Raw genomic sequence first — 72,089 nt, 5'->3', positions numbered from 1 at the left:
CATATTATATACCCTTTTTCTTGCCATTAAATGGACTTTCTAAAGATACATCATATATTATAATTTACTATAAAAGAATTATAAAATATGATGAAAAAATGGAAAAAAAACACTTTTTCTAACTTTGACCCCCAAAATCTGTTACACATCTACAACCACCAAAAAACAACCATGCTAAATATTTTCTAAATTTTGTCATGAGTTTAGAAATACCCAATGTTTACATGTTCTTTGCTTTTTTTGCAAGTTATAGGGCAATAAATAGAAGTAGCACTTTGCTATTCCCAAACCATTTTTTTTTCTTCAAAATTAGCGACATTGGAACACTGATATCAGGAAACCCTGAATATCCCTTGACATGTATATTGTTTTTAGTAGACAACCCAAAGTATTGATCTAGGCCCATTTTGGTATATTTCATGCCACCATTTCACTGCCAAATGCAATCAAATAAAAAAAAATCGTTCACTTTTTAACAAACTTTTTTTTACACACTTTAGGTTTCTCACTGAAATTATTTACAAACAGCTTGTGCAATTATAGCACAAATGGTTGTAAATGCTTCTCTGGGATCCCCTTTGTTCAGAAATAGCAGAAATATATGGCTTTGGCATTGTTTTTTGGTAATTCGAAGGCCACAAAATGCCGCTGTGCACCACACGTGTATTATGCTCAGCAGTGAAGGGGTTAATTAGGGAGCTTGTAGGGTTAATTTTAGCTTTAGTGTACTGTAGTAGACATCCCAAAGTATTGATCTAGGCCCATTTTGGTATATTTCATGCCACCATATTACCGCCAAATGCGATCAAATAAAAAAAATCGTTCACTTTTTAACAAACTTTTTTTTACAAACTTTAGGTTTCTCACTGAAATTATTTACAAACAGCTTGTGCAATTATGGCACAAGTGGTTGTAAATGCTTCTCTGGGATCCCTTCTGTTCAGAAATAGCAGACATATATGAATTTGATTGATTTTTGGTTATTAGAAGGCCGCTGAGCACCCCACTTATATTATGCCCAGCAGTGAAGGGGTTAATTAGGTAGCTTATAGGGTTAATTTTAGCTTTAGTGTAGAGATCAGCCTCCCACCTGACACATCCCACTCCCTGAACCCTCCCTGACCCCTCTTAAACAGTTCTCTTCCCTCCCCCACCTCACAATTGTCACCGCCATCTTAAGTACTGGCAGAAAGTCTGCCAATATAAAAATAAAGGTGTTTTTTTATTATTTGTTTAAATATATTTTATATGAAGTGTAGGATCCCCCATTACCCCCCAACCTCCCTGATCCCCCCCAAACAGCTCTCTAAGCCTCCCCCTTCACCTATTGGTAGCCATCTTAGGTACTGGCAGCTGTCTGCCAGTACCCAGTTTACTAACAAATTTGCACTTTGCACAAAAAAAAACTATTTTCTGTAGTGTAGCTTCTCGCCCCCCCCCCATACCATCTCCCCCACCACCTCCTGGATACAGGGTACGTCGCTGGTCCTTAATGGCATAATGACCAGCATCTTAAAATTACGAGATTTGTGGCTGATTCAGAGCACAGACGGGTTTGTGCAGATAAAGGCACATTGAGGAAGATTTCTGCCAGATCCATGCATTGGATCAAGAGAGCAGCTGCTAAAATACCATTACATAGCAGCAAACAGCTATTTGAAACTGCTGGTGCCTGTGGAGTCCCACGGACATCAAGGTGTAGAGTCCTCCAGAGTCTTGCAACTGTGCATAAATCTTCCATTCGGCCACCACTAACCTATGCTCACAAGCAGAAACGGCTGCATTGAGCAGAAAAATACATGAAGACTAATTTTCAAACAGTCCTGTTCACTGATGAGTGCCGTGCAACCCTGGGTGGTCCAGATGGATGGAGTAGTGGATGATTGGTGGATGGCCACCCTGTTCCAACAAGGCTGTGACATCAGCAAGGCAGTGGTGGAGTCATGTTTTGGGCCGGAATCATGGGAAGAGAGCTGGTCGGCCCCTTTAGGGTCCCCTAAGGTGTAAAGATGACCTCTGCAAAGTATGTGGAGTTCCTGAATGATCACTTCCTTCTCTGGTACAGAAGGAAGAACTATGCTTTCCGTAAAAAAATCATCTTCATGCATGACAATGCACCATCTCATGCTGCAAAGAATATCTCTGCATTAAAAGGAGAGAAAGTCATGGTGTGGCCTCCATCCTCCCCTGACCTCCTATTGAGAACCTTTGGAGCATCCTCAAGCAAAAGATCTATGAGGGTGGGAGGCAGTTTACATCCAAACAGCAGCTCTGGGAGGCTGTTCTGACATCTTGCAAACAAATTCAAGCAGAAACTGTCCAAAAACTCACAAGTTCAATGGATGCAAGACTTGTGAAGCTGCTATCAAATATGGGGTCCTATGTTAAAATGTAACGTGACCTGTTAAAATGTTTAAAAAGTTAAAATGTTGTTCAAAGTTTGATTGAAATAGCTTTTGATTTCAGTAAATATGCTGCAAACACAACAAATGACAATTTTCAGTTCTTTACAACCTATAAAGTGTTTTGAAACCTACTGTGCGTAATAATTTGGAACAGAGCTTTGTAAGTTTTTTATTTTGAAAAAAAATACTGTTATCATTAAGAGGTTTGTTCAATAAAATTTGAATTGTACTCTTAATAGTTGATAACATGAGCATTATGCTGACTGTTGTTTACATCAATTATTTAGGTAAATGAGAAAGATATCATTGGCATAATAATTTGGAACAGGGTGTATACTCAGGAATAACCGCTTGTATGCTCAGCCTGCTTTAAATTACTAACTCAGCTTTCATTTGTATATACCTGATTTCTACATGAACATTGCCTTACTGTTTTAGTAATCAATACTAACTCCTACAGTTCTACCACAATATGAACTGTTGTTACTATCTTACTTACAGAACATACTAAATATCGCTAATCCAAGTTGTAACTGCAAACTCTGACATGCTGTGTATATATACCCTAAAGCCAGTAGTGACCCTCAGTTCAGTAAGCACAACAAGGTTCTTAGTTCAATCTATTCAGAACCTGCGGTCTGGTGTGAGACTGAGTGGTCCTATTATAAACAGGATACAAATACCATACTTAAGCCTTACAGCTTGGCCAGTCTATCACCTTTACCCTCAGCTTCTTTAGCAAGGCAGTGGTCACCTTGGAGGTGTGTTTGGAGTCCATATCATGTTGGAATACTGCCCTGTGGCCCAGTCTCTGAAGGCAGGGGATCATGCTTTGCTTCATTATGTCACAGTACATGTTGGCATTCATGTTTCCCTTAATGAACTGTAGCTCCCCAGTGCCGGCAGCACTCATGCAGGCCCAGACCATGACACCCCTACCACCATGCTTGACTGTAGGCAAGACACACTTGTCTTTGTACTCCTCATCTGGTTGCCGCCACACACACTTGACACCATCTGAAACAAATAAGTTTATCTTGGTCTCATCGGACCACAGGACATGGTTCCAGTAATCCATGTCCTTAGTCTGCTTGTCTTCAGCAAACTGTTTTGGGCTTTCTTGTGCATCATCTTTAGAAGAGGCTTTCTTCTGAGATGACAGCCATGCAGGCCAATTTGATTCAGTGTGTGGCGTATGGTCTGAGCACTGGCAGCACTCATACAACTATTTTGCAAAGACAACCTCTGGATATGATGCTGAGCACGTGCACTCAACTTCTTTGGTCGACCATGGTGAGGCTTGTTCTGACTGGAACCTGTCCTGTGAAACCGCTCTATGGTTTTGCCCACCGTGCTGCAGTTCAGTTTCAGGGTCTTGGCAATCTTCTTATAGCCTAGGCCATCTTTATGTAGAACAACAATTCTTTTTTTCAGATCCTCAGAGAGTTCTTTGCCATGAGGTGCCATAACCAGTATGATAGCGTGTGAGAGCGAATAACACCAAATTTAATACACCTGCTCCCCATTCACACCTCAGACCTTGTAACACTAACGAGTCACATGACACCGGAGAGGGAAAATGGCTAATTGGGCCCAATTTGGACATTTCCACTTAGGGGTGTACTCACTTTTGTTGCCAACGGTTTAGACATTTGGCTGTGTGTTGAGTTATTTTGAGGGAACAGCAAATTTACACTGTTATACAGGCTGTACACTCACTACTTTACATTGACAAGTGTCATATCTTCAGTTTTGTCACATGAAAAGATATAATAAGGGTTGTACTCACTTTTGTGGGATGATACTGTATGTATATATATATATATATATATATATATATACACACATACACATATATATATATATATATATATATATATATATATATATATATATATATATATATACATGCATACAAATAAAATAGTTTGGACTAGGGTCCTAGGTCCTAGGGATATTTTTTTGCATTTATGTGTCAAAAATGGCCTGGTTTATCAGTACAATTCTTCTGAGATATTTGAGTTATAATTTTTTTAAGAAGAGGTCAATGATAAGCCTGATGAAACAGCTATTTATAAGCTGAGAAACACGTCAGTATTTTAATAGAATACATTTTTATTTGATATGCTGATGCTCTACTAGACATTGGTTTAGCACTCCCACATGTGCTAAGGTGGAATCTGGTTGTTCTACTATATGCCCTATCTGGGAGCTGGTCCCCATAGTGAGAAGAGACTCCTGTAGCTTGAGGGGAGCTTGCCAGACAGCTATGAGGACTTCGCACACCTGCATTGCACGTATATTTAGTGCATCCTACATATGCAAGTGAGCCTTTTTATTCCTGTTTGTCTTCAGCTATTTTTCAAATATACTTCACCAGGAGGCACCTACTATGTTTGTTTGTTTTTCTCATTAATAAAAAGAAATATGTTTCAAAAACTTAAACTTGTGCAAGTGTCTTTTATTTGCAATATAAATCTTATATTATCTAGAATTTCTGTAATAAAAGCTGTATCAGTGGCACACACGTATTCTGTACATACCCTGTGTTATAGCATTCAACCACAACTACTCAGGGATTTATCAGTGTTATTAAGACTCATTTTTCATGATATTAGCCACTATTAGCTCTCTATCAATGTGTGGTGTTTCATTATAGGTGCACAGGTTATCCACAGCATATGTTTGTATGCTGCTAAACAGTAATACTATTTCCTGTAATTCTTTGAAAATGAAAGTATATATATATATATATTAAAATGTGAAAAGCATATGTGTACATTTAATTTGAACTATTATGCTCTTTGAAATAAATGTCCCAAAATAACGTTCTAATGTTCTAATAAATTATTGACTACATAATCTATCTTTAATTTGTTATATAAAATATACTTTCTTCTTTATGTTTATTATAGAAACTAAACAGTTTATGTAATGAAAATGGAAAAGTGCAAAACGGTCTTCTTTCATTAAATCATGTTTAAGATATGTTCTTGTGATCGTCTAGTAACGCATGACTTTAAAATACGGTTAGCATACAAGTAATGAGCGTTTTTGGGCCCTTAATGAGTGTTCAATTCCACATTGCCATTATTTTCAAGCAATAGTTTTAAAACCATAGATGGTGCTAAAGAATAGTAATTACTCTAAAAGGAAAACCTATGCATATGGAAATAACAAATTTAAGTTAAAGTGCACTAAAAACAGCATATTTTGAGTTGTATTATACATAATATTAAAGTTTAAACATACGCCCGGTTGTCCCTGTGTACTTCATCTCACCACTCGCAGGGACAGCCTCTTTTTTATAGAATTCCATGAGGGCGAGTGTCAAACCAGTCTAGGTTGGCAATTGTTTTAGAATCGGCATCAATGTCTCTTTAACCCCTTAACGACCAAGGACGTACGCCACACGTCCTCTAAAAAAATACACTTAATGACCGAGGACGTGTGGCGTACGTCCTTGGTCTGGAAAGCAGCTGGAAGCGATCCTGCTCGCTTCCAGCTGCTTTCCGGTTATTGCAGTGATGCCTCAACATCGAGGCATCCTGCAATAACCCCCCTTGGCCATCCGATGCAGAGAGAGCCACTCTGTGGCCCTCTCTGTACCGGACATCGATGGCCGGTTTCGTTGGTGGGTGGGAGCCAGTCTGGGAGGCGGGTGGGCGGCCATCGATGGGCTGTATCATGTGGAGGGGGGCGGGATCGTGGGCGGGAACGCCGGGCACGCGCGCGGGCGCGCGTGCACGAGGGTGCGCGCGCGGGCGCGCGCAGGGGTAGGAAGCGGGTGGGAACCGCTACACTACAGAAAAGTGATGGGATTAAAGTGGCAGTGATTGCCAAATTTATTTACATATATGTGAATCTAAGAGATCTGGGAGGGGTGGTGGGTTGGTCTTTTGGGGGGGGGGGCAAGCTACACTACAGAAAATCATTAAAAAAATAAAAATAAAAACATATTTTACTATAAACTGGGTACTGGCAGACAGCTGCCAGTACCAAAGATGGCTACTAATAAGTTAGAGGGGGATGGGTAAAGAGCTGTTTGGGGGGTATCAGGGAGGTTGGTGGCTAAGGGGGGATCCTCCAGAGCAGCATATGTAAGTATGCCTTTTTTTTTTATTTATTTTTTATCAAGGATAGCTTTTTTTTTAGTACTGGCAGACTTTCTGCCAGTACTTAACATGGCGGGGACAATTGTGGGGTGGGGGAGGGAAGAGAGCTGTTTGGGAGGGATCAGGGGGTGTAATGTGTCAGGTGGGAGGCTGATCTCTACACTAAAGCTAAAATTAACCCTGCAAGCTCCCTACATGCTACCTAATTAACCCCTTCACTGCTAGCCATAATACACATGTGATGCGCAGCGGCATTTAGCGGCCTTCTAATTACCAAAAAGCAACGCCAAAGCCATGTATGTCTGCTATTTCTCAACAAAGGGGATCCCAGAGAAGCATTTACAACCATTTGTGCCATAATTGCACAAGCTGTTTGTAAATGATTTCAGTGAGAAACCTAAAATTGTGAAAAATTTTACTTTTTTTTTTATTTAATCGCATTTGGCGTTGAAATGGTGGCATGAAATATACCAAAATGGGCCTAGATCAATACTTAGGGTTGTCTACTACACTACAATAAAGCTAAAATCAACCCTACAAGCTCCCTACATGCTCCCTAATTAACCCCTTCATTGCTGGGCATAATACACGTGTGGTGCGCAGTGGCATTTAGCGGCCTTCTAATTACCAAAAAGCAACACCAAATCCATATATGTCTGCTATTTATGAAAAAAGGGATTCCAGAGAAGCATTTACAACCATTTGTGTCATAATTGCACGAGCTGTTTGTAAATAAATTCAGTGAGAAACCTAAAGTTTGTAACAAAATGTGTGAAAAAGTGAACAATTTTTTTTATTTGATCGCATTTGGCGGTGAAATGGTGGCATGAAATATACCAAAATGGGCCTAGATCAATACTTTGGGATGTCTTCTAAAAAAAAATATATACATGTCAAGGGATATTCAGGGATTCCTGGAAGATATCAGTGTTCCAATGTAACTAGCGCTAAGTTTGAAAAAAAGTGGTTTGGAAATAGCAAAGTGCTTCTTGTATTTATTGCCCTATAACTTACAAAAAAAGCAAAGAACATGTAAACATTGGGTATTTCTAAACTCAGGACAAAATTTGGAAACTATTTAGCATGGGTGTTTTTTGGTGGTTGTAGATGTGTAACAGGTTTTGGGGGTCAAAGTTAGAAAAAGTGTGTTTTTTTCCATTTTTTCCTCATATTTTATATTTTTTTTATAGTAAATTATAAGATATGATGAAAATAATGGTATCTTTAGAAAGTCCATTTAATGGCGAGAAAAACGGTATATAATATGTGTGGGTACAGTAAATGAGTAAGAGGAAAATTACAGCTAAACACAAACACCACAGAAATGTAAAAATAGCCTTGGTCCCAAACGGACAGAAAATGGAAAAGTGCTCTGGTCACTAAGGGGTTAATGATAATGAATGCAAACCAGTTGGCCTGAGAGGGCAAGAGTCTGCTTTAAAAATATATATATATATATATATATATATATATATATATATAAACTTCAATCATGATTTTTTTTTTTAAATGATGTGCACACCACCATCACATATACAATTATAGTAGTACATATATTACAAAGTAAATGTAGGCAACATGTGAACACTAGAATTGCATAATACCTTACATTTATCAATAGATTATTTTAACTCACCACAATTCATTAGCATATTAGCACTGCCACTTTATATCAAATCTTTAATTGTAAAATAGATAATTATTTAACAAACATCAGGATAAAGTTACATGAGACCATTGTATTGACATATGTGAATTTACTTTGAAGGATCAGCCATCTATCCCCTATAGCCTGAATTTAAACAAAAACACTCCATGACATCAAGTGTTTGTGCTAGAGTATGGCATAACACAGTACATAGGTCATAAAAGGAGTTTATTGTTCAGTAATAAATACACAGGGCTAGATTACGAGTGGAGCGATAAGGGGTATATCGCAAGGGTTTGTACTGATCAGGCTTACCACTCATATTATAAGTTGAAAGTAATTGTGATCGCATGAGCACAATCGCGATTTACGCTAGAATGATTACCGCAAATTCAGAGCTTTGGTTAACTGTTTCGTGAAGCATAAAATTGCACACAAAAAAATTAAAATACATTACAATGTACAGTTACACTCATAATAACATAATCTAATAAACATGATTCAATAATAATATTGCACACAAATGTAATAAAGGCTCAAAGATAGGAGGTCTCAGGTATTAGAAAAAAAAGGCAGGCAAAGGGCCTTTTGTGGGCCCTTAAAAGGCCTTTTGTAGGGCATTGCCCTAAAGTTAACAGCTCTTTTGCTAAAAAAGAAAATCAAACACCCCCTAACAGTATACAACCCCCACCCCCAAACCCATAAAATAAAAATAAAGAAAAAGCTAATCTACCCATTCCCCTGAAAAGGGCATTTATATGGACATTGCCCTTAAAAGGGCATTCAGCTCTTTTTCCTGCCCTTAAAAAGGCATTCAGCTCTTATATGAAATGCCCAACTCCTAATCTAAAAATAAAAACCCACCCCAAAAGGAAAAAAAAAAACATTATACAAAATAACAAACAAATTATCCAAAATAATAACAATTATTCCTATTCTAATACCCATTTAAAAAAAAAAACACTCCAAAATAAAAAACCTAATCTAGAATAAACTACCTAAGGGCCTATTGTAGGGCATTGCCCTAAGTTAAACAGCTCTTTTACCTGAAAAAAATACAAAGATCCACTAACATAGCAAACCTCCACCCCCCCCCCCCGAACCCACAAAATAAAATAAAAACTAGCTATAAATTCCTAATCTACCAATTGCCCTGAAATGGGCATCTGTATGGGCATTGCCTTTAAAAGGGCATTTAGCTCTTTTGCATTGCCCTGAAAAGGGCATTTAGCTCTTTTAAGAATAGCAAAACCCTAAACTTAAAAAAAAAACACCCAAAAAAAAAACTTAAAAAAACACTAACCCCTCTTTAGGTATTCACAGTTGCTGAAGTCCCGCTTGGAGGATCTTCATCCCGGCTGCTCCATCTTCATCCAGGCGGCTCCATCTTCATCCAGGCGGCGTCTTCTATCTTCATCTTAGCGGCGTCTTCTATCTTCATACTGGCGGCGCGGAGCGGGTCCATCCTGAAGACATCCGGCACGGAGCATCCTCTTCATACTGTCACAGCCGTATACTGAATCTTCAATGCAAGGTATGCGATTCAAAATGGCGTCCCTTGCATTCCTAATGGCTGATTTGATTTTGAAAATTCAAATCAGCCAATAGGATGAGAGCTACTGAAATCCTATTGGTTGTTCAAATTAGCCAATAGGATGAGAGCTACTGAATGTCTATTGACTATTCAAATCCGTATGAAGAGGATGCTCCACACCGGATGTCTTCAGGATGGAATCGCTCCATGCCGTCGGGATGCAAATTGAAGACGCCACCGGGATGAAGATGGAAGATGCGGCCTGGATGAAGATGGAACCGCCTGGATGAAAATGGAGCTGCCAGGATGAAGATCCTTAAAGCGGGACTTTAGCAACTGGAAGTGGATCTTCGGGGGTTAGTGTTAGGATTTTTTAAACTTTTTTGGGAGGGTTTTTTTTTAGTTTAGGGTTTGGGCTTTTTGTAAAAGAGCTAAATGCCCTTTTAAGGGCAATGCCCATACAAATGCCCTTTTCAGGGCAATGGGTAGATTAGGTTTTTGTTAGAGTTAGGTTTTTTTATTTCTGGGGGTTTGTTGGGTGGTGGGTTTTACTGTTGGGGGGTCTTTGTATTTTTTTACAGGTAAAAGAGCTGTTTAACTTAAGGCAATGCCCTACAAAAGGCCCTTTTATTGTAGGCTTTTTAATTTTGGGTGGGCTTTTTTTTTATTAGGTGTAATTCTTTTTTATTTTTGATAATTTTGTTTGTTATTTAATTTAGTGTTTGTTATTTTTTGTAACTTAGTATTTTTTATTTTTTGTAATTAGATACGGCTAGATTTAGAGTTTTGTCGGTAAGGACCCGCGTAGCTAACGCCGGCTTTTTTCTGGCCGCACCATAAAAATAACTCTGGTATTGAGAGTCCACATAAAGGCAGCGTTAGGCTCCAAAAATGGAGCGTAGAGCATTTTTAACGCAACTTCAACTCTCGATACCAGAGTTGCTTACGGACGCGGCCAGCCTCAAAAACGTGCTCGTGCACGATTCCCCCATAGAAAACAATGGGGCTGTTTGAGCTGAAAAAAAAACACCTGCAAAAAAGCCGCGTTCAGCTCCTAACGCAGCCCCATTGTTTGCTATGCGTAAACACTTCCTAAGTCTGCACCTAACACCCTAACATGTACCCCGAGTCTAAACACCCCTAACCTTACACTTATTAACCCCTATTCTGCTGCCCCCGCTATCGCTGACCCCTGCATATTTTTTTTAACCCCTAATCTGCCGCTCTGTAAACCGCCGCTACTTACATTATCCTTATGTACCACTAATCTGCTGCCCCTAACACCGCCGACCCCTATATTATATTTATTAACCCCTAATCTGCCGCCCACAACGTCGCCTCCACCTGCCTACACTTATTAACCCCTAATCTGCCGACCGGACCGCACCGCTATCATAATAAAGTTATTAACCCCTAATCCGCCTCACTAACCCTATAATAAATAGTATTAACCCCTAATCTGCCCTCCCTAACATCGCCGACACCTAACTTCAATTATTAACCCCTAATCTGCCGACCGGAGCTCACCGCTATTTTAATAAATGTATTAACCCCTAAAGCTAAGTCTAACCCTAACACTAACACCCCCCTAACTTAAATATAATTTAAATCTAACGAAATTAATTAACTCTTATTAAATAAATTATTCCTATTTAAAGCTAAATACTTACCTGTAAAATAAATCCTAATATAGCTACAATATAAATTATAATTACATTGCAGCTATTTTAGGATTAATATTTATTTTACAGGCAACTTTGTAATTATTTTAACCAGGTACAATAGCTATTAAATAGTTAAGAACTATTTAATAGTTACCTAGTTAAAATAATTGCAAAATTACCTGTAAAATAAATCCTAACCTAAGTTACAATTAAACCTAACACTATACTATCATTAAATTAATTAAATACAATATCTACAAATAACTACAATGAAATAAACTAACTAAAGTACAAAAAATAAAAAAGAACTGTTACAAAAAATAAAAAAATATTTACAAACATAAGAAAAATATTACAACAATTTTAAACTAATTACACCTACTCTAAGCCCCCTAATAAAATAACAAAGACCCCCAAAATAACAAAATGCCCTACCCCATTCTAAATTACTAAAGTTCAAAGCTCTTTTACCTTACCAGCCCTGAACAGGGCCCTTTGCGGGGCATGCCCCAAGAAGTTCAGCTCTTTTGCCTGTAAAAAAAACATATAATACCCCCCCAACATTACAACCCACCACCCACATACCCCTAATCTAACCCAAACCCCCCTTAAATAAACCTAACACTAAGCCCCTGAAGATCTTCCTACCTTATCTTCACCATACCAGGTTCACCGATCCGTCCTGAAGAGCTCCTCCGATGTCCTGATCCAAGCCCAAGCGGGGGGCTGAAGAGGTCCATGATCCGGCTGAAGTCTTCATCCAAGCGGGAGCTGAAGAGGTCCATGATCCGGATGAAGTCTTCATCCAAGTGGGAGCTGAAGAGGTCCATGATCCGGATGAAGTCTTCTATCAACGGCATCTTCAATCTTCTTTCTTCGTTAGCCATCATCTTCCATCCGACGCGGAACATCCTCTTCTCCCGACGCCTACTAGCCGAATCAGATTGAGCTCACATTCTATTGGCTGTGATCGGATCAGCCAATCGGATTGAACTTGATTCTGATTGGCTGATTCCATCAGCCAATCAGAATATTCCTACCTTAATTCTGATTGGCTGATAGAATCCTATCAGCCAATCGGAATTCGAGGGAGGCCATCTTGGATGACGTCCCTTAAAGGAACCGTCATTCTTCAGTTGGACGTCGCCGGATGAAGATGGGTCCGCGTCGGAGGTCTTCAGGATGGAGCCGGTCCTCATCGGATGAAGATAGAAGATGCCGCTTGGAAGATGATGGTTGCCGGTCCGGATCTACTCTTCTTCCCAGATAGGATGAAGACTTTGGAGCCTCTTCTGGACCTCTTCAGCCACCGGGTGATGGATGTCTAGCCCCCGCTTGGGTTGGATGAAGATTTTGGAGCCAGGACGGATCGGTGATACCTGGTGAGGTGAAGACAAGGTAGGATGATCTTCAGGGGCTTAGTGTTAGGTTTATTTAAGGGGGGTTTGGGTTAGATTAGGGGTATGTGGGTGGTGGGTTGTAATGTTGGGGGGGGTATTGTATGGTTTTTTTTACAGGAAAAAGAGCTGAACTTCTTGGGGCATGCCCCGCAAAGGGCCCTGTTCAGGGCTGGTAAGGTAAAAGAGCTTTGAACTTTAGTAATTTAGAATAGGGTAGGGCATTTTTTATTTTGGGGGTCTTTGTTATTTTTTTAGGGGGCTTAGAGTAGGTGTAATTAGTTTAAAATTGTTGTAATATTTTTCTTATGTTTGTAAATATTTTTTTATTTTTTGTAACTTAGTTCTTTTTTATTTTTTGTACTTTAGTTAGTTTATTTCATTGTAGTTATTTGTAGATATTGTATTTAATTATCCGAACATAAAAAGAAAACCAGCGAGCCTCAGGTAGAATAATGAATAAACTTTAATTCCTCTTAGTCACAGGAACTACATGTCAGGTAGTAAAAAACTGCACAGAGGCAGTGCTGTGTAGCATCTGACGCGTTTCGGCTAGAATGCCTTAATCGTAGATGCTTACTGATGGCTAATCTACTCTTAAATAGCCATCCTAATCTAGTTAATTGAAAAACACTGTTACAAAAATTTCTACAACACAATCAGACCTTGAGTGGATACAGGGAACATATATTGGGGTTAATGGATATATTATGAATGTGGTTACATGGTGATTAGTATAGAATACAATTTACAAATATGCAAGTATGCAAATATAAATAGAAACATAAACATAAACATAAATATTTTATGTGATAAATTACCAAAGTTACCAGAATTTTACCCTTGTTTATTTGAGCATTGACGAATTAGCCAAGAATAAAACATTAAAACATTAAGTATATGTTAAATGTATTTAATAGAAATAAATTCTCGTGACTAATGCATGTCTATTAGGAGGGACTCTGTTCTACTCTATGAGACACCCCACTAGGGCTCATGGATGAGTGGAAACATGTTACTTGTCTTTTAGAAAATTTACAAATTGCACTTATCTTTATACTTTTTGCCAAAAATTGATTATGTCACCACTAATGTTGAACCCTTGAGGCTTCCTAGTTCTCAGTAAAAATATCCAAAAGGCCTCTCTATAAAACATTTTCACTGTTTTATCACCTCCCCTGGGACCTACTTTAATACGTTCAATTACACACCAGTTAAAGGTGGCAACTTTCTTGTTATGTTCTTGTATGAAATGTCGCACAAGATCTGAACAGTCTATTTCTTGCTCAATATTATTAAGATGCTCCCTTATCCGTGAGCGCACCTCCCTGGAGGTGCACCCTACGTACTGTAATTTACATTGGGTGCATTCTGCAAGATAGATCACAAATCTTGTGCGACAATTCGTGCACTCACTCAGATCAAATACCTTTTGGGTTACATAAGATTGGAAATGTTTAGTGGGTCTCATATGATTACAAGCTATGCATTGTGAAAAATGACATTTATAGTGGCCTTTGGAAGTAAGCCAGCTGCTGGTTCTATTAAGCTTATTTGGTAACATAGATGGAGATAATATGTTGCCTAATGTTATTCCCCTCTTAGGGATAAAACTGCAACCTTTTGACACATAGTCCTTTAGACTATCTTCTCCTGTCACTATTGATAGATGTCTTTTCACAATATTGCATATTTCTTCAAACTGTGGACTGTAAGTTGTAACAAAACAGGGTCTATCTTCCTGAAATCTGTAATTGCTTTTGGTTTTAGAACCCTGTAATAATGAATCTCTGTCTAGTCTCTTAACTTCAAGCAAAGCCCTGTTCATAGTCTTTTTTGAATACCCTCTCTCCAGTAATTGATCCCTCAGTTTATCCGCCTCAACTAAAAAATCTGACTCAAGAGTACAATTACGCTTGAGTCTGATGAACTGGCCTTTAGCTACACCAAAACCAGTATGTTTTGGATGTGAGGACTTTGCATGGAGGATAGTATTGGAAGATATGGGTTTTCTATACAGACCAGTGGTTACTTTGCCTGTAGAGACTGACCCTTTGAGGATTACATCCAAATATGGTATCTCCACAGTTCCTGATTCTGCAGTAAATCTGAGGTTGACTTGGTTCCTATTGAGATAATTGATGAAATCTGCCTTTGCTTCGGTACCTCCTGTCCATACAAACAAGAGATCATCAATATATCTCTTGTATGTCTTGATACTGGACCTGAATGGATTCTGTTCCCCAAAGACGTGGGACCGCTCCCACCAGCCCATGAACAGGTTGGCATAGGAAGGGGCAAATTTAGCCCCCATAGCGGTCCCACGTCTCTGTAGGTAGAAGCCATCCCCGAATTTAAAGTAGTTGTGCTCTAGAAGGAATTGAATAACCCTCAACACAAATACTTTCAGATTATCATCATAAGTAGTATATACGTCTAGAGAAAATTTGATTGCCTCTAAACCATCTTTGTGTGGTATAGTGGAGTAGAGGCTGACTACATCAACGGTCAGCCATTCACACTCCTCATCCCAGGAGATTTTATCCATGCTATTGAGAAGGTGGGTGGTGTCTTTCAAATAAGAAGGTAACTGATAGACAATGGGCTGGAGTAGAGACTCTATCCAACCTGAAAGGTTTTCAAATAAAGAACCTATTCCTGAAACAATCGGTCTTCCTCTCACCTCCTCCAAGGATTTATGAACCTTGGGGAGGTGATGGAAGATAGGAATGACTGGTGATTGAACATTTAGAAAATCAAATGTAGCTTGATCTAGAATCCCCATCTCCAGCCCATCATCCAGCAAATCCACCAGTTCTCGCTTAAAATCAGCTGTGGGGTCTCTGTGTAAGTTAATATACACTTCTGGATCAGTAATCTGGCGTTCTGCCTCTTGGGTATATGACAATCTGTCCATGACAACAATGCTGCCGCCCTTGTCAGCCTGTCTGATGACAATCGTATCTCTTTCTTTCAGGCTATCGAGGGCTCGCAGCTCTTCCATGGACAAATTATTGTAATCTCTTTTATGATATTTAGTCAGCTTGATCAAGTCTTCTTCCACCCTATGGTGAAAGGCCTCTATAAAGGGACCTCTCTCCCTAGTGGGGTAGAAGACTGACTTGGGTTTGAACCCCGTGTGACTTGATTTGATGGAGAAGTGTTGAGAAGTAGAGGATTCCGCAAAGAGACTCTGTAGGGCAAAATAATCACAACCCTCATTGAAATCAATGATATCATAAATGTTGTGTTGGTCATTATCAGGATACTCAGGTAAGGAACCATTGGGTGCCAAACTTTTTTAGGGTGAGATCCCTAACTAATCTATTAACATCTATGATGGTTTCGAAAAGGTTAAACTTTTTAGTTGGCACAAATCCTAGGCCCATTCCTAATACTGATTCTTCCTCCTTAGTGAGTACTGTTTGAGATAGGTTGATAACCTTTATACTTTGTACTTGTTCTTTGCTGGCCTGCCCCTTCCTCCTCTTCGTCCTCTTCCTTCTCCTCTTCCTCTTACTCCCCCCCCCTCTATATCTGTCATGACCTTTTGAAAAAAAGGATGCTGATTATTAGATTTCAAGCAAGATCTGGTTGTGATGCTCAGACTATCACCATCCCCCTCGCTGTCACTTAAAAATTCTGTCCTCCTGTGATCTAATCCCTGTGTTTGGTTGGTGGCTTTCTTGCTAGCATGTCTAGTGACTACCGAGTTATCTCTAATAATAGTAGTATCAGTTTTAGATTTATTAGTTGTCATTGACTGTTTAGGTATGACAACCTCTTCTTCTCCCTCAGATTGACCACTAGATTCACTAGCTTGTATCAACCCCATTGATTCTTCATCAGTATACTCTGAATCTGAAAAAGTTACTTTCCTGTCTTGTTTTGGTGAGGTGCCTAATTCTTTAGATTTATTCCTCCTATTCCTCCCTGACTTACGTGTTTGTTTGGTGTTCCAGATATACATTCTGTTGTTAAGGTAATCTGAATTATCCCTGTTGAACTTTTTTAGCTTATGATTATCCAATTCTACCCTGAATTTGCTAATAGTCTCTTTTAGGACTGTGTCAAATTCGTTATATTTAGGGTGTTCAATAAAGCTATTCAATTGTGTTTGTAAGGATATTAGCTCCTCTCTTATCTTAGTGAGCTGTAAATCTTTAAACCTGATAATCAGACCCATCAAAACTTTGGAACATTCACTTAAAGCATTATTCCATTCATTAATGAAATCAACGTCGTCTACCTGGAAGGTGGGGAATTTGTTAAGTCTAAGACCCCTGGGAATTAAATCTAAGAGAAGATATTTATCTAAGGCCCTCTTGTCCCACCATATCCTATATTCCCTGATGAGTGTACGTTCCAAACTTTGAAAAGCATCACTAATATCTAGCACTTGTTTCTGCTTAACAAAGGTGTCCTCTAAAGTAAGACGCCCTGTATCCAAATCAGACAAGGGTCTGAGTGAGAAAAAAGAAGACATGTTACTTCTGTGATCGACAGTCTCTTAATAATAGTCACTGAAATGAGTCTCTGATGTTAACCGAGAATATTAAGGGGTTAAAACACAATTTAGACTATACACATAACAAATACCCCTATTCCTTTATCCTCAAGGTTAAAAATTAGAAAGAAGAGACTAATTCACACATATACTCTTCGGTAATAGGCTTGATAATATATGAACAGTTCCGAGAATAGTTCACTTGCTCAATGTTAAGTGGTTAAATGTAACACTCCCTCCTCCGGTTAACAGGAACAGTCTTACCAAATCACTTGTCCTCTAGGGATTAATCGGTGGCATCAGACTGTCAACTTCCAGTGGAGGTGTGTATTATTCCCGGCAGAGGTGTCTGTATCCTTTCGTCTCTGCTGTCTGTAAACCAGACCACTTCTTCGGCATAAGCGTGAACTCAGGAAATGCGCATTGATCTGTACATCCGTTTGCTCTCCAGTGCTCTCCAGTACTGTTTCCGTAGTTGCGGCCAGGCGCAACCAATCGAGTCTGATGAAGTCGCTTCTGACGACGAAATCGCTCGATTGCCAGCACCAGGAAGTGTATCCGTGCAGTCAGCGACCACTGTCGATGGAACTCTGAGGCTCAAGCTGGAGCTGCATTAGACATCCGAACATAAAAAGAAAACCAGCGAGCCTCAGGTAGAATAATGAATAAACTTTAATTCCTCTTAGTCACAGGAACTACATGTCAGGTAGTAAAAAACTGCACAGAGGCAGTGCTGTGTAGCATCTGACGCGTTTCGGCTAGAATGCCTTAATCGTAGATGCTTACTGATGGCTAATCTACTCTTAAATAGCCATCCTAATCTAGTTAATTGAAAAACACTGTTACAAAAATTTCTACAACACAATCAGACCTTGAGTGGATACAGGGAACATATATTGGGGTTAATGGATATATTATGAATGTGGTTACATGGTGATTAGTATAGAATACAATTTACAAATATGCAAGTATGCAAATATAAATAGAAACATAAACATAAACATAAATATTTTATGTGATAAATTACCAAAGTTACCAGAATTTTACCCTTGTTTATTTGAGCATTGACGAATTAGCCAAGAATAAAACATTAAAACATTAAGTATATGTTAAATGTATTTAATAGAAATAAATTCTCGTGACTAATGCATGTCTATTAGGAGGGACTCTGTTCTACTCTATGAGACACCCCACTAGGGCTCATGGATGAGTGGAAACATGTTACTTGTCTTTTAGAAAATTTACAAATTGCACTTATCTTTATACTTTTTGCCAAAAATTGATTATGTCACCACTAATGTTGAACCCTTGAGGCTTCCTAGTTCTCAGTAAAAATATCCAAAAGGCCTCTCTATAAAACATTTTCACTGTTTTATCACCTCCCCTGGGACCTACTTTAATACGTTCAATTACACACCAGTTAAAGGTGGCAACTTTCTTGTTATGTTCTTGTATGAAATGTCGCACAAGATCTGAACAGTCTATTTCTTGCTCAATATTATTAAGATGCTCCCTTATCCGTGAGCGCACCTCCCTGGAGGTGCACCCTACGTACTGTAATTTACATTGGGTGCATTCTGCAAGATAGATCACAAATCTTGTGCGACAATTCGTGCACTCACTCAGATCAAATACCTTTTGGGTTACATAAGATTGGAAATGTTTAGTGGGTCTCATATGATTACAAGCTATGCATTGTGAAAAATGACATTTATAGTGGCCTTTGGAAGTAAGCCAGCTGCTGGTTCTATTAAGCTTATTTGGTAACATAGATGGAGATAATATGTTGCCTAATGTTATTCCCCTCTTAGGGATAAAACTGCAACCTTTTGACACATAGTCCTTTAGACTATCTTCTCCTGTCACTATTGATAGATGTCTTTTCACAATATTGCATATTTCTTCAAACTGTGGACTGTAAGTTGTAACAAAACAGGGTCTATCTTCCTGAAATCTGTAATTGCTTTTGGTTTTAGAACCCTGTAATAATGAATCTCTGTCTAGTCTCTTAACTTCAAGCAAAGCCCTGTTCATAGTCTTTTTTGAATACCCTCTCTCCAGTAATTGATCCCTCAGTTTATCCGCCTCAACTAAAAAATCTGACTCAAGAGTACAATTACGCTTGAGTCTGATGAACTGGCCTTTAGCTACACCAAAACCAGTATGTTTTGGATGTGAGGACTTTGCATGGAGGATAGTATTGGAAGATATGGGTTTTCTATACAGACCAGTGGTTACTTTGCCTGTAGAGACTGACCCTTTGAGGATTACATCCAAATATGGTATCTCCACAGTTCCTGATTCTGCAGTAAATCTGAGGTTGACTTGGTTCCTATTGAGATAATTGATGAAATCTGCCTTTGCTTCGGTACCTCCTGTCCATACAAACAAGAGATCATCAATATATCTCTTGTATGTCTTGATACTGGACCTGAATGGATTCTGTTCCCCAAAGACGTGGGACCGCTCCCACCAGCCCATGAACAGGTTGGCATAGGAAGGGGCAAATTTAGCCCCCATAGCGGTCCCACGTCTCTGTAGGTAGAAGCCATCCCCGAATTTAAAGTAGTTGTGCTCTAGAAGGAATTGAATAACCCTCAACACAAATACTTTCAGATTATCATCATAAGTAGTATATACGTCTAGAGAAAATTTGATTGCCTCTAAACCATCTTTGTGTGGTATAGTGGAGTAGAGGCTGACTACATCAACGGTCAGCCATTCACACTCCTCATCCCAGGAGATTTTATCCATGCTATTGAGAAGGTGGGTGGTGTCTTTCAAATAAGAAGGTAACTGATAGACAATGGGCTGGAGTAGAGACTCTATCCAACCTGAAAGGTTTTCAAATAAAGAACCTATTCCTGAAACAATCGGTCTTCCTCTCACCTCCTCCAAGGATTTATGAACCTTGGGGAGGTGATGGAAGATAGGAATGACTGGTGATTGAACATTTAGAAAATCAAATGTAGCTTGATCTAGAATCCCCATCTCCAGCCCATCATCCAGCAAATCCACCAGTTCTCGCTTAAAATCAGCTGTGGGGTCTCTGTGTAAGTTAATATACACTTCTGGATCAGTAATCTGGCGTTCTGCCTCTTGGGTATATGACAATCTGTCCATGACAACAATGCTGCCGCCCTTGTCAGCCTGTCTGATGACAATCGTATCTCTTTCTTTCAGGCTATCGAGGGCTCGCAGCTCTTCCATGGACAAATTATTGTAATCTCTTTTATGATATTTAGTCAGCTTGATCAAGTCTTCTTCCACCCTATGGTGAAAGGCCTCTATAAAGGGACCTCTCTCCCTAGTGGGGTAGAAGACTGACTTGGGTTTGAACCCCGTGTGACTTGATTTGATGGAGAAGTGTTGAGAAGTAGAGGATTCCGCAAAGAGACTCTGTAGGGCAAAATAATCACAACCCTCATTGAAATCAATGATATCATAAATGTTGTGTTGGTCATTATCAGGATACTCAGGTAAGGAACCATTGGGTGCCAAACTTTTTTAGGGTGAGATCCCTAACTAATCTATTAACATCTATGATGGTTTCGAAAAGGTTAAACTTTTTAGTTGGCACAAATCCTAGGCCCATTCCTAATACTGATTCTTCCTCCTTAGTGAGTACTGTTTGAGATAGGTTGATAACCTTTATACTTTGTACTTGTTCTTTGCTGGCCTGCCCCTTCCTCCTCTTCGTCCTCTTCCTTCTCCTCTTCCTCTTACTCCCCCCCCCTCTATATCTGTCATGACCTTTTGAAAAAAAGGATGCTGATTATTAGATTTCAAGCAAGATCTGGTTGTGATGCTCAGACTATCACCATCCCCCTCGCTGTCACTTAAAAATTCTGTCCTCCTGTGATCTAATCCCTGTGTTTGGTTGGTGGCTTTCTTGCTAGCATGTCTAGTGACTACCGAGTTATCTCTAATAATAGTAGTATCAGTTTTAGATTTATTAGTTGTCATTGACTGTTTAGGTATGACAACCTCTTCTTCTCCCTCAGATTGACCACTAGATTCACTAGCTTGTATCAACCCCATTGATTCTTCATCAGTATACTCTGAATCTGAAAAAGTTACTTTCCTGTCTTGTTTTGGTGAGGTGCCTAATTCTTTAGATTTATTCCTCCTATTCCTCCCTGACTTACGTGTTTGTTTGGTGTTCCAGATATACATTCTGTTGTTAAGGTAATCTGAATTATCCCTGTTGAACTTTTTTAGCTTATGATTATCCAATTCTACCCTGAATTTGCTAATAGTCTCTTTTAGGACTGTGTCAAATTCGTTATATTTAGGGTGTTCAATAAAGCTATTCAATTGTGTTTGTAAGGATATTAGCTCCTCTCTTATCTTAGTGAGCTGTAAATCTTTAAACCTGATAATCAGACCCATCAAAACTTTGGAACATTCACTTAAAGCATTATTCCATTCATTAATGAAATCAACGTCGTCTACCTGGAAGGTGGGGAATTTGTTAAGTCTAAGACCCCTGGGAATTAAATCTAAGAGAAGATATTTATCTAAGGCCCTCTTGTCCCACCATATCCTATATTCCCTGATGAGTGTACGTTCCAAACTTTGAAAAGCATCACTAATATCTAGCACTTGTTTCTGCTTAACAAAGGTGTCCTCTAAAGTAAGACGCCCTGTATCCAAATCAGACAAGGGTCTGAGTGAGAAAAAAGAAGACATGTTACTTCTGTGATCGACAGTCTCTTAATAATAGTCACTGAAATGAGTCTCTGATGTTAACCGAGAATATTAAGGGGTTAAAACACAATTTAGACTATACACATAACAAATACCCCTATTCCTTTATCCTCAAGGTTAAAAATTAGAAAGAAGAGACTAATTCACACATATACTCTTCGGTAATAGGCTTGATAATATATGAACAGCCAAACTCCAAATCTAGGCCCTAGTTTGTAATTTTCTATGGCCTAGATTTGGAGTTTGGCGTTAGCCGTGAAAACCAGCGTTAGAGGCTCCTAACGCTGGTTTTAGGCTAACTCCGGTATTTGGAGTCACTCAAAAAAGGGTCTAACGCTCACTTTTCAGCCGCGACTTTTCCATACCGCAGATCCCCTTACGTCATTTGCGTATCCTATCTTTTCAATTGGATCTTCCTAACTCAGGAATTTAGAGTCGTGTCTGAAGTGAGCGTTAGAAATCTAACGACAAAACTCCAGCCGCAGAAAAAAGTCAGTAGTTAAGAGCTTTCTGGGCTAACGCCGGTTCATAAAGCTCTTAACTACTGTACTCTAAAGTACACTAACACCCATAAACTACCTATGTACCCCTAAACTGAGGTCCCCCCACATCACCGCCACTCGATTTATTTATTTTAACCCCTAATCTGCCGACCGCAAAGCGCCGCCAGCTAAATTATCGCTATGTACCCCTAATCTGCTGCCCCTAACACCACCGACCCCTGTATTATATTTATTAACCCCTAACCTGCCCCCCACAACGTCGCCGCCAGCTACCTACAATAATTAACCCCTAATCTGCCGACCGCAAAGCGCCGCCACCTACATTATAGCTATGTACCCCTAATCTGCTGCCCCTAACACCGCCGACCCCTATATTATATTTATTAACCCCTAATCTACCGCCCTCAACGTCGCCTCCCCCTGCCTACACTTATTAACCCCTAATCTGCCGAGCGGACCGCACCACTATTATAATAAAGTTATTAACCCCTAATCCGCCTCACTAACCCTATAATAAATAGTATTAACCCCTAATCTGCCCTCCCTAACATCGCCGACACCTAACTTCAATTATTAACCCCTAATCTGCCGACCGGAGCTCACCGCTATTCTAATAAATGTATTAACCCCTAAAGCTAAGTCTAACCCTAACCCTAACACCCCCCTAAGTTAAATATAATTTAAATCTAACGAAATTAATTAACTCTTATTAAATAAATTATTCCTATTTAAAGCTAAATACTTACCTGTAAAATAAATCCTAATATAGCTACAATATAAATTATCATTACATTGTAGCTATTTTAGGATTAATATTTATTTTACAGGCAACTTTGTAATTATTTTAACCAGGTACAATAGCTATTAAATAGTTAAGAACTATTTAATAGTTACCTAGTTAAAATAATTGCAAAATTACATGTAAAATAAATCCTAACCTAAGTTACAATTAAACCTAACACTACACTAGCAATAAATAAATTAAATAAAATACCTACAATTACCTACAATTAAACCTAACACTACACTATCAATAAATTAATTAAATACAATATGTACAAATAACTACAATGAAATAAACTAACTAAAGTACAAAAAATAAAAAAGAACTAAGTTACAAAAAATAAAAAAATATTTACAAACATAAGAAAAATATTACAACAATTTTAAACTAATTACACCTACTCTAAGCCCCCTAATAAAATAACAAAGACCCCCAAAATAAAAAATGCCCTACCCTATTCTAAATTACTAAAGTTCAAAGCTCTTTTACCTTACCAGCCCTGAACAGGGCCCTTTGCGGGGCATGCCCCAAGAAGTTCAGCTCTTTTTCCTGTAAAAAAAACCATACAATACCCCCCCCAACATTACAACCCACCACCCACATACCCCTAATCTAACCCAAACCCCCCTTAAATAAACCTAACACTAAGCCCCTGAAGATCTTCCTACCTTGTCTTCACCTCACCAGGTATCACCGATCCGTCATGGCTCCAAAATCTTCATCCAACCCAAGCAGGGGCTAGACATCCATCATCCGGTGGCTGAAGAGGTCCAGAAGAGGCTCCAAAGTCTTCATCCTATCCGGGAAGAAGAGTAGATCCGGACCGGTAACCATCATCTTCCAAGCGGCATCTTCTATCTTCATCCGATGAGGACCGGCTCCATCCTGAAGACCTCCGACGCGGACCCATCTTCATCCGGCGACGTCCAACTGAAGAATGACGGTTCCTTTAAGGGACGTCATCCAAGATGGCGTCCCTCGAATTCCGATTGGCTGATAGGATTCTATCAGCCAATCGGAATTAAGGTAGGAATATTCTGATTGGCTGATGGAATCAGCCAATCAGAATCAAGTTCAATCCGATTGGCTGATCCAATCAGCCAATCAGATTGATCTCGCATTCTATTGGCTGTTCCGATCACAGGAAAAAGAGCTGAACTTCTTGGGGCATATTATATTAGAATAGGGTAGGGCATTTTTTATTTTGGGGGTCTTTGTTATTTTATTAGGGGGCTTAGAGTAGGTGTAATTAGTTTAAAATTGTTGTTATTTTTTTCTTATGTTTATTTTTTGTAACTTAGTTCTTTTTTATTTTTTGTACTTTAGTTAGTTTATTTCATTGTAGTTATTTGTACATATTGTATTTAATTAATGTATTGATAGTGTAGTGTTAGGTTTAATTGTAGGTAATTGTAGGTATTTTATTTAATTAATTTAATGATAGTATAGTGTTAGGTTTAATTGTAACTTAGGTTAGGATTTATTTTACAGGTAATTTTGTCATTATTTTAACTAGGTAACTATTAAATAGTTAATAACTATTTAATAGCTATTGTACCTGGTTAAAATAATTAAAAAGTTGCCTGTAAAATAAATATTAATCCTAAAATAGCTACAATGTAATTATTATTTATATTGTAGCTATATTAGGATTTATTTTACAGGTAAGTATTTAGCTTTAAATAGGAATAATTTATTTAATAAGAGTTAATTAATTTCGTTAGATTAAAATTATATTTAACTTAGGGGGGTGTTAGTGTTAGGGTTAGACTTAGCTTTAGGGGTTAATACATTTATTAGAATAGCGGTGAGCTCCGGTCGGCAGATTAGGGGTTAATAATTGAAGTTAGGTGTCGGCAATGTTAGGGAGGGCAGATTAGGGGTTAATACTATTTATTTTAGGGTTAGTGAGGCAGATTAGGGGTTAATAACTTTATTATAATAGCGGTGTGGTCCGCTCGGCAGATTAGGGGTTAATAAGTGTAGGCAGGTGGAGGCGACGTTGTGGGGGGCAGATTAGGGTTTAATAAATATAATATAGGGGTCGGCGGTGTTAGGGGCAGCAGATTAGGGGTACATAGGGATAATGTAAGTAGCGGCGGTTTACGGAGCGGCAGATTAGGGGTTAAAAATAATATGCAGGGGTCAGCGATAGCGGGGGCGGCAGATTAGGGGTTAATAAGTGTAAGGTTAGGGGTGTTTAGACTCGGGGTACATGTTAGAGTGTTAGGTGCAGACGTAGGAAGTGTTTACGCATAGCAAACAATGGGGCTGCGTTAGGAGCTGAACGCGGCTTTTTTGCAGGTGTTAGGTTTTTTTTCAGCTCAAATAGCCCCATTGTTTCCTATGGGGGAATCGTGCACGAGCACGTTTTTGAGGCTGGCCGCGTCCATAAGCAACTCTGGTATCGAGAGTTGAAGTTGCGTTAAAAATGCTCTACGCTCCTTTTTTGGAGCCTAACGCTGACATTATATGGACTCTCAATACCAGAGTTATTTTTATGGTGCGGCCAGAAAAAAGCCGGCGTAAGCTACGTGGGTCGTTACCGACAAAACTCTAAATCTAGCCGTAAAGTAGTGTTAGGATTTTTTTAATGTGCATTATAGAATATTTAATTGGTAGTTAGTTTAATTTTAGTTTAATAGTTATATTAGTTTAAACTTAGTTTTTTTAATTTGACAGGTAAGTTTTAATTTAATTTAAGATAGGGACATTGTAATTTTAATATAAAGTTAGGGGGGCTTTAGGTTTAGGGGTTACTAGTTTAAATTAGTTTATTGCGATGTGGGGGCTTTTGGTTTAGGGGTTAATAGTTTAATTTAGTATATTTTGTTGTGGGGGCTTGCGGTTTAGGGGTTAATAGGTTTATTACTGTGGCAGCGGTGTAGGGCTTAATATCTTTAGTATAGTGGGGGCGATGTGGGCGGATGGCAGATAAGGGGTTAATAATATTTAAATAGTGTTTGCGATGCAGGAGGACAGCGGTTTAGGGGTTAATAAATGTATTATAGTGGTGACAATGTCGGGGACCGGGCGGAATAGGGTTTAATACATTTTATTAGTGGCGGCGATGTCAGGAGAAGCATATTAGGGGTTAATAAGTTTAATATAGTGTTTATGATGCGGGAGGTCCTCGGTTTAGGGGTTAATAGGTAGTTTATGGGTGTTAGTGTACTTTGTAACACTTTAGTTATGAGTTTTGTGTAACAGTTTTGTTGCGTAAAACTCAAAACTACTGGTCTCAGGTGCGAAACGGATCGTGCCGGTATAGGCTGTAACGCAAGCTTTTTAGCCTCATCGCAAAACTCATAATGTCTGCGCTATGGAAGTCCAATGAAAAAACATCATTTTTACGTGTACGGGACTGACATTGCGTTACAGTCTAAAAGGCTTGCAGTACAGCTATACCGACAAGTCTTGTAAGGGCTGCGGTGCTGTTTTAACGCTGAAATTACCATTTTTTCAGCATTAAAACATGAACGCACAACTCGTAATCTAGGTGTGTAAAAGGTCTCTTTTGCATGATAGAAATGTAATCTTGAACTGAGTTGACTCCTAATATTTTACTTGAGTTCACATCTAATTTTGGAAGTTGCCCAGAAGATTACTCCTTCACCCACTACTGAGAGTACAGTTGGTATTGCCTGAGGGAAATGTTAATGATTAAACAGAGGTGTAATTATGAGACATAATCTCAACTCTAACCAGATTGAGTGATAAGAAAAAACATTTATAAGTCTACAATAGTTGATGTTTGGGAATCTGTATCTAATTCTCTAGCTGCAAACACTGAAAACATTCAACAATGGCAATGACTGGAAAGTATGAGCTGGTATCATATGAAAACTATGAACCTTTTATGAAATTCTTTGGTAAGTTCTGCTATACCTATAAGATTTACTTATAGTTGTGAGATCCAAATTATGACTTTTTAAAACAAAATATACTTATGGGGAAAACATTTTTTAATTTATTTTATGAAAAGGCTTTGCTCCCTAGATCTATAACACAGTGTTTTTTTTTGTGTGACAAATAACATATTACTTAAATTATCGCTATAGTATGAACTCTTCGTGACATCCCATTATGGGCAAGATTACAAATGCGGTTTTTACGTGGTTGTGGTATCACATATACGGCGCCGCATATAAATGTGGCACATATATTTCCCCCCTTCGCCCGCAAAAGCAATTTTTACTCCAATAAGCTAATATAGAACCGCGTCGCAACAAAACTAAAATTAAACTAAGATTACAAAAATGAAAAAAGTCTAACATTACATAAAATAATAAACCAAATTATCAAAAATAAAAAAATGAAACCTAATCCCAATGGAAATTGCCCAATGAAAAGTTGGCTGATTTGAATTTGAAGAATCAAATCAGCCAATAGGAATGCAAGGGACGCCATATTTAAACCCGTACCTTGAATTCACTATTCAGTGTACAGCGGAAATTGTACGAAGAGGATCCTCAACGCACCATGGCTCCGCTGTCACGGGTCCTGCTCCACGCTCATCTCCGCTCTGCGCCGTGCCGGCTTGGTCCTGGATGAAGAAGGAAGTGGTCCCCGCTTGGAAGAAGATGTCGGCCGCTTGGAAGAAGACTTCACCGCCTGGAACAGGACATTCTCAGCCAGACTTCAGGAACGGTGAGTACCTATTTGGGGGTTAGAGTTAGGATTATTTTTTTTATTTTTATTTTTTAGATTAGGGTTTTAATGGACACTCTTAAAAGAGCTGAATGCCCTTTTAAGAGCAGTAAAAGAGCTGAATGCCCTTTTAAAGGGCAATGCCCATACAAATGCCCCTTTAGGGGCAATGGGTAGTTTAGGCTTTTTAGTGTTAGGTTTTTTATTTTGGGCGGTTTGGTGGTGACTTAGAAATTTTTTAAATGCAAAAGAGCTGTTTAACTTAGGGCAATGCCCTACAAAAAGCCCATTAAAGGGCTTAGATTAGGGAGTGTTTTTATTTTGGGGGTCGTTTTATTTTCATAGGGATTAAGTTAATTTTTTTTATTTTGGATAATTTTGTTTATCATTTTCTGTAATGTTAGACTTTTTATTTTTAATTTAATGTTAGGTTTATTTTTTAAGTATTGTTAGGATTTTTTATTTTAATAATAATTTAGTATTTTATTATTTTATGTAATTTGGGGTTAATTTAGTGGGTGTTAGGCTAGGGGGCTGAGTAATTAGTTATTTGCGTTGTGGGGGTTTGGTGGATTAGGGGTTAATAGTTTTATTAGGATTATTGCATTGTGTGGGTTTGGCGGTTTAGGGGTTAATAGTTTTATTAGGATTATTGCGTTGTGTGGGTTTGCCGGATTAGGGGTTAATAGATTTATATGGTTTGTTGCGATGTGGGTTAATGGCGTATTAGGGGTTAATAGTTTTAATAGGTACTTTGCGATGTGGGTTAATGGCAGATTAGGGGTAATTAGTTTTAATAGGGACTTTGCGATGTGGGTTAATGGCGGATTAGGGGTTAATACATTTATTAGGTAGTTTGCAATGTTGGGGTTGGCTGATTTAGGGGATAATACTTTTACTAGGTAGATTGCAATGTGGGTTAATGGTGGATTAGGGGTCAATAGTTTAAGTAGCCATATTGCGTTGTGGGTGGTTGTCGTTTTAGGGGTTAATACTTTTATTATTAGTTCCGATGTGGGTTTGATGGTGCATATAGGGGTTTCTAAGTGTCGGGTTTATTTTTGGGAGGCGGGTTAGACTTTTACGGGAGATTTGATATTTTTTTATTTTCTTAGGCTCCGGCAGTTTCTAAAGTGAAATAAGTCACTGGCGACTCCAGACATCGCTAGTTTATCCGACTTACGGCACTTTATGAACTGCCGGCGCCAAATATTGCAAGGACAAATTACAGGCGGTGCGAATTTCAGCAGTTGTGCTGATGCTTGTGCCGCATATGTAATCTCGCCCCAAGTCTGCAAATATATATTATTTCATTATAAGTTTTCTAAATAGAATATGTTAAATTAATTTCTTACTAACTAGACACATTAGAGCATTATATTTTAACACTATCATGCCTGGTAATTTTATTTTTAAACCCTGACAAAGAGGTAAAACAAATAGCTAAACTCCCCCATCGGAAATAGCAACACTGTGTCCCTCATTTGAGCAGGAGATAGTCAATGAGCTTATTAGGAGCAGCATACCTATGTAGCCACGATCACCTCCCCTTATCCTGCTGTATTGTGCTGCAACTTTAGCTCTTTGTTTAACCCCTTGGAAAAGGACACTAGTGTTAAAATGCTCTAATCAATTAGGACAAATTATTTTGCCATTTGTCCCATTAATAATTGTCTGTTTATCTTTTATTATATTTCTATCAGCACTTTTGATTTGGAATATCCTTTGTGCATTTATAAAATTCCCACAATGCTCCTGATTTTTTTTTAAAGGGACAGTAAAGTCAAACATTTTATTTCTTAATTCAGATAGAGCATGCAATTTTAAACAACTTTCCAATGTACTTATTTTATCTAATTTGTTTGTTTCTCTTAGTACACTTTGTTGGAAAGCATACTTAGTGCATTGCTGCTCATGAGCCTACCTACTGGTAGCTAGCTGCTGATTGGTGGATGCACACATACACCACTTTCCACTGCCTCACCATATGTGCTTAGCTAGCTCCCAGTAGCGCTTTGCTGCTTCTTCAACAAAGGATACCAAGAGGGTAAAGCGCATTTGAAAACATAAGTAGATTTCAGTCTTCAAATAGGTTACAATATCAGCAGTGTATGAATATTATTAGAACATATTATCACCTTGTTTGCTGCATTTGTTTTTCAATGGTCACTTTCCCACCACGTTCCTTATTTGGAGTAGCTAAGGAAGGACTAGCAATAAACATAACTTACCCAAATAGAATATATAGAAGCATGAGAGACATGGAGGATAAATATCATGGAGCTAGCAACTCTGAGGGTATGAACATTACTAAGATAAATAAATTGCATAATGATTTGTTAGAGCAAACCCCTTACATTATACTAAAGTATCAGAACAGCTCCCTGTGGGGTAGTTTCAACAAGCTACTTTTTATAATATTTTTATTTAGGATTAAAATCATAATGACACAGACAGAACACAATGCAAAATACAAAAGGAGAATGGGGCAATACATAATGTCAGATCACATTGTCTGCACAGAATATTTGAAGCAACTATTGAAGAAAGATGTAATCCTCATATTTGTATTAGAACAAGTTGTGGTCACTCTTGGAACCCTTACACCTCAGAGTAAAAATAAGCAGGATATAAGTTATTTACGGACCGTCTTGTAATTTAAACATAAATCAAACTGTAACCTTAAGCTTCAGATAGGGTAACAAAGCTAATATAAGCTACCTTTTTAAAGAAACCCTGGTCTATTATACAAAACAAGTGAACCTTATACATTTTTTAATCCGTACCTATCATTGGTAACAAAGAGGGCTCCTATAATATAAACCCATGAATGAACTTAAACACATATAAATCTATCAATCATAACCTCAGTAAGGGCGTGCCATCCGAAACAAATATTTGCAGAAGAGAACAAATAATATGAATGCCTATGGACTGTAAAATAATATAAGTCATCATACAAGTGTAATAGTAAGACTCCATATTAATTATTTGAAAAGAATAGGGGCGATATTACATATACGGCGTAGGCTTCAGCGCAACTGCTGAAACCCACGTCGCCCATCAATTCACCTTGTACATCGGGTGAATCACATATACGGTAACGGCGCCGTCAGATGATAAGTTGGATAAACCGGCAACGTTCAGAAATGTGCAGAAATAAACACTTTTGGAGTTGCCAGTGACTTACGACAGTTTATGAACTGCCGGCGCCTAAGTAAAAAATAAAAAAAGTTAAAAAACTACATGTCAAAATCCCTATATCCGCCATCCCAACCACACCGCAACTAATAAAAAAATGTATTAGCCTTTAAACTGCCATCCCCCCACATTTCAACTAATAATAAAATGTATTAACCTCTAAACCGCCAACCCCCTACAACGCAAACTACCTATTTAAACCATTAACTCATTGCAAACAAGCTAATAAATGTATTAACCCCTAAACCGCCATTCCCCCACAACACAAAGTATTAATCTAATCACAATGCCCCCTAACCTAACACCGCCTAAATTAACCCCAATTACATAAAATTAAAAAGACTATCTTCCTAAAAAAAAAATAAAAAAATGACCAAAACAAAAAAATCCTAATTTCAAATTAAAATTAGGGCCTTTTGTAGGGCATTGTCCTAAGTTTAACTGTTTTTTTACATAAGAAAATACAAATGAACTCCTAACAGTAAAAAAAAAAAAAAAAAACCACCGAGCCCCCCAAAATATAAAAACCTAACTCTAAAAAAAATCTAATCTTCCCATTGCCCGTAATGGAATAGGCAAAACAGGAGATAAATTCTAATATGTGGCTGTGTAAACAACAGACCAAAGAATGTTGACAGCTAAATATTAAATATATATTGGAACACAAGGAGACTGGCCACTATTTTTGCAACGTCTCAAACATTCAACAATAAAGTGTTCAGCGTAGTAGAGTCATAGAAACATAGTAACACCGATTTTGACAGCAGATAAGAGCCATAGGCCCAGCAAGTCTGCTCGATATTTCCTAAAAGTATAAACTTATCTAGTTCTCAGGATAGCCTTATGCTTATCCCAGGCATTCTTAAAGTCTCCCAAAGTCCATAGGTGCCACCTGATCCATCCATGTGCCAGGCGGCTGCGACATCCAGACTTGGATAGTGCTTACCATTAAGAAGCGGCTCAGGCCCATCAGCAGTGAGGAAGTTGTCTAAGAGTGCCTCAGAGTTGAATATGATGGTTAGTGGAGATGCATCATACTGGCTATTTATAAGTGTTGATGCTCTCTCAGCCAAGGGGCCACACTGTCACCTGTGAATAGGAGAGAAGAAGGGTTAGGTCTCCCTTTTAAGGCTCCATGCTCAAGCACAATTCAGCTATGATTTGGTCAAATGATGTTGCCAAATTAGGAGTCAAGGTACTTCTGCACTGTTATAGGTCTTGAAACAGATATCTGTGGTACACAACAAAATGAGTCATGTATGCTGAATAGATACCTGAGTTACCGGGGGTATAGTCTAAGGCCTTGCCCATGATGAAAGTACAGTCAGCTTCAACGTTCTGGAAAACAGGACTTACAAAACACAACACAAAACTCTCTTCAACCCAATATACAGCTGCTGTTTCTTTAAAGACATTTGATGGACGTCACAGCAATTTTAAGATTTTAAAGACATCACAGCTGCTTGCAGCAGAGCCTCTTATGGCAGCAGCCTAACATGGCCACCACCGAGAAGCCCCCAACAAGCTATTTGTACCTACATATAACCTAAGTTCACTGGATTCTGGAGATGATAGGGCTTGTCACTGTCATTGTGATAACAAAATATTCTTTGGTTGACATCAGCAAATAAAAAAAAAAATACAAATCAGGGACAGATATGTGGCTTAGTTAGGCTTGTGATCTTTCAGTTTTCAGACTAGAAAATACACAATTTACTGGCTAAATTTTAAGGAAAAGGGGGCAAAAAAACTAAAGTTGTTTACTATGTATATTTTAGCATGTTTGATTACAATCTTAAAGTGCTTACTGTCCCTTTAAAACACATTCTGTTTTTAGTATGATTTTTAAATCATGCTGTTTCATACTTGATAGACATTTTTGTTGCTTACTGTCCCCATGTATTCAGCCTTTCTGTAAGGAAGTTCTTCTGAAAATAAATTACCTCTGAACCTGCTTACCACCAACTTCACACAGGTGAGAGGGGACCAGCCCTGAGCCAAAAACTTTTAGGGGGGCTGCACATCAGGGGTGAGGGTACGAGAAGGTGCAATGTACATCTTGTATTTAGTGTTTATGGTATCAGGAGGTGCAATATATAGTGTTATTCTTTATGTAGATAACACTGAATGTTGGGACAGAGGAGGGCATAAGAGGGCTGGGCTAAGTAGGACCACAAATTTGTCTTGCCCAGGGCCCAGTATATATTGTGGCCCTAACTTATTATTGTTGCATTCCCAGTCATAATATCATTATTTGTTGTTCGGTTAGGTCTTCCCGATGAATTGATCCAGAAAATCAAAAATTCAAAGAATTTTTACGAGATTGCGCAGAATGGCAAACACTTCAAGTTAACAGCCACCACAGGGGACGATGTTCAACATAACGAATTTACAATTGGTGAGGAGGCTGAGATACAGATCCTAACAGGGGAGAAGTTTAAGGTGAGATGATCCTTTGCTCTGTTATCTGGTTTTATTAAAATACATCAGCATAAAATGTTGAATTAACATACAATTAACATATTGGCTACTCCAAAAAAGGAAAATGGTTGGGGGAATTTTGATTTTGAAAAACAATTGCAGCAAACAAGATGTTGATTTGTTTTAAGAATGTTTAGACTTTGCTGATATATTATTTTATATTAATACAACATAAGTGTATTATAATTATAAGATATTTAGTGTTCCTTTAAATAGACCATTTCTGGAATACTTTTGATATGTATTAGTTAAAAGGAATGTAGAAATTGCAGGTGCTTTCTTTCTAGAATAGAAATATAGATATTATATTTACTTTTTCCATGTGTGTAATTATGAAAATTCATTTTGAGTTAAATTGTGTTGTCCAGTGAGGAGGTGTTTTTAAAGTTAATTTCATCCCCAGCTAACATGACACCAAAAAATCTATTGTATCCTTAAAGAGATATGAAACCAATTTTTTTTTTCTTTCATGATTCAGATAGAGCATGCAATTTTAAGCAACTTTCTTATTTACTATTATATTTTTTTCTTCATTCTCTTGGTATCTTTATTTGAAAAGAAAGAATGTAAGCTTAGGAGCCAACCCATTTTTGGTTCAGACCCTGGGTAGCGCTTGCTGATTGCTGGCTACATTTAGCCACCGTTCAGCAAGCGCAACCCAGGTGATAAACCAAAAATGGGCCAGCTCCTAAGATTAAATTCCTGTTTTTCAAATAAAGATACCAAGAGAACGAATAAAAAATACAATAGTAAATAAGAAAGTTTCTTAAAATTTAATGCTCTATCTGAATTGTGAAAGAAAAAAAATAGATTTAATATCCCTTTAAAGGGCCATAACAGTGAAAAAATGACATTATCTTATTTGTTAGAGAATAGAATTATAAGACTATCGATCTTGCAAATGGGTTAAACCCACAATAGAAATAATACTGCTCAGGACCCGCAGAGCATTGTTGGCTCATAGCAGAAACCTTAGTCATGTAACTGCAGTTTGGAACAAATTAGTGCATGTTTCACTATTATTGCCCTATACAAAATAAATCCTGTTCTTGTAATTATGTTTATCCATCAACATTCTTAAAATCTTTAATTTAAATGGTAATTTTTCCGAATCAAAATATAAATTTATATTATTAAAAGTAGTTTAACTATTTAAAGATATTCTTTTTGATACAAACAGTGGACATTACTGTTAATGAGTAATTAATATGTGTGTCTTAGTTCCTTTTTATCTTTAATTGGATAGAGAAAAGTCAAACTGATTATACTTTTCTGTTTGTTACTTTTGAAATTTGATTTAATTTTATTTTTATGAAAACGCTAGTCAAAAAAATTATGTTCCCTAAAGCGACTAACTTTTGATACACGTAACATTAATAATAATTTCTTCTGTTTCACATCCTGCAGACTGTTGCCCAACTTGAAGGTGATAATAAATTGATCTTAAATCTCAAGGGAATCAAATCTATTACCGAACTATCTGGAGACACTCTAACTAATGTAAGCTTTAAATGATCTTTTATGTGTAACATTAACTGAGATTATATTTAAATATATTTGTAGTTATTTATATCACAATATTTCACCATATTTTATAAACATACATTTTGGGTATTTACAGCCCTATTAACCCCTTCACTGCTAAGTCTTTTTCACACCACTGTGCTAAGCCGATTTTTAGCTTTTTTTGCTGCTTAAAGGGAAAGTACAGTCAAAATTAAACTTGCATGATTCAGATAGAGCAAGTAATTTTAAGAGACTTTTAAATTAACTTCTATTTTTAAATGTGCTTCGTTCTCCCTTGGTATACATTTGTACATGTTGAAAAAGAATATGCACATATCCTACACTAGACATGCGCAACGTGTAAACATTTGTTTAGTTTCATTTTAAAAGGGCATTCAGCTCTTTTTCAGTCCATTAAAAATAAAAAAAGCCTTAATTTAAAAAAAAAACACCCCCCCCCCAAAAAAAAACTAACACCAACCCCAAAATTGGGGCAATGCCCATACAAATGCCCCTTTCGGGGCAATAAGTAGATTAGGTTGTTTTTTTTTTAGTTTGTTTTTATTTTGTGGGTTTGGGGGGTGGGGGTTTGTAATGTTAGGGGGTGTTTGTTTTAATTTTTTTGCAAAATAGCTGTTAACTTTAGGGCAATGCCCTACAAAAGGCCCTTTTAAGGGCTATTAATAGTTTGTTATAGATTAGGTTTTTTATTTTGGGGTGTTTTTTTTTTTTTTTTTTAAACGGGGTAATAGAATAGAAATTATTTTCATTATTTTGGATAATTTAGTTTGTTATTTTTGTAATTTTAGTGTTTATTATTTTTTGTATTTGTAGTTTTAATTTTTTTGGAATGTTAGTTTTTTTTATTTTTAGTAATGTTAGGTTTTTTTAGTTTAAGCTTAGGTTTTATTTTTATTTCACAGGTAAGTTTGTATTTATTTTTAAATAGGTAGTTAGTAATTGTAACTTAAATTGGTGTATTTTAATTATGTTAAAGTTAGGGGGTGTTAGGTTTAGGGGTTAATATAGTTTAATTTAGCTAGTTGTGATGTGGGGGGCGGCGGTTTAGAGTTTAATAGGTTTAGTTAGTGTTGGCGATGTGGGGGAACTGCGGATTAGTGGTTAATATGTTTAGTTAGTGCTGCCAATGTTTGGGAACTTGCGGTTTAGGGGTTAATAGCTTTATTTAGTGTTTTAATTAGTGTTGGCGATGTCGGGAAACTGCGATTTAGGGGTTAATAGCTTTAGTTAGTGTCGGCAATATGGGGGGGGAGTGGTTTAGGGATTAATAGGTTTAGTTAGTGTTGGCGATGCTTGGGAACCGTGGTTTAGGGGTTAATAGGTGTAGTTAGTGTTGGCGATGTGGGGGGGCTGTTTAGGGGTTAATAGGTTTAGTTAGTGCCGGCGATGTCGGGAAACGGAGGTTTAGGGGTTAATAGCTTTATTTAGTGTTTTAGTTAGTGTTGGCAATGTCGGGGAACTGCAGTTTAGAGGTTAATAAGTTTAGTTAGTGTCGGCGACAGTGACGTGCACTCATAGGAGGCAGGTGAGGCACTGCCGCACCTGCCATTTGGGACAAATGAAAAAAAATAATATAATTTTATAAAAAAAGTTAAATAAAGTTAAAAGTTTTTTTTTTTTTTTACATTTCTAGCTCTATAATATTGCGCAATAGAGAGAGGCACTGGGTTCTGGTGTTTCTCTATTGCGCAATATTTTACATGTATTTTTATTACTAGCCGCTCTGTAGCACTACCCGGTGGTGATTTTCAGCAGCAGCGCGGCTGAAAAAACTGTGAAAGAGGCACCTCTAATGAGGCCTCGTATTTTCCCTTGGAGACCGGCTCAGCCAATCAACACTGGTTGACTCCCTGGCCCTGCTGTATTGTGTCTACTGCACATGCGCAATGAGGAGCAGTCTGACGGCATGGGAACAACAGTGAAAACAGTCAGTGCCACTCATTCCTAACTGTTTAGGACTAACTGTCAGCGAGTGGAGCCTGAGCTAATCGCAGCTGCCCCCTGGTCCTGCCTGCCCTGACTGGTCGTCACTGAGGAGCTGTCGCTGACGCCGAGTCACCAACACAGTCACACAAGTAAGTCAGAATTAAAAGCCATCGTGTGTGACTGTGATGTGATGATTTGTGAGCACTGAAGTAAATATAATAAGGCAGAGAGTGAGACTGAGAGACAAGTAGTGGCCGCGGCCGCCCCCCCCCCCCACCCCTCTGCTCTGATGTTAAGTGTCTGTGTGAGTCTCACACAGACACTTAACATCAGAGCAGAGGGGGACTGTGATGAGTGAGTGACCGGGCGTCAATGACATGTAATAAGACTCTGACATCATCTTCTCCTCTGCTAAAATGTATTTGAGACTCAAATGAGCAGCCGGCATCTTGTGATTTTGTGAACAGTAGGCAGTGGGCACTAAGGCAGTTAGGCAGAGTAGTGGCCTCTGATGTTAAATAAACTTTGTGCCTGATGGTCCCGGTCAGTGTTGCTGCCTACTACTGAGTGTCTGAGTCTGACATCTTCTCTGCTTACAAAATTTATTTTACAGAATGAGCAGCCATCTTGTGCACACTGCACAATGCACATAATATATTAAATATATTATGTGCATTGTGCAGTGTGCACAAGATGGCTGCTCATTCTTTAAAATAAATTTTGTAAGCAGAGAAGATGTCAGACTCAGACACTCAGTAGTAGGCAGCAACACTGGCCGGGATTATAAGGCAGAGAATAGTGGCCTCCCCCTCTCTGATGTTAAATTTTGAGTCTGACCCGGTCAGTGTTGCTGCCTACTACTGAGTGTCTGAGTCTGACATCTTATCTGCTTACAAAATGTATTTTACAGAATGAGCAGCCATCTTGTGCACACTGCACAATGAATGCACATAATATATTATAAGGCAGAGAATAGTGGCCTCCCCCTCTCTGATGTTAAATTTTGTGTCTGGCCTGGTCAGTGTTGCTGCCTACTACTGAGTGTCTGAGTCTGACATCTTCTCTGCTTACAAAATTTATTTTACAGAATGAGCAGCCATTTTGTGCACACTGCACAATGCACATAATATATTATAAGGCAGAGAATAGTGCCCCCCCCTCTCTGATGTTAAATTTTGTGTCTGACCTGGTCAGTGCTGTAACTTGCTACTGACATCTTCTCTGCTTACTAAATAAATTTTACAAGTAACAACACTGACCAGGTCAGACACAAAGTTTTACATCAGAGGGGGCGGCCACTACTCTGCCTGCCCTATAATATATTTACTGTGCACAAAATCACAAGATGGCTGCTCATTCTGTAAAATTAATTTAGTAAGCAGAGAAGATTTCAGTAGCAACATTGAATTTGCAAGCAAAGAAAATAAATAATTAAAGTGAATGTTTTGGCAGTTTACTGTTAGGAATTTAGGGTTAATATGTGATTAGCAGCTAAATATCTTTAGGATGAAATTTGAATACAGCTCCCCCTGTGGCAATCATTGTGTAAATTGGCCAAATCAAGTCACATTTCTTATTAACCCGTAGTACAGTGGTCTCTTTCTGTTCTGGAAAAAGGGGGCAAAATAAATAAAGTATATTGCACATTTTTTTTTTTTTGCGTGTGTATGTGTGTGTTGTAAATAATGCTAATTGCCCTTATGCAACCTGCTAATTTAATCGTCAATTTAAGCTACCACAATGGTTCATATATTGGCTTCTTCTCAGGCCTATCATAGCCAGTGCCTCACTTGCCTCTGACCTCACCGCACGTCACTGGTCGGCGATGTTGGGGAACTGCAGTTTAGAGGCTAATAGGTTTAGTTAGTGTCAGCGATGTAGTGGGAATGGTGGTTTAAGGGTTAATAGCTTTATTTAGTGTTTTAGTTAGTGTCAGCGATCTTGGGGAACTGCAGTTTAGAGGCTAATAGGTTTAGTTAGTGTCGGCGATGTCCGGGAACGGCAGTTTAGGGGTTAATAGCTTTATTTAGTGTTTTAGTTAGTGTTGGCAATGATGGGGAACGGTGGTTTAGGGGTTAATAGCTTTATTTAGTGTTTTAGTTAGTGTTGGCGATGATGGGGAACGGCGGTTTAGATTAGAACAATGAAAAATTCCAAATATGAATATAGAATGGATCTGAAAATTCGGAAACTGATTTATTCATTTTTGACATTTTAGTAAGGGTGCCAATTCGGATTCATTCAAATCTCTGAATCGGACAAAATTCGTCCGAAAACGAATTGCACATCTATCCTACACTAGTGGCAGCTAGATGCTTATTGGTGCCTGGCCCAAAGTGAATTTTAAAGTGTCTTAACATAAAATGCTCCATCTGAATAGTGCGAGTTTCATTTTGACTTTCCTATCCCTTAAAATTAACAAGACTTGTTTCTGGATTACTGTCCATTTATTATTTTTTTGTTAATTTGTTACTCTCCGGGCCCTATGATCCAAAGTTCTCCACTTTAAAAAGATGATCTATGAAGTCTCATTAGTACCGTGAGATCCCTCAAAGAATTTTAGAAAGGATAATTTTACCTTGTGAACCGTTTCTGTCACTATGCAGGGTTCTGGATATGAACCAGAGACTAATAATACTAAACAAAAATAGTCCTCACAGATTTTGAATAGTTTCTCTCCATGCCAGTGAGTGTTTGATCATAAGGACATGTGTACAAACAGTTTCAATTATGTACTCAAGGTCATAGCCAAAGGTCATTTTTATTTTTTTATGGTTGATGAAAGATTTACTGATGTATTTTATATGTTATTCATTCTGATGTATCAAGGCTAACTCTGCTACATATCTGGCCCTAATTGGCTTTATCAAATAACAACTGCAAAACAATTCACTTTATACTAACATTATGACAGCGACTAGCCTTGTTGTCTGTGGGCTAAAGCCCTGATTGGCTCCTCCAAGTAGGTGAAATGATGGGTGGATAATGAAAAAGAACTGCAGTAAAAGTGATGTTAATTGCTTTTAAAAACATTAAGACTGATACGTTATTCTAAAGCAACAAAACAGAAATGTCTAGTAATTACAAGGTGTTTACTGTCCCTTTAACAATGCATTTCACTGACCCAACACAAACTTATATTTAAATTAACATAAAAGTAAAATTTCTAGCAGTTTTTTCTTTTATTTGCACAAATTTTCTTTACAAATTAGTTTTTTTATGTCCTCCACAGAAGAGATTACATAGGGGAAAACCAAGATACAACTTAGTAGCACTAATTACTTTATAGAAACGCAGGAGAATAGGAAAGCCTACAATTAACAGGAAAAGGGGACAAAATAAATAATAAAAAGAAATTGCTAGTTTTTTTAATACACATAATCAAACATTTGATATTACAATGTCCCTTTAACTGATCATTTTGCAAACTATTGTAATATTTGTATCTTTGTTTGTAGGTTATGACGATGGGAGACATCACCTGCAAGAGAATCCTCAAGAGAATTTGAGAGAAGCTGAATATTCTTTTACTTTTACTATGAAATAAAGCAGTTTGTATATAAAATAATAAAAATAATAATAAAAAATAAAATGTATTTCTTTCTGAGCGCTTTAATGTAATAAAATATCAGTTTTTGGTAAATAAATATAACACAGTGTTCAGCATTTGAGAATAAAAACAATCCAGAGATACTTTGCAGCAGCAGTAATCAACTAAACAGGTAAAAGGAGAACTGACCACTCCCAAACAGCCAATGTAAGTTGTACACAATATGCAAAAATATTAAATGTTGTATTATACAATCTAATCTGTAAAATGCAGAAGAGTCACTGATGTTGATTCACCAGTAAATATATATTATTGTATTATTCTGCTTTATTACTGTAAAGTGAAGGAGACTCACATGATACAATGTACAAATACATTTATACAGCACATACGGCAAATAAAAACATCCTGTCCAGTAGCAGTTCCAGTAACTGTTTAATAGTGGGGGGAGACTTATCCTGACTGAGTCAGTGCAGGTGGGGAGTGGCCTCAGTTGTTTTGTAGGCAGAGTTGGGTGATTGCAGTATTACTGGGCTACTAGCTTGGTATACAAGAAAACTACCATAATATCCCCTCTCTCTCTTCTCTCCTCTAAGTTATACATATTAAGGCCTCTCTCTTCTCTCCTCTAAGTTATACATATTTAGCCCTCTCTCTTCTTACCTATAAGTTATACATATTTAGGCCTCTCTCTTCTCTCCTCTAAGTTATACTTATTAAGGCCTCTCTCTTATCTCCTTTAAGTTATGCATATTAAGGTCTCTCTCTTATCTCCTTTACGTTATACATATTAAGGCCTCTCTCTCATCTCCTTTAAGTTATACATATTTAGGCCTCTCTCTTCTCTCCTATAAGTTATACATATTTAGGCCTCTCTCTTCTTACCTATAAGTTATACATATTTAGGCCTCTCTCTTCTCTCCTCTAAGTTATACTTATTAAGGCCTCTCTCTTATCTCCTTTAAGTTATGCATATTAAGGTCTCTCTCTTATCTCCTTTACGTTATACATATTAAGGCCTCTCTCTCATCTCCTTTAAGTTATACATATTAAGGCCTCTCTCTTATCTCCTATAAGTTATACATATTTAGGCCTCTCTCTTATCTCCTATAAGTTATACATATTTAGGTCTCTCTCTTCTCTCCTATAAGTTATACATATTTAAGCCTCTCTCTTATCTCCTTTAAGTTATACATATTTAGGCCTCTCTCTTATCTCCTACAAGTTATACATATTTAGGCCTCTCTCTTATCTCCTATAAGTTATACATATTTAGGCCTCTCTCTTATCTCCTATAAGTTATACATATTTAGGCCTCTCTCTTATCTCCTATAAGTTATACATATTTAGGCCTCTCTCTTATCTCCTATAAGTTATACATATTTAGGCCTCTCTCTTATCGCCTATAAGTTATACATATTTAGGCCTCTCTCTTATCTCCTATAAGTTATACATATTTAGGCCTCTCTCTTATCTCCTATAAGTTATACATATTTAATCCATTAAGTCTTTCTTGGTAAGTTCTATTTTTATACCATGTAACATTCATTTATTTCCAGGGTATTATTCCAATTTCCTTATATCTTTCTGGAGTAATGACCTTCAGAACTGTACACAATACTCAACATGGCAATACCACAGATAACTAGTGATCCATATTGGGGGAAAAAAGGGGATAGGCGCAACAGCGACTCAACGTATCCTTTTATTACATAAACAAATAAAACATACACTATTGCACTTACAAGGTTCATTGAGTAAAAAGCCTTTGTAAAAGATAATCCAATCCTTCTGATCAGTAGTGCATAGTCTTAAGTTGTTAGCATGATTCTGAAATCATCTGTTGACAAAGTCAGCCCGTGCAGGGGATGAAACGCGTTCAGAGGGAATAACTTTATTTTTTTGGAAGCCTGTGGTTGAAAAAGAAAAACCGAGTGTTAAAGCATCTGCACATAGTGCGACTGGAAAGAGACCGGACCGACACAAATGAGGGCTCCATCCAGACAAACATTTGCTAACAACTTAAGACTATGCACTACTGATCAGAAGGATTGGATGAGGGGTCCCAATGCTGCTTTTTAACGCCCGCTGGTATTACGAGTCAGACAGGTACAGGTGTACCGCTCACTTTTTTTCCGCGATTTTAGCATACCGCAAATCCCCTTACGTCAATTGCGTATTCTATCTTTTTAATGGGATTTTCCTAGCGCCGGTATTACGATTGCTGGAAAAAGTGAGCGGTAGACCCACTCCTGTCCAGACTCCTACCGCATTTAAAAGTCAGTAGTTAAGAGTTTTATGGGCTAACGCCGTAACATAAAACTCTTAACTAAAGTGCTAAAAAGTACACTAACACCCATAAACTACCTATTAACGCCTAAACCGAGGCCCCCCCCCCCCAACATCGCAAACTCTTAAATACTACATTTTTTAACCCCTAATCTGCCGACCGGACATCGCCGCCACTGTAATAAATATATTAACCCCTAAACCGCCGCACTCCCGACTCGCAAACACTAGTTAAATTGTATTAACCCCTAATCTGCCGTCCCTAACATCGCCGACACCTACCTACATTTATCAACCCCTAATCTGCCGACCCCAACGTCGCCGCTACTATATTAAATTTATTAACCCCTAAACCTAAGTCTAACCCTAAGTCTAACCCCCCCTAACTTAAATATAATTTAAATAAAACTAAATAAAATTAATACAATTAATTAAATTATTCCTATTTAAAACTAAATACTTACCTGTAAAATAAACCCTAAGATAGCTACAATATAACTAATAGTTACATTGTAGATAGCTTAGGGTTTATTTTTATTTTACAGGCAACTTTGTATTTATTTTAACTAGGTACAATAGTTATTAAATAGTTATTAACTATTTAATAACTACCTAGTTAAAATAAGTACAAATTTACCTGTAAAATAAACCCTAACCTAAGTTACAATTACACCTAACAGTACACTATAAATAAACTAATTACCTAAACTACCTACAATTAATTACAATTAAATTAAATAAACTAAATTACGAAAACAAACAAACACTAAATTACAGAAAATAAAAAAGAAATTACACATTTTTAAACTAGTTACACCTAATCTAATCCCCCTAATAAAATAAAAAAGCCCCCCAAAATAAAAAAATTCCCTACCCTATACTAAATTACAAATAGCCCTTAAAAGGGCTTTTTGCAGGGCATTGCCCCAAAGTAATCAGCTCTTTTATCTGTAAAAAAAATAGTTTAGGGTTTATTTTACAGGTAAGTATAGTTTTAAATAGGAATAATTTAGTTAATTATAGTAAATTTATTTAGATGTATTTAACCCCTTAACGACCAATGACATATGGGTACGTCCTGCAAAAAAATGCAGTTAACGACCAAGGACGTACCCTGTACGTCGTTGGCCTTTGAAAGCAGTGGAAGCGATCCTTATCGCTTCCAGCCACTTTCATGTTATTGCAGTGATGCCTCGATATTGAGGCATCCTGCAATAACTGTTTTTAGCCATCCGATGCATAGAGAGCCACTCTGTGGCCCTCTCTGCATCGGCTATCGATGGCCGTTATCGTTGGTGGGTGGGAGCTCATCCAGGGAGGCGGGTGGGCAGTCATTGGTGGAGGTGGGTGGAGAGATCTTGTGCGGGTGCGTGCGCGTGCACGAGAGTCAGGCGCGCACGTTCACGAGGCGCGCGTGCACGAGAGATCTATGAAAACAGCATCAATATGCTGTAGATTTGAGGGTGAGAGAGAGGACTGGGGAGGGTGGGATTTTAAAATGAAGGCATCTGGGAGAGGGTGGGGGGTTGGATGTTGAGGGGGGGGCAGCTACACTACAGAAATAAAGAAAATATTTAATAAAATAAAAAAATTAAAATTAAAATACATTATTATTTTTCAAACTGGGTACTGGCAGACAGCTGCCAGTACCCAATATGGCGCACAATAAAGGCAGGGGGGGAGTTAAAGAGCTGTTTGGGGGGGTGGGGGGTCAGGGAGGTTGGGGGCTAAGGGGGGTCCTACACAGCAGAAGAATTATTTTTTTTTTTAAAAAAAACAAACCTAAAACCCCCCAAAAAACTTTTATTTTAGTACTGGCAGACTTTCTGCCAGTACTTAAGATGGCGGAGACAATTGTGGGGTGGGGGAGGGAAGGGAGCTGTTTGGGAGGGATCAGGGGGTGGGATGTATCAGGTGGGAGGCTGATCTCTACACTTAACCCTGCAAGCTCCCTACAAGCTTCCTAATTAACTCCTTCACTGCTAGACATAATATACGTGTGTTGCGCAGCGGCATTTAGCGACCTTCTAACTACCAAAAAGCAACGCCAAAGCCATATATGTCTGCTATTTCTGAACAAAGGGGATCCCAGAGAAGCATTTACAACAATTTGTGCCATAATTGCACAAGCTGTTTGTAAATAATTTCAGTGAGAAACCTAAAATTGTGAAATATTTTAAGTTTTTTTTAATTTGATCGCATTTGGCGGTGAAATGGTGGCATGAAATATACCAAAATGGGCCTAGATCAATACTTGGGGTTGTTTACTACACTACACTAAAGCTAAAATTAACCCTACAAGCTCCCTACATGCTCCCTAATTAACCCCTTCACTGCTGCCCATAATACACGTGTGGTGCGCAGTGTCATTTAGCGGCCTTCTAATTACCAAAAAGCAACGTCAAAGCCATATATGTCTGCTATTTCTGAACAAAGGGGATCCCAGAGAAGCATTTAAAACCATTTGTGCAATAATTTCACAAGCTGTTTCTAAATAATTTCAGTGAGAAACCTAAAGTTAGTGAAAAAATTTGTGAAAAAGTGAACAATTTTTTTTATTTGATCGTATTTAGCGGTGAAATGGTGGCATGAAATATACCAAAATGGGCCTAGATCAATACTTTGGGATGTCTTCTAAAAAAATATATATACATGTCAAAGGATATTCAGGGATTCCTGACAGATATCATTGTCCCAATGTAACTAGCGCTAATTTTGAAAAAAAGTGGTTTGGAAATAGCAAAGTGCTACTTGTATTTATTGCCCTATAAGCAAAGAACATGTAAACATTGGGTATTTCTAAACTCAGGACAAAATTTAGAAACTATTTAGCGTGGGTGTTTTTTGGTGGTTGTAGATGTGCAACAGATTTTGGGGGTCAAAGTTTGAAAAAATGTTTTTTTTTCCATTTTTTCCACATATTTTATAATTTTTTTAATAGTAAATTATAAGATATGATGAAAATAATGGTATCTTTAGAAAGTCCATTTAATGGCGAGAAAAACGGTATATAATATGTGTGGGTACAGTAAATGAGTAAGAGGAAAATTACAGCTAAACACAAACACTGCAGAAATGTAAAAATAGCCTTGGTCCCAAACGGTCAACAAATGGAAAAGTGCTCTGGTCACTAAGGGGTTAAATTATATTTAAGTTAGGGGGTGTTAGGGTTAGACTTAGGTTTAGGGGTTAATAAATTAGTTATAGTGGTGGCGACGTTGGCGGTGGCAGATTAGGGGTTAATAAATTTAATATAGTTGCAGCTACGTTGGGGGGGGCAGATTAGGGGTTAATACATTTAATATAGTTGCAGCAACATTGGGGGGGGCAGATTAGGGGTTAATAAATTTAATATAGTGGAGGCGACGTGGGGGCAGCAGATTAGGGGTTAATAAATGTAGGTAGGTTGCGGCGACAGTGGGGGCGGCAGAGTAGGGGTTAATAAATAAAATGTAGGGTTCGGCGATGTTGGGGGCATCAGATTAGGGGTTCATAAGTATAATGTAGGTAGCGGCTGTGCCTGGAGCGGCAGATTAGGTCTTAATACATATAATGTAGGTGGCGACGATGTCCGGAGCGGCAGATTAGGGGTTAATAATATAATGTAGGTGGCGACGATGTCGGGGGCGTCAGATTAGGGGTTAATACATATAATGTAGGTGTCTGCGGTGTCCGGAGCGGCAGATTAGGGGTTAATAATATAATGTAGGTGGCGACGATGTTGGGGGCGTCAGATTAGGGGTTAATACATATAATGTAGGTGTCGGCGGTGTCCGGAGCAGCAGATTAGGGGTTAATAATATAATGTAGGCGGCAACGATGTCGGGGGCGTCAGATTAGGGGTTAATAAGTGTAAGATTAGGGGTGTTTAGACTTGGGGTTCATGGTGTTAGGTGTAGACATAACTTTTATTTGCCCATAGGAAACAATGGGGCTGCGTTAGGAGCTGAACGCTGCTTTTTTGCAGGTGTTAGGTTTTTTTTCAGCCAGCTCAGCCCCATTGTTTCCTATGGGGAAATCGTGCACGAGCACGTTCAGCCAGCTCACCGCTGACTTAAGCAATGCTGGTATTGTGTGAGATGTGGAGCTAAATTTTGCTCAACGCTCACTTTTCTGAGGCTAACGCCGGCTTGCAGAAAACTCGTAATACCAGCGTTGTTTTAAGTGAGAAAAAAAGGCTCATTAGCACCGCACACCATTACCGACAAAAACTTGTAATCTAGCCGTGAGTTTGCACTTTTTGATGTTGATCTTTAGATTTTAGACAATTGTCAAATCCTTCTTTTTTATACCAATTATCATTTGATCCCCTCACCCTGAACATCAACCCTTTAAAAAAAAAGTTTGAATCATCAGTAAATAAAAATACTTTCCCCTGTAGCCTATTTGTGTATATCTTTGATAACTATAGTAAACAAAACAAGCCCTAGAACTAATCCCTGAGGAACACCCCTATAATAAAATTGCATTATCCAAAAGTGCATAATAAAAAGACAATGCTGTAGCACTTACTTTGAATTTTAAATGAGCAGTAGATTTTTTTTTTCTGACAAATTTCAGTTTCCATCATTTTTTGCCCCCCCCCCTGTATCATGTGACAGCCATCAGCCAATCACAGACTAACATAAGTATACATAGCGAACTCCTGCACATGCTTAGTGGGAGCTAGGGCCTCTGAAATTGTTGCTTTCTAATTATTTTTGTATTTTGTGTAACATAACTATTATGTGCACTGGAAAACAAAAAAATGTGTGTGACTCGCTTTGTTACAATCGCTTTATTGCTGGTATATAGGTAAATATATATATTTAGGAATGAATCATATATATATATAGAGAGAGAGAAATACACTGTATATTTAAAAATAAAAATAATATTTTCTACTATGTAAAGAACATTGGAATGTAAAATATGCATAACTCATGTCGGTTTGAGCGCACTTAGTTTAAAGTGGTCGGGTTAGCGTGTTAGATTTTTTTTTTTTTTTAAATCAGGTCAATTGAAGTCTATGGGGAGAAAAAGTATCTGAGGTCCTGAAGTTTGCACACATCAGATTTCGGTTGTGCACAAACAATTTACTTTCAACGCTAAACTGTGGTGTTTACGCTCGAGCGGGAGGGCTAAATACCACTTGTAATCTAGCCCTTAATAGGGTCGTGCCCATAGTAAAAAAAACAGACCTGCTTGTGCATGTCAAAATCACTACATATTTTCAGTATATGTTTTGATTTTGACATTCACAAGAAGCTGTTTCAATGACAAAATAAAACTAAATGAGCTATTTGTAAACAATGAAGGGGATAATGTTTTACGGTACACTGTCCTGCTTGTGCATGTCAAAACCACTACATATTTTCAGTATATGTTTTGATGTTGACATTCACAAGCAGCTGTTTCAATGACAAAATAAAGGTGAATGAGCTATTTGTAAACCATGAAGGGGAGAATGTTTTATAGTACACTGTCCAGCATTCTACCAGCTTTATAGTTTTGTATCTAGTCCAACAGTTAATATATTAGTCTGATGTGTGGGACAGTCTCAAATGTTTGCTGAAATCTAGATAAACCTAATCTACTGCTCCACCCTGGTCTAACACATGAGTCACTCAGGCAGTGGAGCCAGTTAGATTTGTCTGAAGTGAAAAACTGCTGGTTTTGGTCCCCTATGTTGTCTAAGTGATAATTATTTCCTTTACAAAAGATCCCATTAAAGTACCTTTGACTACCATAGAATTACATCATTAAAAAGTACATAGTAAAAAGAAAATGCAATTTCACTTACTCTGATTTTAAAATAAGCAGTAGATTTTCTTACAAGGTAATCACAGAGGTACAACGTGTATTAAAATAACAGTGTTGGCTATGCAAAACTGGGGAATGGGTAATAAAGGGATTATCTATCCTTTAAAACAATAAATATTTTGGAGTAGACTGTCCCTTTAATTTTGACTTTTGTGTCCCTTTATTTTCACCACAATTGAAGTTAAAATAACAGGCCTTTAAGGAGCATATAAAGTCAAAATTAGACTTTCACAATTTTTTTTGCATTTTTTTTCTATTATCAAATTGACTTTGTTCCTTTGTTGAAGAGTAGGCTCAGGATTCACAGTGCACTTCTGTCCTTTTAAAGGGCCATACACAGCCCATATCAGTTAGCAGAGCAGCTGAAGCAGAGGTATGGGAGCCTACTATGTTCCCTTTCTATAAGACAGGTGACACAGCATTCGAGTGTCTGTACTGTCCAGTGACAAATAAGTAAAAATAATTCTTGAAAAGATTGGTGGCAGACGCGTGAGTAAACATTCACCCATGGAGGAGCTAAGCATTAACTTTTACAATACCTTTATTTTGGTTTATACTAGAAAACAAGTACAGTTATAGGGTTTCCTAGGTGTCCAGTATTAAACTGAACAGTCCAATATTTTAGCAAGCTGTCCAGTAAAATATTCACAAAAATACCGGACATATATCTAGTTTTTTGTAAAGTCCCTGAGTTTTAGCTAAATATTAAAGGCCTCCTGTGCCACAAAACGTTACAAAGCCGCAAGAAGTAAGGGACAGTCACGGGGTTCAAATCCCTTCTGTTTAGGTGTTTTACTGTCAGCCAAAGAGGTAAAATAATTTATTTGTATGTTACTAGCATCCAAGGGGTAAAATGAGTGTTCAGTAGAGAGATAGGTACAAAAATGTTAATTTTCAATTGCTCTCGAAGCATTGGCATTTTTGCATACAGAAATAAATAAGAAAAGGTGTATTTTGTGTGTATGTAGAGAGATACGATAATGAGGTCTGCTCTTGCTGCAAGCTCAGTCAAGAGTAGACCATCTAATTAATTTACAAAAATAAACCTAAAAGATCAATGCCTTATAAATGAAATTCAACTGGTACAACAAGTTATTGGAAACACATTAAGGAGTACAGTGTCCCTTTAAACTGGAGATTGTGTGCATATTGTCTGATTAATAGCCATTTACTTTCAATGCCAGATATACTTGTTTCTGAATTCTATGCTTGGATGGGATATACAGTATAAAGTGAGATGCATAAAAAACATAGGCAAGCTTTAATATATCATTATTTCTAGCTTGTAACTGTGAGAAGAAGAGTAAAATGGAAGGAAATATTGTGTTCTCAGTTTTTTTTCTTCCTGTTTTAATCACCACATTTTTGGATAGATAGTTTATCCTCAGTGTCTTTATGCCCTGGAAGTCCTACAACAGCCACTCAGGGATAGGAAAGTCAAAATTAATATGATTCAGACAGAGTGCCATTTTAAGACACTTTTAAATTCCCGCCTATTTTAAATTGATTTTGTTCTCTTGGTATCCTTTGTTTAAAGCAATGTACATATCCTCAGCGACAGCAATGCCTTACTGGGAGCTAGCAGGCAATTAGTGACTATACACAGATATGAAGTGGCGTCTCCAGAAATCACATCTAGGGGAGCCAGCTATTATGCTGTGGGGCTAGTGGCTCCCCTGCCCCCTGGGATGCCACTGCAGCTCCCAGTGGTGCATTGCTGCTGGCTTTAGCTATGTGTTTAATGCCTCTGCAGAGGTGAAACATTTTGGGTTTGGTCAGAATCCATTAGAAAACATCAAATGATATGATTACTTGCGTTAACTGGGTCACCTTTTTAATGGGATTAATTTAAGCTCAACTGGAGCTTTTTTGTAAGTATAGCCTACAGTTGTTATTAAATGTGAGCAGCACTCCAAAACAGCTCTGCACAGGGGTGGGCATGGCTCAGTAGTTAAGGGGTTAAAGCTAAAAAAACTATTTATAATATGTGTGGCTTCCTCATTGAAAAATTGACTGAAATAAGTGTACTTGTCTACAGCATCTAAAACAGGGGTGCCCACACTTTTTTTGTGCTGGAATCTACTTTTCAAATGTTCAGCTCAACGAGATCTACCCACTAAAAAAAGCACACCTTTTCTTAAAAAAATACATTAAAATCCAACAGACCTCTCCTCTCCTCCCTACAGATAGCTTTTCTTGGTTTAATTAATTTATTAATTATAATTTACCAAAAAAAGGTCAACATTAAGCATGTGATATAATCTGTTGTTATGCCGAGAATGGTTTCCCCATCGACAGCAGTTTCCCCAGGCACTCGGCAATCTCCAGCGCTCCGCCCCCCACTACAGCTACTCCCGCTATCCCTGCCCCATTCATTAAAATTCATATTTCGAACACGTCGCTATTCCTTACACTCCGCCCCGCTGCAGCTACTCACTACCCCATTCGGTTTCAATTGTACTTATTACACCGTGCGCGTGCACGCAACACGTTTTACAAAAATAAGACATAATATAAACATCATAATTAACCTGAAACAAGTATTAGAAAAATATCAGATACTATAAACATAATACTTAAGATGAAACAGGTTTCAGAAAAATATAACTTTCAATAAACATACTCCTTAAGCTTATTTTTGTATGTGTGTGTGTGTATATATGTATATATATATATATATATATATATATATATATATATATATATATAAATTTGTAGGAATAAGCACTCACGGGTCTTCTGCCATCCGTGACAAAATTCTTTATTAGTTGTGACTTTTGGGACCAAATGCTGTCCCTTCCTCTGACAAACAATAAGTGAACAAACCAAAACTTTTAAAGGCCTGTGTACCCCTCCCCTAAAGTAAGCAGCCAATCATGGCTGTCCGTGTGCAAAACATGCTGTGTGCACACATGCTGTCACAAATACTTAATTGGCCAAACAGGTGACTCAAGCACTATAACCAACTGAACTAATGCAGCCCCACAACTCACAAGCATAACATAATACCCAGCAGGGTGTTCCGACACAAACCATCACACAAACAACCTTTCGCAAAATTCTCAATATACATGTAGCTAAAAATGTTAGGTGCAGGACTCATATAGTTGGCCACAATTAGAAGTACAAGCTTGATATATTGTGTCATACCTACTATCATACATAAATAAACACCCAGGTGTCCACAACACATTGTACTAAACTCAAAAAATAGCTCCTTCCATCATGATATAAATAAAAAATAAAACACCTAAAACCCATGAGGTATAACTTTAAACCAAATGACCCCTAAGTCACTAAGTATGGCTTATGTCATTATATCCTACCAGTACAAAAATATCTATGGTATGCATGTGTAGGATCTGTGAGCATCAACATATCTTCCAGATTCCGACCCCTCTTGAAGACCACCCTAGGGGGGTCCATTAGCTGGAATGGTAGTATTGAATCAGTTGACAATAGACTCCAATGTTCTCTAACTGATTTGGCCAGTACATCAACCGCAGGATTATATGTGGAAACGAATGTCATCCGTGTACTTAAGATTGCCTTGCATCTATCCCCAAGGAGATCCTTCCTCTCGGAATCACTAGCTGCCCTCTGTGCCCTCTTGATAGTATCAAAGGTGTAGCCTCTTTATAAGAATTTCTTAGACATTTCTTGAAGATGACCAGTAGTTTTTTCAAACTTGTAATGGCTGCGTTATGGAAATTGATGCGTAATGGGCGAAAACGCTACAATTTGAGTCATAACGCACAACTTATAATCTAGCTGATTATAAAGTGACATTTTCATATTTTAATGTTAATTATTCATGGTACAGTTTTTCTATTCATATGCAAATTAATATGACCCTAGGGAGGTCTCCCTATGGGTGATGGGGAAACCAGATGTGGACTCCATGCCCATTGTGCTTAGAGGAATTTGGCTACACCTCACTAACAAGGCCCATAGGAGGCCAAAATGATCGTCTGGGGTTGTCATGTTCCTTGTTCAGAGGAGAATTGCCGGGTATTTCAGGGCTGAACTGACCTTATTTGGTGGGATCAAACTTACAGTATATACATCAGGAAAGTTTTCCACTGTGAAAAGCACACTGGTTTAAAAGATGCTGCTTCTGGGTGGTAAATCACCATAGAACTAGCTGATGAGCTGTTGTTCGTTCCTGGTAGAGCGCTTCTCTCTTCGTATGCACATTCATATTTTATTGTTGACTTTTTTCCCCCCATTGACTTTGATGGGGGAATAAGTGAACGCGCATGTGTTATTCTAACTTCAGATTTTTGCACTCATCGGGTTACCACAGGAGCAAAAACAGCTTACTTTCAAATTATAATACGAGCACAACCCGACAAGCACAAGTATGGCACAACACAGTCAATAGAGCACACAAGGAAGTAGTTGCTCAGCATTAAAAGGCACAGTCCATAATGTCACATTATTTGCAAGGATTTTATAGTGTACAAAAACATTACCTTTATGTATTTAAGGACCAGTAAATAGAGTAGATTTGCACAATCAACAAATCCATGATAAAAAGATAATCCAATAGCAATTAATCTGAAATTCAAATGAGTGATAGATTTTTTTCAAGGTTATAATGCAATAAAATGTAACAATATAACACAGTGTATTAAAAATAGAAAGGATATACACCTACATTTTGCCAGATATGACCTCAAAAAGAAAAGGCAAACATAGCGTAATCCTTAAATTGGATAATCGACCTAATTGTGACAACCTTACTCACATTAAACAGAGCTATAACTGAGCTCTCAGGATATAAGCAGGTTGTAAAGATGTAGCTTCTACAGGCTATATTTCAGCAGGGTCCTCTTAACCTCAGAAGGAAGGAGAATCTATTTAGTGAAATACTATTATGTTAAATCTTAACGGTACTGTGTGGACCTTGCTCATGTGGTTAAGAGCTATAAGTGAGCTCTCAGGATGTAGGCATTAGTGTAATCACTCACTCTCAGGATAGCAAGCAAGCCGATCACGAGGGAATATATAAGAATACAATTTATTTTAACAATGTAAAATGTACAACATGAAACAATCACAGAGGTATGCAGCAGGACTTGTTCCCAAGTGAAACCGCTCTCTCTCACTGAGCGCGTCACTGCTGATGTTGAAACTGACTAGTCTGTAACAATAAGTCCCACCTCCAGTGACCTCACAAAAGTGTGCAGCATGAACCTCCTACATATATCACTGATCATTCAGCTTTTTCAAGAAGTATCCAGTTTTCTGCAAATCTTTTTATTCTGAATTTGGAGAAATGTAGTCAGTAGTTTATAGAATAAAACAAAAATGTTCATTTTACGCACATACCTATAAATAGTAAAGGCAGAGGAACTGTATGTAATTACCTTTCTTTCATTTGCAATTGCTTTTTTTTTAAGACAAAATAGTAGATTAGTTTGTTTCAAAAATAAAATTTTTTATACAAATACAAAAGACATTTTGGGCTAGATTACAAGTGAGGTGCATCCGGTTTTGCACAAGCGATGTGTTTTTTTGTGCTTTTTTAATTTCACTATTACAAGTTGAGCGAAATCGTGATTGCGCTAACACAATCTCCATTTATGCTTTAATCCTTACTGTGATCTCAGAGCTGTTTTCCACAAAAACTCTTCAAAAATTCATTACAAAGTACAGTTACACTCATATTAACAATGTGTAATAAAAAAAAATGTTGCACAAAAAAGTTATAAGGGCTCAAAGATATGAGTTTTTGGATGTTAGTAAAAAGGCAGCCAAAGGACTTTAACATATAGATACATACAGATAGATTGCTAAAGATGTATTTGTGTGTATATAGATATACCAATATATGTGTACCTATATATTAATGTAATTATATGTGTATATATGTATTGACATACAAATATACACATATAAACACAAATATATATGTACACACATATAGACATATATATAAGTACATTAGTGCATTAGAGCCCTTTGCCATTAAGTAGATGAAAACATGATAAAACATATTTATGCAATATTCAAATTTAATTTAAGATTTTAACTATGTATTTACTGTGAATATTTTACATTTACTAATGTGAATATGCTAAGCTGTTTGCGCAATGGTTTTTTTTTCCAACAATTTTCTCCTTTGACTTGAAATGCGAAAATGCGATCGTGTTTGTTAGATTTTTTCTACTTTTTTTCCAATTGATTTCTATGGGGGAATACATGCATGCGCACGAGAAAACTTGTTAAGGTTTTTAAGCTATTCGAATTACCGCTTGCGCAAAATATTTTTTTTAGAACTTGTAATACGAATGCAACCCGACTAGCGCAAAAAACTTAACTCTTGCTGAGTTTTCACGATCGTGGGAAAAAAATACCATCAGAAGATGCAGCAGACATATATCCTCCGGGAATCTTGGGTGATGAAGCTGCAGTCATTCTATCCCTTATGCGTTGGCCTCCGTGTTGACTTGCCCGTTCTTCCTCCAACTTAATTTTCTCTTCAACTACCTGCTGGCAGTCTCAGCACCAGTGTTTAATACTATCTATAGTGCGTTTCAATTGTCCACTCTTTTGCTAGCCTCCATGATTCTTCCCATAGCCTACTTCTAATTTTGCTGGCCAAATTACGTCTCTCCAATTGCGCATATGCCTCTTTCAGAACCAATTACTCAACAAAGCTACAAAATCCCTGTGCTTAGCTCGCTAAAACCAATCACAGGGGAAAAGATTGTGTAGTGCAGGAGCTTTTAAAATGCAAGGGATCTATTACTAGGTAGCGTGCTTTCAAAATAGCTCCATGTTTTATAGAAGCAGCTGGGTGGGTTTATCACAATCTGAAAGGCTGTCTCTGATTAACCGAAACAGGAAATTTAGATGATCTCATTATGCCAAGCAGAAAGGGAGAAGAGGGACATATTGAACAGGATTCCCCAAGCTCTGATTTTGGCGATGAGGATGTTATTGTGACTCTCAGCCTAAGGAGATGGTGGAGGAGGAAGAGAGTCCATGGGCGACAGGCAGAACAACATCCTCCCCGCTTTTAGATCAGTAGTCTCCTGTTGTATTCTCTTCCTCTCCATCTCCACCATCATCCCCTCTTGTGGAGTAGCTAGTTTATACAACAACTTCACCCACTACCCATGTTGCCAGTTCCACTAGTAGTGCAATCTCTGTCAGTACTAGAATCACTGGCAGTTCCACCAAAGAGAATTATTGGTGCACATCTCAAAACACCGTCAAGGAGACCTCAACATCAGTAAAAGGCAGAGGCAGCAACTGCTTTATGTTGTGCAAAAGTGTGGGACCACTTTGTTAGCATCAAAGATGGCACTTTGTTAAGTACAAAACGTGTGGCAAACTGTTGGGTCATGTCACCGACTACATGATAAACAACCATTTCCACATGCACTTGGCTGTGTTATTCAGGGTAGAAGGTGGGCACAGCAACAGGAAGAGTGCAACAATCACAGCTGGCAATGCCACTAACTGGGAGCAGTACTACCAGCAGTAGTCTGGACATGGGACACAGTATTGATGGAAGTCAACAGAGTCAGGTACGACCTTCAACATCACAACAACGCCTTCAGCCTATTTTGGGAGGTTTTACTCTAGGGGGATTTCCAGGCTGAAGTCCAGAAAATTAACCTTTTTTAATAGGTCAAGCTGGTAACTTTCGCTGGTGTGTGCTTTGCCATGCTCCCCATTGCACTTTCAGTGTTGAAGGAGGAATTAGCAAATTCTTCTGCACAGTCAGTGATCATTACTGCTGACTAATAGAGTGCTCCTAGTGGCCATCATGCCTTCATCTACCTGACGGCATACTGGTGGAAGCCCAGGATGTGTGATGAGAGTGAGGGTAGTGGTACTGCTAGAGAAGGAGAAGCGGCAGGCAGCACTGGTCAGGACAGGAACGGTAGATCAGCAGGGCTACCGATCATTCCTTCTCCATGCCAATTTATTGCAGGCTCTTAGTAGGATGGTGGTGAAGTGGATAGGAGATCGGGTAGGCACCAAGGTGGAAATAACATTTTTTTTCATCGATGGAGAACCCAATATGGCAAAGGTTCTCTGTGAGGGTGACTATCGTTGTGCATTTTTCAGCTCACATCTCTCCACAACTGTAGGTTAGCAACTTTACTTTGCAGAAGAATTACAGGCCACTTCCACTACAGTGTTAAAGCCAGTTAGCTCCTAAGGCAGGAAAAGGAGAAGGCATGGTTTCCCCAGCACCATCTTAAGCAAGACATAACTACTAGGTGGAACTCGACTTTGGATATGCCGGAACAAATCTTGTAGCAGCAGAGGGCTATCCATGCTATGAGTCCATCGGGAGTCCATTAGGCAAGGATGAGTGTACCATAATTGGTCAGTTAGTGGCAGTACAAAAAGCCTTTTAGGTATGTGACCAAGAGCTTGAGCTAAAACTCTGCCAGTCTGGATCAAGTCATATCCTTGTTCACTCATCTGAGCAAGATGAATGCATTTCTGGAAAATCAGGAAGTGGTTTCTTGTGGGGTACCAAGCCTGATTTGTGGTGATCATCATCCATCAATGCCAAATCCTCAGGGAACTGCTGGGCCATTGTGTCCAAGGGGTTCTAGGCACGTGTTTGCTTTCCTCCTCCCATGGAGGTGCATTTTTGAGGTTTATGTACTGTGAGGCCTACCTACCTAGTTTGGTTACTCTACTGCCTGCTGCTGATGCAGCTGCCAATTCTGCTCCTGCCCTTACTACTCTGTGGTGGTCATCATACACCATATCCTAAGGAAACTGCTAGTGGCTGTGTCCAAGAGGCTCTAGTCATGTGTTTGCCCTTTACCCCCCAGAGGTGTATTTTTGAGGATTATGTACTGTGAGGCCTACCTACCTAGTTCAGTAGTACTGCTGCCACTCCTGCTCTTGCTCTTCCTGCTCTGTGGTGGTCATCATCCTTCAATAGCAAATCCGGAGAGAACTGATGGTTACTGTGTCCAAGAGTCTTTAGTCCCCTGTAGGTGTGTTTTTGAGGATTATGTACTGGAGGCCTACCAAGTTCAGTAAATCTGCTGCCTGCTGCTGCCATTCCTGCTCCTGCCCTTCGTATTCTGTGGTAGTCATCATCCGTCAATGTCACATCCACAGAGAATTGCTGGCTGCTGTGTCCAAAGGGCTTTAATCACGTGTTTGTCCTCCTCACTTGGAGGTGTATTTTTGAGATTTATGTACTTTGAGGCCTACCTAGTTCAGTAAATCTGCTGCCTGCCGCTTCCATTTCTGCTCCTGCCCTTCGTGCTCTGTGGTGGTAATCATATGTCAATCTCAAATACACATGAAATTGCTGCCTGCTGTGTCCAAAGGGCTTTAGTCACGTGTTTGTCCTCCTCCCTTGGAATTGTATTTTTGGGTTTGGGGTGCCTACCTAGTTCTGTAAATATGCTGCCAGCAGCTGCTGCTGCACTCCTGCTCGGTCATCATCAGTTAAAGTAAAAAAATTGTAGTAAACTGTTACCCACTGTGTCGAAGGGTCTCTAAGCAAATCACACATCTTTGTCATCCTACCTAGTTCAGACACTCTGCTGAATGCTGCTACCTCTGATGCTCCTGCCATTCCTTACTCTTTGATGGTCATCATCAGTTAAAGTAAAAAACCATAGTAAACTGTTACCCTCTGTGTCCAAGGGTCTGTAAGCACTTGTTTGTCCTCCTCAGTTGGAGGCTTATTCAGTCTGCTGCTGCCACTCCTGCTCTTGCCCTTTCTGTTCTGGCTGAGGTAGTAATCATCTCTCAATGCCAAAACCTCTGGAAACTGCTGGCTTCTGTGTCCAAAGGACTGTAGGCACGTATATGTCCTCTTCCTCCCTTGGAGGTGTATTTTTTAGGTTTATTTACTGTAATAAGAGGCTTACATAGTTCAGTAACCCTGCTGCCTGCTGGTGCCAGCCCTCGTGCTCTGTTCTGAATTGTATCTCCAAGGATAACTAACTACAAACTTTTTATGGAGCAGGTGTGGGAGAAAGTGATAAATGGGGGATTTGATAAAAAATGAGTCAGTTGAAAAAAGTAAGATGGTATAGAAAGGTGTAGTGGTGCAAAGTGAAAGGTTGGAAGGGGGGAGACAATAGGGTGGTGGGAATTCTTTATAATATTGTTCTAGTTCCTGTATGTTCTCATGTCCCTGTTAACACTGAATCTTGCAATTGTTTGTATTTCCTAGCAGTGTCATTTTGCAGCTAAAAGTAACGTTTTGCAGGCTTCCCATTAGGCGTTAATGTAATTGAACAAATTTTGTTTCAAACTAAATTCTTATCCTAATATTTGACCAAACCGAATGCAATGACTAACGAAACTCTGAAGCGAATCCTTCAAGCTAACCAATTTTTTCGCCTGTGCACATGTCTATTATATATGTGAGTGTAATACTTTATTTTAATATGTTTTCCATGTGTTTGTAAAACTTTTATTTTTTACCCTAAGTTTACCCTAAGACTTAAGGTTTTAGGCCGTGCTAATTCTAGCGCTATTTTGACATGCGCTCAAGCCCAATTCCTAACTTTCAACTTGAAATATGTTATTTAGCATGGTCATAATATCCATTGAATGTATAGGGTGTACTAAAGTGATGTCAGAAGTATTAAACTTTCTCTGGAAAGTCTGTTTTACTATGAACTTATAATATCAAATTGCAAGCTAATTTTAAAGGGGTCTAGGGATATTGCTATCACGTCCTGCCATTGTGTATTAACATGGCTTGAGTGCAACTAATAGTTACTTTTTATCAATCGAATCGATAGTCAAGGGTGCACGAACATCTGCATGTTGAATAGTGTAGGTTCTCTAAATCCCTCACATAATGAACTTCTATGGATACCATTGTAAAATTCATGTTACTCTAGAGCTAAGTCAATGGTACGCTAAGCAGAGGGTGCACTAAGCTGATGGTTAGCAAGAAATTTTAATAATAATGTTTTTTTCAGGTCTTAAAAAGTGCTGCATTTTACAGTGGTATTTTGGATTGCGTTTTTGAGCAACACACCACTTGTTATACAAATGTGCTAATATCGCTCCTTGCACTATGCATTAAAAGTATTGGGCATGCTAAAACAGTTTTGAACGCATTAAAGGAATATTAAACAGTACTCCTTTAATAAAAACAAATATGTTTGTGTCTGTATGGCGGCCATACTAGGACGCAAAATTAGGAGTTCCTCACTCAACCTAATATAATCCGCCGATTATTCCCATACAGAAGTGACCTTTCTACCTATCCCCTATGAGCTTCTACAGAAAATTTTGCATCGATGGACATAGATATTGTGCTAACTATACAGTGTGGAACCCTAATCCAGACCGGTGAAGACTGTGGCGGCATATTGTTTTCATCATTCCCCCCCGGTCACCCAGTTAAAGCAGTTTCCATCACACTGCGATTACATCTGCTATTACTGATGTACCCATGCAACATCTGGCTAATGTCTAGATATTAGATTAGTAACCCAGCACCCAGATAATCCACATTCAAATAGAGAAAAAGAGACATCTTCAGACGTCTAAGAAGCACACGTCTCCCTAGAACAAGATGGAGGCTGACATCAAAAAAGCAATAGTTGCACTAGAGCTTGCTATGGATATCCAATTTAGCAGCTTACTTCACCATATTTCTAGTGCACGGAACAAAGCATCTGACACACCCAGTAATGGTGACTGCCGCTCAATCTCTCACCCTGAGCCACCCTTAGAGGAGGAAGATAGAGTATCTCCACTGATATATACAAAAAACTTAAATTAGCGCTAATTCCAAAACCTAATAACTAAAACGTATATACATAAAAATAATAAAGAATCTGTGAGTGATTCAAATATATTGAAAAAGAAAAAAATCAAATTGTGATATAGCTAGACAAGTGATTAAAGTGACAAAAACAGTAAAAAAGCTCACATAACAATATAAGTCCAATAAAGTGTCAATAAATTGAAGTATCAAAGTGATCAGGTGCAGCTTCCATTCACTGGCGTATCCTTGTTCCAGCGGTATAAAACAAATGCAGGTCTATCAGAAAGATAAAAGAAGTGCAGCTCCAATTCAATCACATTTATTAATAAAAAATAGAGCACACAATACATTCTCACTTACTATAAAAATAGCGGAGAAGAGTGTCCATGGTCCACAGGGAGAAGAGTGTCCATGGTCCACAGGGAGAAGAGTGTCCATGGTCCACAGGGAGAAGAGTGTCCATGGTCCACAGGGAGAAGAGTGTCCATGGTCCACAGGGAGAAGAGTGTCCATGGTCCACAGGGAGAAGAGTGTCCGTGGTCCACAGGGAGAAGAGTGTCCATGGTCCACAGGGAGAAGAGTGTCCGTGGTCCACAGGGAGAAGAGTGTCCATGGTCCATAGGGAGAAGAGTGTCCATGGTCCACAGGGAGAAGAGTGTCCATGGTCCACAGGGAGAAGAGTGTCCATGGTCCACAGGTATGCACACACAGTCAGTGATAGATTCTGTTCAGATGTAACTTGCAGTAGGTGGCCCAAGTCACCAATATGTGGTTTGCCTGTAATCCTGTGGGAGTTGCCTCCAATATGTTTTTGCCTGCAGCATTGGTTCTTACTTATACTTTACTAGTAGAGTGAGACACACCTCTGGAAGTCTAGAAGGGTAACAAATTCAAACATTTTCTATTGTATACAAATCTACAAAGGACATCTCTGTAGTTTGCAGAGGGCGCACCAGAAAGAGAAGGACACTGTGCAGGCAAAAACATATTTTTGACATTGGAGGCCACTCTCATAGGATTACAGGCAAACCACATATTGGTGACGAGCCACCTACTGCAAGTTACGTCTGAACAGAATCTATCACTGACTGTGCGTGCATACCTGTGGACCACGGACACTCTTCTCTCCACTATTTTTATAGTAAGTGAGCATGTATTGTGTGCTCTTTTTTATTAATAAATGTTATTGAATTGGAGCTGTACTTCTTTTATCTTTCTGATAGATCTCCACAGATATATCCCACTGAGATGATCACCATCCGGACTCCTACTAAACATGCTGTACATGTGGCCAAAATTACAAGTTTTGCACTATGGTGCGGTACGGCTATAACGCTGAAAAATTGGCCATTGCGCGTGGAATGGTAGGTCTGGCTTATTACAAGTCGCGGTGGTATAGCTATACCACAAGCGTTTTAGCCTGTAACGCAACTCTCCATTTGGCACTCAAAAAATGACTTTTAAATTCAGGATTTCCATACTGCTGTATTACAGGTTGTGTGATCCGACTAAAATGCTTGCGTTATGGTCTATACCGCCGCGATCCATTCCGCGATCTGAAACCAGTAGTTATGGATTTTGTGAAACACCCTTAAACTACCTATTAACCTCTAAACCGCCAACCTCCCGCATCGCAAATACTATTTTTCACCTATTAACCCTTAAACCGCTGCCCCCCCCCACATTGCTACTACTTTAATAAACCTATTAACCCCTAAACCACCAGCCCTCACATCGCTAATACTAAATTAAACGTATTAACCCCTAAACCGCCGGCCCTTCACATCTCAAATCACTAAATTAAACTATTAACCCCTAAACCTAACACCCCCTAACTTTAAATTAAATTTACAATATAACTATCTTAAAATAAATAAAAACTTACCTGTAAAATAAAAAAAACTAAGATTAAACTATAAATAATACTAACATAACTATTTTAATAAAAAAAAAAAAACTACAATTAAATAGACACTACTAAAAAATAAAAAAATTAAAAAAATTAACAATTTTACAGAAAATAATAAACGAAATTATTCAAAATAATAAAAATTACACCTAATCTAATAGTCCTATAAAAACAAAAAAGTCACCCCAAAATAAAAACACCCCCTAACCTAATAATAAATTACCAATAGCCCTTAAAAGGGCCTTTTGTAGGGCATTGCCCTAAGTTGCATTCCTATTGGCTGAAAAATTCCAATCAGCCAATAGGATGCAAGCTGCTTAAATCCTATTGGCTGTTCAAATCAGCCAATAGGATTTAAGCAGCTCTCATCCTTTTGGCTGATTTGAATTTTTCAGCCAATAGGAATGCAACGGTACCCCAATATAAAAGGGGTACCTTGCATTCAAGCTTCAGTTTGTGGCGGATAATCGCATGAAGAGGATCCTCCACGCTCTATGACTCCACGGTCGCTGGTTCTTCTCAGCTCCGCGCCACCACAGCTCTGCGCCACTGGAATGAAGATAGAAGAAGCCCATTAGTTGGATGAAGATGTCGCCGTCTGGATGAAGACTTCTCGCAGCCTGGATGAAGATGGATGGCCGGACTTCAGGAACTATGAGTGGATTTTCTGGGGTTAGTGTTAGTTTTTTTGTTTTTTTTGGGTGGGTTTTTTTTAAGATTAGGGATGGGCAGTAAAAGAGCTGATTGTAAAATAGCTGATTGCCCTTTAAAAGGCAATGTTCATACAAATGCCCCTTTAGGGGCAATGGGTAGCTTAGGTTTTTATTAGACTTAGGTTTTTTATTTTGGGGGTTTGGTTGGGTGGGGGGGTTTACTATTAGCAGGACTTTGTAATTTTTAAGTAAAAGAGCTGTTTAACTTAGGGCAATGCCCAACAAAAGGCCATTTTAAGGGCTATTGGTAGTTTAATGTTAGGTTAGGGGTGTTTTTATTTGGGGGGGCTTTTTAGTTTTTATAGGGCTATTAGATTAGGTGTAATTTTTATTATTTTAAATAATTTTCTTTATTATTTTTTGTAATCTTAGTGTTTTTTTATTTTTCGTATTTTTAGCGGGTTTTTTTTTGGTAATGTTAGATTTTTTTGATTTTTTTTCGTAGTGTTAGGTTTATTTACATTTGTAATTTTTTTCTTTTTTATAGTAGGTTTTTTTTAATCTTGTAATTTCTTCCTCCTTTACTAGATTTGTTTAGTTTTGTTATGTTTTGTATTTATCACAAATCCTTGTCATTGTATACTCCTATCATTGTACCCAGCGCTATGTAATTTGGCGGCGCTATACAAATAAATGAGAATAATAATAATTAGTTTAGGGTTTTTTATTTGTAGTTTATTTTATTAAAATATTTATGTTAGGTTAATTTATAGTTTAATATTAGTTTTTTTTTAATTTCACAGGTAAGTTTTTATTTATTTTAAGATAGTTATATTGTCATTTTAATTTAAAGTTAGGGGGTGGTTTAGGTTTAGGGGTTAATAGTTTAATTTAGTGTTTTGCGATTTGATAAATATCCCCCTTTCTCTCCATTGAAGCATTGACTTTTGTGCGGTATGGAGCTTAATGAACCATACCGCACAACAAGAGAAGGTTTTTCAGTAACTTGTAATGGCAGCGCTATGGAGGGTACAATAACGCTCATTTTTTGCGTTATTTACGCACCCGGTTTGGGGCACAACTTGTAATCTTGGTGTATGTATGATAATTTTCAAGCTGATCCCTATGTTCATCTTGAAGTTCTTATTATCGGGCGCTCTGGGGCTGTCGCGGTGGTACAGGACCATGCTACGAGCCGTTCGATCATGACAGGGCCAGTAGTTAGTGAGGCAGCAGATGAGTATACAGCATACCACCACATATATGTTCCTTCTCACACACAGCACAGAGGAGCTGATTTAGGCCTGCTGCTGGGGAAAACGAGTGAATCAGAAAACGCATACCAATCAAGCTCTCTTACTCCCGGAACTATAAATCTGTACTACGTGGTCTCTCGTGGCTCTCCCCATAGTTTCCCGTCTAAAGGTTTGGACGTAGAGACTTCATGTTAACTAATTTTATTTTGTGGTTAACCCCAGCCAAGATACATATGTAATCATTTACTCTAACATAAACCCATCATTTTTGGATGTTTTAGAAGTACCTTTATTGAGTATGAGGTCACTCCCTTATTGAGATAGACTCTGTGACTCATTTGAAGGATCTCTTTCTATTAGAATATGTTCTTGTTCTTTTTTTTAAAAGATATAGTTGGGTACCTTTCTACATATATGCTTATGTTATCACTTATTCTAGGCTCATTTTCAAGAAACTAATTCATCACGTTGCTAATGATCATACCCATGTCAAATATAGTTTTCCACTCTCTTACTAAGAGCCCAAGAGGGACATCATATTCCCAGTTATCCTCCTACTATTGTGATTCATACAGAGAATGAGGAGTCCAGATGTGACTTTAATATTACAAAGGAGGTTCTCACTTTTTGGTAGTTTATGTATGTCATTTTATAATCTATTATATTGCACATGGGTTCAAAATCCTTATAAGTAGCACAAACGTATGTATTCCTAAAACATTTGTTTTTTGTACGCCTCACTATTTAGCTTTTATTTCACTATTGTATACACCACAGTGTTCAACAGTGACCCTTCACACTAGCCTCCCTAACATAAATATATCCTATGTAGACGGGTCTGAGGGACTCCTGTATATAATAGATTGAGGTTAACAAATGTATATTTTCAGTATAAAAGGAAAGGGGGCAGCAGCACTTACAGAGCACTCATAATCAACAAATAAAAGCCGGAGGAAACCTCTCAGAGAAATTAAAACATAACTTTTAATATCATGCTAATAAAAATAATGTGAAGTGTGGTGTGTGCAATAAGACTTAGATTAAAATACCACTAAAGGTAATGAATCCCAACAGCGTCAGCAGTCAATAAGCGAGCAACATAATTAAGGATACAGGAGTGACCAACCCAACAATAAGCACCCGTTCACCAATTTACAACCGACACAGAGAACTTAACTATAAAATAGAGGAGAATCCTCACAACAATTACTCTAAATAATGTGTGTGCTTGTAAAGGAAAAGGTAACAGGGCAGTCACTAGGGCATTGCAAACGCATATGATCTCCGGAATCCCCTTAGCCTCTCTGATTTTGAGCCTTTATTGAGTGAGCATTGCGTTTGCAATGCCCTAGTGACTGCCCTGTTACCTTTTCCTTTACAAGCGCACACAGCCAGAAAACAATAGAACAGAGAGATCAGTCTGTGAATATGTCACTCCTATAATAGCTCAAGAAAGGGATGACTTAAGAAATGTCACATTAGAAAGTATGGAGGAAAGCACACCAAGTAGCAGCAGAAAGCACATACAAATTAAATGTATGACAACAAATGCAAGAAGCATGGGGGAGCTGGAGCACTTAGTTGCAGAGGAGGACTATGATGTTATCAGTATAACTGAAACTTGGTGGGATGATTCACATGACTGGGCAGTTAATTTAGAGGGTTATACTTTATTTAGCAGGGACAGGACTAATAAAAGGGGTGGGGGAATCTGCATGTTAACCTTAAACCTACAATAAGGGAAGATATTTATGATACAGGTGACAATGTTTACACCCTGTGGGTTGAAATAAAGAGTGGGGGGAAAAATCCTAAAACAATATTACTTGGAACATGCTACAAGCCCCCCAACATTAGTGACCTGGAGGAAACTTAGCTACTAATGCAAATAGGTAAGGCTGCTAATAACAGTGCTGTTATTATGGGAGATTTTTACTACCCTGATATAAACTTGGCCAATGAAACTAGTAATTCAGCTAAGGGGGATAGATTTATAAATGTTCTCAGGGATAACTTCTTGTCACAATTAATAGAGGAGTCAACTAGGAGTAACGCTATTTTGGATTTAGTGCTATCAAACAATACAGATATAATATCAAACATAGAAGTCAAAGACCATTTGGGTAACAGTGATCATAACATGCTCACATTTGAAATTTCTATTCATAAGCAGTGTCTTAAAGGTTTAACTCAGACTTTTAATTTTAAGAAAGCAAAATTCAACGATTTAAGGAAATCAATAAATAATATAAATTGGGACAAAGTATTCTCTAATAAAAACACAGAGGATAAATGGATACCATTTAAAACTTTGTTAAATAAATACACATATCAACAAATACCATATGGTTATAAAAATAAAAAATCCAAGCCAACGTGGCTAAATAAAAATGTGTTAAGAGAAATTAGGAAAAAACGTAGGGCGTTTAAATTATTTAAAGAAAATAGTACAGACTTCCATACCATATTTATAAGGAATATAACAAAGCATGCAAAGAAGCAATCAAATTAGCCAAAACTGAAAATGAAAAATGAATTGCAAAGGATTCTAAGTCTAACCCTAAAAGGTTATTTAAGTACATAAATAGCAAAAAATCTAAGAAGGACATTATAGGTACATTAAAATGCGTGGAGGGTAGCATGGTTAACAGTGACAGGGAGAAGGCTGACATACTAAACCAGTTTTTTTCTTCAGTATACACAAGAGAGGATCCAATGGATGATACTTTGGAACAAACTAGAACATGCCAGCCCATACCATTAATTGGGTTATTTATAGAGGATATCAGGAAAAAACTGGATAATATTAAGGTAAATAAAACTCCAGGCCCAGATGGAATACACCCAAGGGTGTAAAGGGAATTTAGCACTGTTATAGACAAACCTCTACTCTTAATTTTTCAAGACTCATTATCCTCATGAATGGTACCCCAGGATTGCCGTAAAGCTGATGTGGTGCCACTCTTCAAAAAGGGAATCAGGGATAATCTAGGAAGCTATAGACCAGTTAATTTGACATCAACAGTGGGGAAGATATTTGAAGGGATTATAAGGGATTATATTGATGAGCACATTTGTGTAAACAAAATTATGAGTTCTAATCAGCATAGTTTTATGAGAAATAGATCATGTCAAACTAATCTAATTAGATTCTATGAGGAAGTAAGTAAAATATAGATAAAGGGGAATCAGTTGATGTGATATACTTAGATTTTGCAAAGACATTTGATACAGTGCCACCTGAGAGATTAATGCACAAAATTAAGGGACTGGAAATAGCTGAAAATGTTAGCTCATGGATAAATAACTGGATAAAAGATAGGGAGCAATGAGTAGTAGTGAATGGATCATACTCCGATTGGACAAAGGTAATAAGTGGAGTTCCCAAGAGATCAGTACTGGGCCCTGTTCTTTTTAATATTTTTATAAATGACTTTGAGCAAGAATTAAATAGCACCATCTCTATTTTTGCAGATGATACTAAGTTAAGTAAACTGAATAGGTCAGAGCAGGATGAACTTTCGTTACAAAGGGATCTGCAAAAATTAGAAGTATGGGCAGGTAAATTTAAAAGCACACTGTTCTTAAAGAGGCTGCTCCTTGGGGGTAAATCGCCACAGAATTCGCTGATGAGCTGTTGTTCATTCCTGATAGAGCGCTTCTCTCTTCATATGCAAATTAAAATGACCCTGGGGAAGTCTCCCTATGGGTGATGGGGGAAACCAGACGTGGACTTCTTGCCCAGTGTGCTTAGAGGAATGTTGCTGCACCTCACTGACGAGGCCCATAGGAGGCCAAAACGATTGTCTGGGGTTGTCATTTTCCTTGTTCAGAGGAGAATTGCCAGGTATTTCATGGGCTGGACTGACCTTACTTGGCGGGATCAGACTGATATTCTTCAGGAAAGTTTTCCTCTGTGAAAATCACACTGGTCTAAAAGAGGCTGCTCGTGGGTGGTAAATTGCCATAGAACTAGCTGATGAGCTGTTGTTTGTTCTTGGTAGAGTGCTTCTCTCTTCATATGCAAATTAAAATGAGCCTGGGGAAGTCTCCCTATGGGTGATGGGGGATACCAGACGTAGACTCCTTTCCCAGTGTGCTTAGAGGAATGTGGCTGCACTTCACGGACGAGGCCCATAGGAGGCCGAAACAATCATCTGGGGTTGTCATGTTCCTTGTTCAGAGGAGAATTGATTGGTATTTCGGGGCTGGACTGACCTTACTTGGCGGGATCAGACTGATATGCTTCAGGAAAGTTTTCCTCTGTGAAGAGCACACTGGTCTAAAAGAGGCTGCTCCTGGGTGGTAAATCACCATAGAACTAGCTGATAAACTGTTGCTCATTCCTGGTAGAGCGCTTCTCTCTTTTTATGCAAATTAAAATGACCTTGGGGAAGTCTCCCTATGGGGGATGGGGGAAACCAGACGTGGACTCCTTGCCCAGTGTGGTTAGAGGAATGTGGCTGCACCTCACTGACGAGGCCCATAGGAGGCCGGAACGATTGTCTGGGGTTGTCATGTTCCTTGTTCAGAGGAGAATTGCCTGGTATTTCATGGCTGGACTGACCTTACTTGGCGGGATCAGACTGATATGCTTCAGGAAAGCTTTCCTCTGTGAAAATAACTAGCTGTGTACAACTAGCTGATGAACTGTTGTTCGTTCCAGGTAGAGCGCTTCTCTCTTCGTATGCAAATGGAAATGAGATTTAATACGGGAAAATGCAAGGTTCTACATTTTGGAAGTAAAAATTAGCAGGCAACGTATTATTTAAATTGGACAAGACTTAGCCAAACAGAGGAGGAAAGGGATTTGGGAGTAGTAATAGATAACAAGCTAAAGATGGGTGCACAATGCAGGCCAGCGGCTACAAAGGCTAATAAAACATGTATTAAAAGAGGCATTGATTCAAGGGAGGAAAGCATTATTCTGTCACTATATAAATCCCTGGTAAGACCTCACCTTGAGTATGAAGTGCAGTTCTGGGGACTGATTGCAAAAAAAGATATTGTAGAACTAGAAAAAGTTCAGAGAAGGACCGCAAAGCTAATAAGAGGAATGGAGAATTTAAGCTATGAGGAGAGGCTAGCCAAACCTCTCAAGAAAAAAGGCGCTTGAGAGGTGACATGATTATTTTATATAAATATATTTAAGGCCCATATACAGAGATGGCAGAAGCTCTTTTTTTCCAAGAAAATTGTTTGTGACAAGAGGTCACAATTTAAGGTTGGAGGAAAGGAGATTTAATCTCCTGTAATGGAAAAGTTTTTTCACTGTAAGAGCAATAAAATTGTGGAACTCATTACCAAAGGAGGTAGTGAATGCTAATACCCTAGATACATTTAAAAATTGTTTGGATACATTTCTGTTTAGAAACAAAATTCATGGATATGATTGCTAGTATTAAATGGGTCCTCTTTTAGTGGGATTATTTAAGCTTAACTGGAGCTTTTTGTAAGTATATTAGATTTGTATATGTTGAACTCGATGGACTTTGGTCTTTTTTCAACCTCATCTACTATGTTACTAAGGCCTAGATTTAGAGTTCGGCGGTAGCCGTCAAAACCAGCGTTAGAGGCTCCTAACGCTGGTTTTGGGCGCCCGCTGGTATTTGGAGTCAGTGATTAAAGGGTCTAACGCTCACTTTACAGCCGCGACTTTTCCATACCGCAGATCCCCCTACGCCATTTGCGTAGCCTATATTTTCAATGGGATCTTTCTAACGCCGGTATTTAGAGTCGTTTCTGCAGTGAGCGTTAGAGCTCTAACGACAAGATTCCAGCCGCCTGAAAATAGCAGGAGTTAAGAGCTTTCTGGCTAACGCCGGTTTATAAAGCTCTTAACTACTGTACCCTAAAGTACACTAACACCCATAAACTACCTATGTACCCCTAAACCGAGGTCCCCCCACATCGCCGCCACTCGATTAAAATTTTTAACCCCTAATCTGCCGACCGCCACCTACGTTATACTTATGTACCCCTAATCTGCTGCCCCTAACCCCGCCGACCCCTATATTATATTTATTAACCCCTAACTTGCCCCCCCACAACGTCGCCGCAAGCTACTTAAAATAATTAACCCCTAATCTTCCGACCGCAAATCGCCGCCACCTACGTTATCCCTATGTACCCCTAATCTGCTGCCCCTAACATCGCCGACCCCAATGTTATATTTATTAACCCCTAATCTGCCCCCCACAACGTCGCCGACACCTGCCTACACTTATTAACCCCTAATCTACCGAGCGGACCTGAGCGCTACTATAATAAATGTATTAACCCCTAATCCGCCTCACTAACCCTATCATAAATAGTATTAACCCCTAATCTGCCCTCCCTAACATCGCCGACACCTACCTTCAATTATTAACCCCTAATCTGACGACCGGAACTCACCGCTATTCTAATAAATGTATTAACCCCTAAAGCTAAGTCTAACCCTAACCCTAACACCCCCCTAAGTTAAATATAATTTTTATCTAACGAAATAAATTAACTCTTATTAAATAACTTATTCCTATTTAAAGCTAAATACTTACCTGTAAAATAAATCCTAATATAGCTACAATATAAATTACATTTATATTATAGCTATTTTAGGATTAATATTTATTTTACAGGCAACTTTGTAATTATTTTAACCAGGTACAATAGCTATTAAATAGTTAAGAACTATTTAATAGTTACCTAGTTAAAATAATTACAAATTTACCTGTAAAATAAATCCTAACCTAAGATATAATTAAACCTAACACTACCCTATCAATAAAATAATTAAATAAACTACCTACAATTACCTACAATTAACCTAACACTACACTATCAATAAATTAATTAAACACAATTGCTAAAAATAAATACAATTAAATAAACTATCTAAAGTACAAAAAATAAAAAAGAACTAAGTTACAGAAAATAAAAAAATATTTACAAACATAAGAAAAATATTACAACAATTTTAAACTAATTACACCTACTCTAAGCCCCCTAATAAAATAACAAAGACCCCCAAAATAAAAAATTCCCTACCCTATTCTAAAATACAAAAATTACAAGCTCTTTTACCTTACCAGCCCTGAACAGGGCCCTTTGCGGGGCATGCCCCAAGAATTTCAGCTCTTTTGCCTGTAAAAAAAAACATACAATACCCCCCCCCAACATTACAACCCACCACCCACATACCCCTAATCTAACCCAAACCCCCTTAAATAAACCTAACACTAATCCCCTGAAGATCTTCCTACCTTGTCTTCACCATCCAGGTATCACCGATCCGTCCTGGCTCCAAGATCTTCATCCAACCCAAGCGGGGGTTGGCGATCCATAATCCGGTGCTCCAAAGTCTTCCTCCTATCCGGCAAGAAGAGGACATCCGGACCGGCAAACATCTTCTCCAAGCGGCATCTTCTATGTTCTTCCATCCGATGACGACCGGCTCCATCTTGAAGACCTCCAGCGCGGATCCATCCTCTTCTTCCGACGACTAGACGACGAATGACGGTTCCTTTAAGGGACGTCATCCAAGATGGCGTCCCTCGAATTCCGATTGGCTGATAGGATTCTATCAGCCAATCGGAATTAAGGTAGGAATTTTCTGATTGGCTGATGGAATCAGCCAATCAGAATCAAGTTCAATCCGATTGGCTGATCCAATCAGCCAATCAGATTGAGCTCGCATTCTATTGGCTGTTCCGATCAGCCAATAGAATGCGAGCTCAATCTGATTGGCTGATTGGATCAGCCAATCGGATTGAACTTGATTCTGATTGGCTGATTCCATCAGCCAATCAGAAAATTCCTACCTTAATTCCGATTGGCTGATAGAATCCTATCAGCCAATC

At 38.3% G+C, this 72,089-nt stretch overlaps 1 protein-coding gene across 1 annotated transcript; it reads left to right on the top strand.

The window, feature by feature from the left end:
- Positions 1–27,043: 27,043 nt before the first annotated feature.
- On the top strand, positions 27,044–56,309 carry LOC128647538 (fatty acid-binding protein 1, liver-like). The gene is made up of 4 exons (XM_053700321.1): positions 27,044–27,139; positions 33,388–33,560; positions 35,007–35,099; positions 56,112–56,309. Exons 1-4 carry the CDS (start codon positions 27,073–27,075, stop codon positions 56,307–56,309), a joined length of 531 nt encoding a protein of 176 aa, XP_053556296.1. The 5' UTR covers positions 27,044–27,072.
- The last annotated feature ends 15,780 nt before the right edge of the window (positions 56,310–72,089 follow it).

The sequence above is a fragment of the Bombina bombina genome, chromosome 2 (assembly GCF_027579735.1).
Source record: "Bombina bombina isolate aBomBom1 chromosome 2, aBomBom1.pri, whole genome shotgun sequence".
NCBI classification, from domain to species: domain Eukaryota; kingdom Metazoa; phylum Chordata; class Amphibia; order Anura; family Bombinatoridae; genus Bombina; species Bombina bombina.
Note: the sequence above shows the minus strand (reverse complement) of the source record. Positions and strands in the feature narration are given on the sequence as shown.

Bases quoted from the DNA above. Each gene is read 5' to 3' on its own strand.
- LOC128647538 (XM_053700321.1), top strand. From the start codon at position 27,073: ATGGCAATGACTGGAAAGTATGAGCTGGTATCATATGAAAACTATGAA. The intron at 27,140-33,387 runs GTAAGTTCTGCT...TTGTTCGGTTAG, and splicing joins ACCTTTTATGAAATTCTTTG to GTCTTCCCGATGAATTGATC. The intron at 35,100-56,111 runs GTAAGCTTTAAA...TATTCAGGGTAG, and splicing joins CTGGAGACACTCTAACTAAT to AAGGTGGGCACAGCAACAGG.